General features: G+C 52.2%; 2 protein-coding genes across 8 annotated transcripts; one reads left to right on the forward strand and one right to left on the reverse strand.

The window, feature by feature from the left end:
* Positions 1–1,048: 1,048 nt before the first annotated feature.
* LOC123652833 lies at positions 1,049–7,000 on the reverse strand. 2 transcript variants are annotated; one of them, XM_045585410.1, is made up of 4 exons: positions 6,344–7,000; positions 2,661–2,787; positions 1,698–1,778; positions 1,049–1,413 (listed from the first exon to the last, which is right to left on the reverse strand). In XM_045585410.1, exons 1-4 carry the CDS (start codon positions 6,622–6,624, stop codon positions 1,297–1,299), a joined length of 606 nt encoding a protein of 201 aa, XP_045441366.1. In that variant the 5' UTR covers positions 6,625–7,000; the 3' UTR covers positions 1,049–1,296. The 2 variants fall into 2 exon arrangements, with proteins under 2 accessions (XP_045441366.1, XP_045441365.1); XM_045585409.1 differs by having other exon boundaries at positions 1,684–1,778.
* A 358-nt stretch (positions 7,001–7,358) lies between these two features.
* TBX5 (T-box transcription factor 5) lies at positions 7,359–48,079 on the forward strand. 6 transcript variants are annotated; one of them, XM_036449460.2, is made up of 9 exons: positions 7,359–7,595; positions 11,472–11,656; positions 13,079–13,173; positions 15,242–15,361; positions 16,071–16,218; positions 19,468–19,620; positions 26,944–27,035; positions 38,462–38,688; positions 47,245–48,079. In XM_036449460.2, exons 2-9 carry the CDS (start codon positions 11,510–11,512, stop codon positions 47,820–47,822), a joined length of 1,560 nt encoding a protein of 519 aa, XP_036305353.1. In that variant the 5' UTR covers positions 7,359–7,595; positions 11,472–11,509; the 3' UTR covers positions 47,823–48,079. The 6 variants fall into 6 exon arrangements, with proteins under 6 accessions (XP_036305353.1, XP_036305357.1, XP_036305356.1 ...); XM_036449464.2 differs by having other exon boundaries at positions 47,248–48,079; XM_036449463.2 differs by having other exon boundaries at positions 11,477–11,656.
* Positions 48,080–69,789: the final 21,710 nt, after the last annotated feature.

Consider the following 69,789-nt stretch of genomic DNA (forward strand, 5'->3'; position numbering starts at 1 on the left):
GATTGCTTGGGACCAACTTCCCAAAGTAACCGTGGTCAGGACGGGAGACCACCTGTCCTGGGGCAGGTGCGCACGCAGGGGATGCTGGGTGGTTGCTGGACATGCCCGTGCACTCACACTCACCACCCCTCCTTCACGCTGCCTCCTGTCTGTCACGTGTGGATGGGGCCCTTTCCTTTCTCTCCATTCTATTTTGCATGGGTTTCGGTGCACACTTAGCGGGGAGACAGCCAGATTCTTTACACGGTGAGTCCCTGGTATTTCCGCACCCACCTGGCAGCGGACATGGCTAAGGCCATGCTATTGACCTTCTTCCCCGGCTTTCCCGGCGCTTCCAGACGGTCAGGGTGTGGGGGCTTCCCCCAGTGCTGGGGCAGGGAGGGAGGGGGCTCTCCTCTGACGCCGTCTCCTCCGCTCCCAGGCACCTTTCGCCCAGTTCCCAGGAAGTGGCTGTGGAATTCGTTTCCAAATATAGAGCCCGGGGGCCTGGGAGCCCGCAGGCAGCCCCCGTGGCCTCCCGTCGGCGCGGGGCAGCCCCGGCTGCCGTCCCGGAGGCCGGCCGCCGCTGCCCGCGTGGAGCTGTCGGTAAAATAATAATCATAAAAGCGGCCAATAAAAGCCAAGGGGAGTTGAAGACGGGGTTACGGGCCCAGGGCACCGTCTGACCTGTGGTGACGTGTGGGCGGTGGCCGCCCTGACGCATACGGGCATTCCACAGCCTGACACGGACCCACACGGGCCCGAACTACATACACACACCCGTGGACTCCCATGTACAGCGCAGACTCACGGATGTTTGTGTGTAAGGAGGCGCACAGGAACGTCCACAGCTATTTTCAATGCCCGCTCTGGAGGAGGGACACACATGGACAGGCACACAGACTCCCACACAGCCCAGGGGCACCCCAAGTCCCTGCTCGGAGGCCGCACTGGCACCACAGAGGCCGGAGGACAGCGGGAACTTAAAAAATGTGTTTTATTCATTTTGGAGAGGAAGGGAGAGGGGGGTGGAGACATAGTGAGGAGGGAGAATCACTGATCAGCTGCCTCCTGCACGGCCCACGCTGGGGATCAAGCCTGAGACCTGGACACGTACCCTGACCGGGAATCGAACTGTGACCTCTTGGTGCGTAGGTTGATGCTCAACCACTGAGCCACGCCCACCGGGCGACAGAGTCATATTGAGCCACATGGAAGGAGTCACACAACCGCCTCTCCGGGTGCTGAGCGGGGCCTGGAGCTGAGTCACAGGGTGGAGCCTGGGGCTGGTCCTGAGCTCGAGTTGGGTGCTGTGGGTCAGGCACCACGGTGGGCCTGGCACTCACCAGGGCACACGTGAAATCGGTTCTTGGCAGAGCTGTTGTGGGTGAGCTGGAGCCAGGAGAAAGCCCCAAACGGAATCTGGCCCTTGCCCTGGGGAGGAAGGTGTGGAGGCCCTGGTGAGCCTGGAGATGGGGCAGCCTTAGAGGAAGCACGTTTTTGCATTGGGGTGGCGGTGGGGGTCGGGGTGGGGGCGGCGGTGGGGATGGGGGTGGGGGTGGGAGTCAGGAAGAATCAGCCCCTAGAAGACCAGCGCTGGCTGGTCCCTGGTAGAGGAAACCGAAGAGAGGAAGTGAAAGAGCGGGGACCCCTGGAGCCTTCGTTTGGGACCCTCCTCCCAGGTTGGACCTCAGAGCCCCCCACCTTTCCTTCTTAACCTGGACTGTGGCAACCAGCACCCGGAGCCAGCGTGGGGGAGGTGTGCCCTGCTGCTGGACAAACGCAACAGGAAGAAGAATCTAGAAGAGGGACAAACAGAGAACGTGACTGGACTGCAAGTCCTGAGGCCGGGCGCCAGGCACAAGTCCCTCTGGGTCCCCAGCCTGAGCCCTGAGGCTCTGGGACCTCCCTGAGGCCCACCACTGGGACCCTGAGGCCACCAGACTCCACGGCTCAGGAAGCGCATCTCAGCCCGGCCTGCTCCCTCCGCCCTGAGACCAGAGGCTGGGAATCAGCGCCCAGGCCCCTGCAGGCCGCCCAGCCCATTGCGGCCTCTGCACCTCCCAGCGTGAGCCTTCGTGGACCTTCGCAGGCTGAGCCCACAGCCAGCTGCCCACCTCACTGGGAGGTGCGGGGGTGGGTTGGGGTGGGGGTGGGGTCTTTTTCAGACTGTGACTAGTCCAGTCCTTGCCCTCTCTTAGCCACCTGAGCCAGTGGAACCTGCTGCCAGAATGTTAGTTATTATTGCACCTCCAGTGCCAACTGGTTGTGAGCCTCAAATGCTCACATTCTCTGTGACCATGTAGACAGGGACGGGGCTCTCCTGAGACTATGAATGCGAGGTGCTGGGAGGGAAGGGGACAGGGGTCTTGAGGTGGAGGGAGTCTCTGTCGGCTGCGGGGCAGCCTGGCCAGCCCCAGGCTTTGGTGGCAGAGAGAGCCCAGTGGCTGCAGAGGGAGGAGGAGAAGTGCTGTCTTTCCTGGCCAGCTGGAGATGAGTGGGGCACAGAGTGAAACCCAGGGTAGGCCCCCAAAAGAGGAGTCACTCCCACCCCATGGCTGAAGGCCTCTGCGGCACCAGGGCCAGGACCCCTGCGTTCGGTGCCCCCTCAGTGGCACCCTCCATCCCCGCACGCTGGTCCGCCTGGGCTGCTCAGCACCCTGGTCCTGCTCAGAGCTCACCGCCTCCAAAATGCCAAGGGCATCGGCCACTGTCCGTCCCCAGAGAAGGGCCCGTCCTCCTGGTTCAAGAAGAAGGAAGTGCACCCGCCCAGTGCTCCTCCCGCAGCCTCCCGCAGACATGCTCTCTCTAGAAGGAAATGGAGGAGAATTTATTAACAGACCTTGCAGACACGGACACCGCCAGCCTCCCTGCCGACCTTCCTCCTTCCCTTTAGGGGAAGTCACTCCGGGGGAGTCTGGGGCGGGTGGGGGCGGGGCAGACTGTGAGATGAGGTGCGGGGACTCTGCCATGGACGCATCCCACCCGCCGATGCCTGCACCGCTGCCCGCCCCCTGGTCAGCGCCCTGAACCCTAGGCGGGGCTTTTGCTCAGGATCCCAGCCTCCCCCAGCGATGGCACTAAATCTCCATTTTCTCCGCCGCTGAAAAAAGAGGGTTTTTTTCTGCCCCCGCCTCCTCGGGGAACCTCAGGGAAGCTACTTCGAAGGGCCTGGGGACAGCCCGGCGCCCCAGGGACAGCGCCTTGCAGGCCTCAGGACGCGCTGCAAATGCTGCAAACGTGCATGCTGGTGCCTGGGCGCCCGGTTGCTGTTGGATGGGGCAGCTCTGGGGTTGCCATGGTGGACAGCAAACCCACAGCCCTCCCCGAAACATGGCCAGGCGCTCCGCTGCACCCCAGTGTTTCCCGGGTGTGGCTGTGGCGGGGGAGCGCGCGTCCGGAGTCCCCTGCTCCGGGCCCTCTGTGGCCGCTGCCCCCGCAGGACGGAGACTCGCACACCGAGGCCGCGGAGGCCCGAGGCGGGTGCTCCCGCCTCATCCCGGGCTGAAAGGGAAGAAAAATTAGAGGTCTCGCCCAAGCAATCGTTTTGGTGACGGATCCCTCCAGTTTGGGGTTTGGCCGCCCTCCGCACCCGCACCCCCACCCGCCTCCCTTCACCTCCTGAACGTCATTACTAGAGTTTTCACTCGCAGCTTTGGGAGGGCTGGCCGCCTCCATCCGCCCCCTCCCCGGGCGGAGTGCACAGGGCGCCTGGGCTGGGCCTGCGGCCTCCTAACCAGCGAGTCTCTCCCCACAGAGCAGGGTGCGGGTTGGGGTGCGGGTCAGCCAGCAGGTTAAGCTGGCGATTCCAGCGTCCACACAACAGCTCCCGAGGCTCTCTCCACCCAGGGAGGCCCCAGTCCGAAAAGCCGGGGCAGATGGCGGGACTTTCCCAAACCACCGGGGCTGGCCCGTCGTGGCCATGGATGTCCCCTGAGCCCGTGGTTCCCGGGGAGACAGGGAGCCGCTCCGCGCTGGCTCACAGGGGCCGCGGCCTCGCCATCCGACCTCCTTTGTTCTCTTTGCCGCCCCGAGTTCTGACTCTGCGGTGTAGACAGAAAGGAACCACGGCCCCCAGCCCCCTTACACAAAGCGCTTTATGAAACGTGGGATCGAATTCTCCCCGGTGGGGACGCCTCGCTCGCCTGCTCGCTCGCAGGCTGGGGCTGGCTGGAAGCAGGCCGGCGGGCAGCCAGAACTGGAGGCGCAGCTTCATCTCTGGTTTTGAATCCGGCCCTTTGAGCAAGCTTAACACGTGTGGATTTAATTTCCCTCTCTTTCTTGCTCTCTTTTCTCCCCCCACCCCAGCCCCTCCTTATGAGAGAACAAGAAAAATAGTCTGCCGTGTCGACAGCGCGACACCGTTCCCTTTGCCAAAGAAAATTTGTCTTTCCAGAGCCCCGAGAGCAGCGGGCTCCCAAGTTTCCATTGCACCCTCCTGGTGAGGGAGGGGGTCTCCAGACAGCCCCCCCCCCCGCCTGCACCCCAGACCTGGAGTCTCTATCACCCGGGTCACAGCCGGGAATTCTGTGTCCCCCACATCCTGGAGGCCTTGGAGGTCTTTCTAGAGGTTCTGGGCGGTGGATATGGCCGGAGTCCTCAGGCTCAGCTCAGCACCCAGGACCGGGGGCCCCACGCTCTCTCAGCTCAAGACTCGCACCCTTCTCCCCACTGCGGACCCCCAGATTGGAGGCACAAGAGGAGCGCTCCGTTGCACCCCCAGCTCAGCTTGTTCACTATCACAGCTGCCCTCCCCCCCCAATCATGTTCGGTCTCCATTTCTCATTTCATGAACTTAGATCAAGGGACAAAAACCTCACCCGCTGAACTTCGGGAGCGGGAGGTACAGGAAAACAACACACCGACGTGCACGATGCTATGTACAATACGTGGGAGTAATTGTCGGTGGAAATATTGGGGGGAAATGGGTATTAAAATAACACCCACAGCCGGTCTCCTTCTCAAATACATCCGGTCAGAAGAGGGGAGGCGAGGCAGGGAATGAAACACTGGGGAGTCAGACGGACACGGCAGCCCTGGAGAAAGCGCAGGAGCCAGATGTAACTGGGCAGGAGGGAAAGTGACCCCCTGAGAAACCAGGGAAATTCCCACCCTCGGCCTGACCCTCGCTTTCGAAAAATGAGTTGGTCAAAGTTTAGTTTTGTCATCGTTTCTATTGTTATTCGGATGAATTTTCCCAGCCCAGAGCGCACTTCTCCCTACTTCTCTCCTTCCTCGGAGACCTGAGTCAGGCCAGCTGGAGGGAGAGGTGCAGAGACGGGGCGGATTCTTAAGCCAGTTCTCTTTGGAGAGAAAAGAAGACGGCGACTTTCTTAAAAACAAAATAAACAAAACAAAACAAACAAACAAACAAAAAACAACCAGGCATGACTAAAGAGGAAAAAAAGGCCAAGAGCAGTGGGTCCTGGCTTTTGTTTTCGTTTTGATGTTTTAAATAGGAACTCCCTTCTCCTGCCCGGGGCGGTATTAGAACGGGGCAGGGGTGCTGAGAATTGGGGGGGGGGGGTGTGTGTGAATAGATTTGGGAGCAAACGGAGCTGGCGGGGTCGGGGAACCCAGGCCTGGCCTGGAGGAAGGGATGTGAGCCTGGCAGCCTTTTCCAGTTACTGCCAATGCCTGGGGAAGAGAAGGAATATTCCCCAATCTCGCCCAAGTCTGCGCTGCGGAAAGGGGCCTGGGCTGAGCTGGGGGGATGCTTTGTGCATCTTTGGGGTGGTTTTGGGCCCTGCACCGGGCATTTGAGAGAAGGGAAGGGAGTCTTATGGAAAGGAACTTGTCTCCCTCAGGGTTTTGCCTTCTCCTGCAGCCCCAGCGGGACCCAGGCCTCGGCTTCCGGCCCACCTCGGCCCTGAGGTCAAATAGCAACTCCTTTCCAGGCTTTGGGTTTGGGGCCTCGGGTGGCGGTGCACTTGGCATCGGGGAGCTGCCCTGCACCCCCGGGCCTTGGACCGGGAGAAGACGGGATGAGTAGCTCGGGGAAACGAAAGCGAAGCTCAGGGAAGCCTGTGCGGCCTGGCCGGAGCTCGGGCCCCGGGCGCTGCTGGCTGGAAGCAGCCGAGTGCGCGGCCCGGCTGGCCCCGGCGCCCGCATCCGCCGCTGGGACCGGCCGTGCACTCTCCCCCTCTCCCCTCGGGCCTGACCTCATTAGCTCCGGGGGTTCAGTGACCGCGTCCCTGCACTTTCTGCCGCCGCCGCGGCCCCAGAAGAACCGGGCCTGGAGCCAGGCCAGGCTTCGCAAAGCCCGAGGGACAGGGGCGCGTGAAAGCCAGGACCGAACCCCGAAGCCGGGGCAAATCCAGCTTGCAAAGCCCGGCTCCCTCGGGGTCCGGAGGCGGGAACTTACCCTCCCAAAGGCCGGCGCTGCTCCCGGCTCAGGGCTGGGCAGGCCCGGCTCTCCTTTCCTGCTGCCGCCGGGGGCGTCTCCGCAGCGCGATTCCCGAGGAACCCCCGGGCGGTCCCAGCGGCTGCAGAAAGCTCGCTGCACCCTCCACGGGGGTGGAAGTTGTGCCCATGGATGGGAACAGAAATAACAACAAACATTATTACAAAACAAAAGAGCCCCTGGTCGCTCTGCAGGCCCCGGAGGGAGCTACCGTTCTCTCTGCAGAAATAGCCTCTCTCCATGCCCACCCATGCCCACCCGTCACCCCCTTGCACCCTGCCCCAGCCTGGCAGCGCTGGGCCGCCGAGGACCCCACAACTTAGCTAAAGGGCCTTTGGCAGAATGGACGATTTCTCCGCAAGAAACACTCAGGCCCGGGCTTTCTGTCTCCCTCCCAGCGCCTCTGTGTCACTTCCCCTCCGCGATAGCCCCATCATGACTCCCAAGCTGGCCTGCCAGGGGACCCCGAGCCACTCCGTCCGTTCTGTCCAGAACAGAACCAGCCACGGAGACGCCCAACACGCCCTTGCCCGGAGCTCCTCCTTAAAATAAAAAAAAATTATAATTTTTAAATAATTAGGGGACTCCCCTGCAAGAGACCTCGTCTCCCCTGGAACAACCAGATGGCTCTCGGAGCGTGGGCTGAGGTGGGCTCCCTCCCGCCTCCCTTCGCCAGAAGGCCCCCTCCCCCGCCCTAGGAAAATCAATCTTGGCTCAATTTGTGTCTGAGGTCCGCCACCCCCATTTCCCCAGAGGGCGCGGGGGTTTGTTTATTTCTTTATTTATTCCCGTGGCCCCGGCGTCCGGGACTGGTGGCTGCTCGGACCCGCGGACTGATAGGCGAAGATGGAGAGAAATTAACCTCCCGCCACTGCCCCCCAGCCGAGCGTGACAGCGCGGACCGGTTGCGTGACTCGTGACGTCTCCAAGTCCTATAGGTGCAGCGGCTGGTGAGATAGCCGGTATCGCCTGGTTGCCTCTTTATTTTATTGGGGTATGCCTGGTAATAAACAGTAATATTTAATTTGTCGAAGACCACAAACCAACCTCGAGCTGGGAGGTACATGCGACTCTTGACAGACGCTGGAAGAAGGTTTGACCTAAAAGGAATATCTTTTGGGGGCCTTTTTTCAAACTCGTCACTGAGCCCCCCACCCCAGTGAGGCGTCACGCCCGGCTTTTGCACCGGATAGAAGAGGTGGGATTTTTGGAGGTGAGTGTACCCCCCTGGAAAGCTCTGGAGAGGAGGGGGGGATAGGTTTCTCTCGCCTCTTCGCCTGTTTCCAGCCCCCCAAGCTTCCCGCCCCAGCTCCCAGCAGAATCCCCCCTCTCAGGTGCTAGCTCTCAGGGCCACGGGAGAGTGTAGGCTCTTGCATTTTGCCTTCGGGGTGTCACCTGGCAGGAACAGATCCCCCCTGGGGGCTTCAGAACCCCAATTTCGCCTGGTGGCCCGCACCCGTTCTCTCGGAGCCACAAACTTCCGTGCCTCTGGCCAGGCAGTGGCTTGGGGGAGTCCGGATTTTCTCTCTCCAGAGGGGCCGGCAGGTTATTTATGGGAATTTATTTTATCCGCAAATCTCGGCGCATTTACGGGGATTGCAGGGGTCTTTCTGGATTTCCCTTTCCTTTTGCCAGAGATGCGGACTATCAGCCTCCGCCTGGGGCCATGTTTGTTTCCCAGTCCTTGGCCCGGGGGTCTCCTCCTCAGCCAGCCCCGAGTCCTGGGAGCTGACACTTCGGAAGGGCCTGGGTGTTTCCACAAATAAATAAACAGCCTCGGTGACAGGCTGAGCGCACACAAACCTGGATGGTGCAGAGGGACCAGGAAGGAGCAAGTGCCCGGGCTGCTTCCCTCCGAGGCCGCCCGCCCGCCCGCCGCCAGGGCTGGGCAATTCGCTCTGCCATTCCGCAGCAGGGATGTGTCAGGCCTGCCTTCCCCTCAGTTCCCGCCACGGAGGATCCCCCCAGGGGTGGCCGGTCTCCGGAACATTTCTCCTTCCTGAACCCCTCTACCCAGACCCTGGCCTGCAGGTCCACGTCGCTTGTCAGAGTCCCAGGAAAGAACAGGGTGAGGGGGTACAGGAGAGGAGAGCAGGAGCCCTGACAATTACCCCAAGCTCTTGGGCTCCAATCTGGGTCGGCTCAGACTGAGATACCAACTGTGTTTACGCTTCTATTGACCTTTTCAACTCGACCCTCAAAAATAAAATATTTGGGGGGGGGCGCAGGGAGAGAAGCCAACGGGAGATGAAAACCCCAGCCAGCCCCCAATGACTGTTTGATTATTTTAATAAAACTGGGCATCGCCTGTGTACACAGCCAGCCAGGGAGGTCTGGTGGCCCCGGGGGTAGGGGGCCAATGGTGATTTCTTGGCATCTTTGATCTCCACCCCCATCCCAGCACACCTTCACCCTGCCTTCACCCCGGAGTCGCTGAGAGTCTGGGTGATGAGTGGGGAGGGGGAGAGATGTCAGGGCGGCTAACTGCCGGCTGGGCCAGGCGGGGTCACGTAGCTCTCCCTCTGGAGGTCAGCGCTGGAAAGAGAACGCGGGTGAGGCTGCAGAGGAGGCGCCGGGCGTGTGTGTGCACGAATCTTGTTGCGTTTAGACTCCGTTTAGACTCCGCTCTCTGCACGGCCCCCGGCGCGGAGATGTCTTCCCAGGCAGAAGCCGGCTGGTTTGCGATGATTTGTGCAGGAATTTTTGCAGCCACCGAGCCGCGCTCGGAGCAGCAGAGATGGATGGACGCTGGGAAGGGGGTGGAGAGGAGGGGGTGATCTCCAGGTCTGGGTTTGAGAGTCGTGTTGTGATGTGAGTGTTCGGGAAATCTAATGGAAAATGTGGTTGGGGGAGGGAGTGGGAAGGGATGGGGAAGGAGGAAGGAGGGAGGCAGAGGGGGGGGAGAGAGAGAGAGAGAGAGAGAGAGAGAGAGAGAGAGAGAGAGAGAGAGAGAGAGAGAGGAGCTAGTTGGATAGGCAATTCCAGTACTTTGTAAGCACCAAGGCAGGCCAACGTCACTGAGCTCAGCTGAGTCGGCTTGTATTTCTGAGAGAGAGAGAGAGAGAGAGGAGTATCTTACCTCGGATTCCGGAACTTTAACCCTGAAAGCGGCGCTCGGCAAGGACTTGGACCATTCCCACAGCTTCCTCGGGTCTCCCCACGTTCCCTCCCTGGGGCTTGTAAGGAGGAGCTGGCCAAGGGGCTTATCCTTTGAGCCCCCCGCCCCCCGCGCTGCTGTTTTGCGTTATTCGGAGCCCTTCTGGCGCCTGACAGCTCGGGAGTCTGTAGGGAGAGCGGCGGCGGAGGTGTGTGTGGGCCCGTGGCTCCGAGGCTGCAGCGCCGGGCGCCCTGGTGCCTGCAGCACAGCCCCCGGTCCCCGCTCAGCCCGGAGCACCATGCCGGCGCCCCCGCCTCCCCACGGCCGGCTTCCCTGCTAGGAGCACCGGGGACGCGGTGAATGCACCGGCTTCACCCAGTGAGGTAACCCTGCGGGCGGCTGGCCCGGGAGGGAGCCCCAGCGAGTGGGCTCCGGGCGGCTGGCCTGGGAGGGAGCCCGGGGTCCGCAGAGTACGCATCTCTCAGCGGTTCCGCGGGGCCGGTGGCCGGGCCGGGGAGCGGGGAGCCGGGCGGCTTCCGGGACGCGCGGCCTGGTTCTGTCAAACTGCATCTAGCTCCCTCCGCCCGCGCCGAGCTCCGAGCTCCGGTCCCGGCGAGGGCGCGGGGGTGGGACCCTCCCGCGGCCGGAGGTGCTGGGCGCGCACGTGGGTGACGCGGCCCCGTTATCTTTTGTTGTGAGCGGACCGCGGGGCTCCCCTCGCCGCCTCCTGGACACGCCGGGGCGCGGGGAGGGACGGTCTTGGGAGTGGGGCCTGGGCAGCCGTCCTCCGCCCGTTTCTGGAGTCTCCTCCGGTCACTGCGGACGAGGATGGGATTTGGCTTTTGGTTGGAGAAGCCGCGGAGAGTGGAGGGGCGTCCCTGGCGCCTCCTTCTGCCCTCCCGGGTTTGGAGAGAGGACATTCCTACTGGGGAGATCGCAGGCGCTCAGAGCCGGGACAGGCCGGCTCCCCGGAGCTCGAACAAATCCGAGGCCGCGGTTCTGTGCGTCCCAGTCTCCGATGCCCGCAAGCCCGGATCGCGCTGCGCGTTGCGTGAGGCCGAGGCGGCTGATTCCACGGCCGAAGACCCGGTGTCGCTGGGGCCCACGTTGCCCTCGTCAGTGCCGGGCTTGGGCTTGCGCTTCCTGAGAGCCAGGCCCGGCTGAAGCTCGGAGAAGCTCCCTTCGGCCTGGCCGCCGGACAAAACGCCCGGCCCGGGCTGGAGAGCGGAGGAAGCCAGCGAACGCGCCCCGGGCGGCGGCGGAGCGTGGGCCGCCCGCACCCGGGAGCAGCGCGACTCCCTCGGAGCTTCCCGGTCCCGCTGGCTCCTTGTTCTTAAGGTTATTGAGGTGGAGGAAGACGAGAGGCCTCTTACTGCTCAAGGACTGGTGATTATAAGGCCCGAAACGGATGAAGGATGAACGCGAATTCTCTTTTCCTCTGCAAATCTTCCCCCTCCGGAGTTTCTGGTTTTGCAAGAGGCGGGTTGCTCGGATGTGCTGCCTGCGGCCGCCGGGGACTATTCGGGTTTTCAGAAACACGGCGCTGATGACCTCCTGCAATTCGACGAAGGAAAAAAAAAATTCTCAGGAGGACACTCGGTTTTTGTTTTGTTTTTGGTTCCTACCCAATGGCTTCCAAAAATACCCAGGCCTTATCTTTATTGGCGCTTCCAGAAGTCCGGACAAATTTGACGGGCAGCTGGCTTATCGAGGGGAGTCTGCGCAGGGCAGATGCGGGCTTGTCTCCTGCAGGTCAGACGCGGGCCTTTGGGGAGAGGCTGTGCGTGATCATAAAGCAATAATAAGGATGCCAATGAGAGGACCTTCTGCAGCCTCCTGCCGCCAGGAACGGAGGCGCCGGTAGCTGGAAAGTGGGGCCCAGCAGCCCCTTGCCACTTGTACTGCACTTCCAACCTTCTCTCTTTCTCTCTCTCCCTCTCTCTTTCTCTCTCTCTCCCTCTCTTTTTCTCCGTCTCTGCTTCCTGTCCACAGCGCAGGACCCCACGCGGTCACAGGGCCCCGGGCACACCATGGCCGACGCAGAAGAGGGCTTTGGCCTGGCGCACACACCCCTGGAACCCGACTCCAAGGACCTACCCTGTGACCCAAAGCCGGAGAGCGCGCTGGGGGCCCCCAGCAAGTCCCCGGCATCCCCGCAGGCCGCCTTCACCCAGCAGGTAAGGAGATCCAGCTCAGGGGCCTTCCGCAGGAACCAAAGCCCGTTCTTAAAAGGAGAGGGGCAGGGATGGGTCGCCCGCTGCCTCTAATTGTGCCCTTTCCTTTCGACCCCCACTCAGTCACACCTTCCTCTGCCCTGCCTCCCCCACTACCAGCTTATTCCAGTCCACTCCATTAGGAAGATTACCTTTATGGCAGGAGGGTTTGGGTCGTCAGAGAAGCCTTGATTACCCAGCTATTTGGGGCCAAGGAACAAGAACACAGACCCTTTGCGCTAGGTGTAGGCTGGGCCCCGAGCGCCTCATTAAGGGCCAGGTCAGCGGCTGCTTCAGGCCAGCATGAGCGATGGCTTGACCCCTCTTCAGATCTTCCGCAGCCTTCGCCTCCGCCCGCCTCGCCGCGCCTCCGCCCGCCCGAGCTGCCCGGAGCCAGTGGCGCACCATTTGTCTTGCGCGGGGCCTGGCTGTGCGGGGAGGGCAGGAGGGCGCAGGGAGCCCCGGACTCCGGTGCTGGGAGCTCCCCGGGGCCCAGGTAGACCTCCGTGATTTTAAACAAGCTGTCAGGGGCCACGAAGCGGGGTGGCTTCCCCAGAAAAGGCACTGGACAGGGCGAAAGCCCTGCTGGCGATGTTGACGTCCTTCATGACTGACTAGCCCATCGCCCCTGTGCTTTGCCCTTCACGGGTCTCAGGAAAATACGCCTGTTGGTAGAGAAGCGGCGAGAACAGGGCATGCGGTTTCGGAAACCCCCTCTTTACAGAAAAGCAAATCCGCTCATGTATGGATTATTGCAAAACGAGGAGTTTATATATAGGTTTTTTTCCCCCCGTTGCTTTTGTGAAGTAACTCTTAGTGGAAAGCAGAAATGTTAAATGGCTTAAGCTATGCTCAGTTTGCGGGAGGGAAGCTGGGCGCGCAGAGGGCCTAGGTTTATTAATACAGACGTTGGAGCATTCACCTTTGTTTTGGACGGCGGGTACCTGTGACAGTCTATAAATATTTTAAAATTTAAAATCGCACCGTGTCTGTATCTGTGCTGCGTGGCGGTGAGGATAAGCACGCACCTACAGTGTCTGCGTGCTTGTAGGCGTGCCTGTGGGCTCCTGGGCCTCCCCGTGAGCAGAGCCTGAGTGGGTTTTCTGAGACGGTGTGATTTCTTTAGCTGCATTGGGCATCCTGGAGCACCCCCGCCTGGGTTTCCCCTCTGGGCCTGTGTAGGTGACATTAGATGGAGCCCCCCACCCCTGGGGATTCCTGGGGGCTGCCTGGTGCTCCCAGCCAGGGGCTGGGGACAGCTTTCAGCCTCTGAGCCCACTGGCTCCGGAGGGAAGGAGGAGAAGTGTCCGTGTTTGGGGCCAGTTTGGGGAGCGAAGGCCCACCGTCCCCGGGCTTGTCCACTCGACTTTTCTCTCCTTCCTCCAGGGCATGGAAGGGATCAAGGTGTTTCTCCACGAAAGAGAGCTGTGGCTGAAATTCCACGAGGTGGGCACGGAGATGATCATCACCAAGGCCGGCAGGTGAGCCGTGGGGAAACTGGGAGAGATGGAGGAAAGATGGCGGGGGAGGAGGGGAGAGAGGGAGCGAGGGAGCAAGAGTGTCTGCCTGAGCCGGGGAAAGAGGCAGGGAGAGTTCCTCCAGGGGCCTCGTCAGCGGGGAAATACCGGAAGGCTCCGCTGCGGAAACAGGTTATTTCTTCCGAGGCCCATTTCCTCGCCTCTTATGTAAGGAGCAGCGAGGCGGAGGCCGTGCTCGGGGGATGGAGGAGAGGCGAGGGGAGCGAGGGCAGGGAAACCGAGGCGCAGGGAGGACTCCGAGATGAGCCCGGGTTTCAGAGCGGCTCCCTGGCCTCACCCTCCTTCCCACCCGCCCTGACCTTGGAGAGGGTCCAGAGTCCCCCCCTTGGCCTGAATCGCTGCATGTACGCGCTGCCTCCTCATTGTTTACAGAACGCAGGCGCAGCCTTTGAAACTGAACCGGGGCTCGGCCGGGCTCTATATACAGACACCGATAAACACGGCCTCTCGCCCGCAGGCCCGGAGACTCGCCCCGCAGCCCCTTTTTAAAGCTCGCGGACTTTTAGGGGTTTTAGTGGGAATGCTCGCCCCGGGGGAGGGGGTGGGAGAGGCGCGCGGTGTGGGGATCGCTGTGGTGAGAGCGCCCGCCCCCCCGGGGGTGCCCAGGCCCGGGGACAGCCTGGCCCCGGCGCCTCCCGCCCCGGGCTGGCCCTGGGGGTCCCCGAGGGCAGAGAGCCCCGCGCCGACCCCGAACCCGGGCGTGTGCAGCCGGGGAGGCCCGGAGGCCGGAGCCGCCGGGTGTGAGAAGGGGGAGGGCGGAGCCGCCCCGCCAGACGCCCCCGGCTCTCCGGCCCCCGAAGCCTCCGCAATAAACTGACAACGGTGACATTTATTATTATTCGAAATTAAACAATGTCTGCTCCCCCGCTCGGGCCCGGGTGAACTCGGAGGCGCGCTCTGTTTATACCAAGAACTGAGGTTTTCTTCCCATTCCGCCGGGAAGGGAAGGAACGCCTAACCCGGCCGCTGCCTCTCTGAGCTCAGCCGGAGCCCCAGGATTTAACTATAAAAGGCCGGCTGGGCCTCCGCCGCTCTGATCGCACTCCCTCCGCCAGATAAACACCCGGCTCCCAGCCACGGCTCCCCTTCCTGCCACCCCTGAGCCACCTCGGATCCAGCCACTGGGCCCTCGCAGGCCCTCGAGCCCCGAGAAGACTGACTTTGGGGCGCACTCTCCCAGAGGCAGGGCCGGAGTTTGGGAGAGGGCACAGCGCCCGCCCACAGTTCTGGGACACAACCGCCCGATCCTCTTTCTGAAACCAAATCTGGATGGATTTTTAATTTCTTCGCTGAGGGCCTGCGAGTTTAGCTTCTCCCAGGAAGAGAGTCCTGGAGAAGTTGTGGGGCATTTAGGGATACGTTCCTGCGGGGCTTGTGTTAGGGGTCCCCCTCGGAGCTCCCCTCTGGGGGCAGAGGACCAAAGCCGAGACCGGGCCTGGGTGGGCACCCACCTGTGTCCAGTCCCCAGGGCACACACACTTTGGTGCCCACGTGATGTGGCGGCGCTGCCAGGATGGGCCAGAGCACCCGGTGGGTGGAGGGGGAGACCAGCTTTTTACCTAAAAAGCCTCCTCCTGCCCCTACTTTAAAAAAAAAAAATAGGCGTCTGGCTCTGAAAAGAGCAGTAAGCAGGAGTGGGAATGGGGGTCCCACGCTGGTCGCCTTCACACCCCGCTCTCCAGGAGCCCTGCCTCCTGCTTTCTATTTTCTGCCCAGACTCAGTGGCCAGCTAGCGGCTTCCTCAGCCTTCCTCCTCCCCGCAACTTCCAGGGAAACCCGGGATGGATCTCGGCCAGAGCGGAGCCGGGGCCACTTTTGTCTTTCCCCGTTTCTAAAGGGATCTTCCACTGAAATTTGTGGACATGCTCTTCATATTAGCTTTAACTCATTTTAATCCAGATCCTCTCCCCCGCCCCCCCCCCGTCTCTTTTTCTCTCTCTCTTCCTCCCCTCGCTTTTTGCTTTTTCCTTCCTTCACTTTCCTTCGGGATTCTACCTCCTTCCCCTCTCAGACGGATGTTCCCCAGTTACAAAGTGAAGGTGACTGGCCTCAATCCCAAAACGAAGTACATTCTCCTCATGGACATCGTCCCAGCTGACGACCACAGATACAAGTTTGCGGATAATAAATGGTAGGCACCCATTTTTGGCGGGTTGGGAGGGTGCTCCCCGCCCCCAGGGACCCAGCTGCATTGTCTGAGGTCCTACTGTGCACAGAGGCTGCTGCCGCCTTCCCATTGCATTTCCTTGACCTCACTCCAAGGGGCCAAAGAGCAGCCATCAGCCCCCATTTTAGAGGTGAGAAAACGGAGGCTCGGAGGAAGTCACAGGCCTATGTGTACCGCTGCACCCGCGGGTTGTGGGTTGTGGATTTTTCAAAAGGGTATTGTTACCAAGCGCTGGAGGTATTTTGGGGGCATAAAACCATTTACAGTTACTTTTTATGAGTTACCCGCTTTGAACACGCCTTTTTATGAAATTGCAAAATCGGCCCATGGTATTTGAGTAAAACAGGCAAGAGCGGAGAGCGTGGGCAGATCTCTCCGCAGCTGCCAAGAGTGCAGAGGCCCGAAGAGGAAGCCCCCTTTGAGAGCCCTCGATGGAGTTTTCCCCGAGACTTTTCCCGCACGCCCAGGCTCCCGGATCCCGGGATTGTTTGTGGGCAGACAGAGGCTGCGGCTGCTGGGCCGTGCACTGATGCGGTGGGAGAAAAAGAGCCAGGGAGGGAGACCTGAGGGTCAGGCCATTTCCAGATCGTTCTCACGCTCAGCTTAGCGGCCAGGCCCTGGCGTAAACCCGCCTGCACCGCGTGCATGCGCTGAAGCGGGTTCCTCGGTTTAGGTCGGTGACGGGCAAAGCGGAGCCCGCCATGCCGGGCCGCCTGTACGTGCACCCGGACTCGCCTGCCACCGGGGCGCATTGGATGCGGCAGCTGGTCTCCTTCCAGAAGCTCAAGCTCACCAACAACCACCTGGACCCCTTCGGGCATGTAAGTACCCGGTGCAGCCCAGCCCAGTGCTCAGGTCCATCCTCCTCATCATCCTCCTCCTCCTCCTCCTCTTCCCTCTCCTTGGCTCCTAGAACCCACCCTTCTCCTTTCCTGGCTTCGTTTATTTCATCCCTTGGTCCCCCCCACCCCCTTCGTGGATCTTGTCTTCCTTTCTCTTTTTCCTCTCTCATTTCTTGCACCTTCCGTGTTCTCTCGCCCCTCTGAGCGCCCATCGCTCTCCCCCAGACGGTTGCCCTCTGCAGTCCTCCCTGTGATCCTCCATCCCACGCTTTGGCCCGTATTCCCGGTGGATGGAGTTGGGGCCTGGGGCTCTCATTGCGTCCCTGCCCCCAGCTCGGCCTTTGCTGAGGAGCAGGGATCTTGCTGTGACTTAAGCTGCGCATTCTGAGCCTGGACACGGGGGCTGGGAGCCGGGCCTGCACCCAGTCCCATCTGTGAGGAGGGTGGGGGTGGGGTGGGGGTTTCAGTCCCGCAGGAAAAAACAAACCATGGTCACACTCGCCCAGTGGGCACCCAGCTCAGTGGCCAGACCACTCCTCCCCCCTTCACCCCCGCCAATCCTGCCTTAGTGTTGGGATAGTCCAGCCCAGAGGGAGCCCAGACCACCTGCCCCCTCCCTCACAGCCGGCAAACCCACCCCCAGCGGTGGCCGCTGCCCCCACCCCAACTTCCAGCTTCCCTCCTCCCCAGCAATGCCCACAGCGGGCAAACCTGGACCGGGCCCTAAACCTGGAGTCCCATGGGCCTGAGAAAGGGGCCTGGCGAGCCCCTGGAACGGAGTACAGGAGACCCCACCCTCCAGAAGTGCAGTGTGAGCCCCGGAGGGCGCCGCCCTGTCTTCCCCACAGAAAAACAAGTGGAGGACAAAACACTGATTTTTAGAAAAACGCCCCTAAACTCCTCGTTGAAAAGAATGCATCAACAGGACAGAACTCGGCCGTGAATTCAGTGTTTGCAACCCTCAGGCTGGCGCTGCCACCATACACATGGGCCCTGGGTCCTGGGGCGGTTAATCCTCAGAGCAGCCCGGGGAGGGCTGAGGATGGAAGTGCGCGCAGCCTGTGTGACCCGGAGCCGGGGAGGGGTGGGGATTGCCAAGGTTCTGCAGCTGGGATTTGGGGGCAGGATGTGAGGCTGGGTCTCCATCCCCAAAGTGCTCCCTGTCCGGCTAGGTTTCCTTAGACACAGGGGACAGAAGCGTGGTCCCGGATTGGGGGGCGGGAGGGGCCTGGGTGGTATGGATTTGAGCGGAGGGAGGCCGGTTGCTGAAGATACAAATGAGAATCTCCCGTGGGTGCAGGCGGGAAGGGGCAGCAGGCCCCTCATGGATGGGCTCAGAGCCGCCCTCTGCGTGGCTGGGGGCAGATTGAACCGGCCCCCAGGGCAGGGACCAGGGAGGCTGGCCCCTCTCCGCGTGGTGGGGAGCGCTGGGGAGGGTGCAGAGGGGTGTTGGCACCAAACAGCGCAGTTCCCCTCCCGTGGAAAGCGGGTGCTTTGTCGCCAGCATCCATTGCACTGCTTCCGGGAGAGCAGGGCTGATCTGAGCTCGGTGGGCGTTGTACCTGAGGGTACAGCGCCCTTCATTTAGCTGGGGAGAGCGGGGCTCTTTGTGAGGGTCCCGCATGCACCTTACATCCCATGGAGCTGGGGCCCTAGTGTGGGGACCTGCGTGGGATCCGGGTGGCAGGAAACGGGACTTCCTCCGGCCCCAGCTGGGCTCCCAGCCTTCCCTCTGCGGCCCTGACACGCCTTAGGGTCGGGCTGGGGTGGAGGGGACCCCTGGGGAGGGCTCAGGGCCCTCCTCCACTCGGAGGGCATCATGGGAGTCAGGTCTCCAGGAGCCCGGGAGAGGGAGAGAGCGCTCCGCAGCTGCCGGCACTCGCACCGCAAACCCCGGCTCCCAGCCCCGCGCCGCGCCGCCGCCCTAATGAAATTAGGGGCCATCAGATCGCCCTCGCGCTGCGTCTCCGCGCCGGCCCCGGCCGTCAAAGCAATTTGGCTAAGCCGGGCCGACGGCCGCGCCGGCGGGGCTGCGCCGGGCCCGCTGCGTCTCTCTGTCGCCAGGCGGGCGGCCGGGCTGCGGAGGCCGAGATTAGAGCCGCTCGGCCCGGACCGGGAGCCGCGGGGGCTCTTCCCCTCCTCCAGGCCGGTCTCCAGCGATGGCCCAGAGCGGGCTTCAGTGCAAATGATCAGAGACCCCCAGACCTCTACCTCCCTGCCACTGTGGCCTGCAGCCGGGGAAGAGCAGGCCCGATTCTCAGCCCTCGCCCCGTCGCTGCGGGTGGAGATTAGAAGGTTTTGGTAAAGATCGGGCGTTACCAGCCTGTGGAGCAGGCGGACTAGTTAGCGCCTTAGGAGATGCTCCTCTGGGGAACGGTCCTGCCCGGCCGCCCCCTCCCAGCGGCTGGAATAGCAGCGCAGCCACATCCCCCAGACCCCACTAGTCCCCGAGGGCTCCCCAAACTCAGAGTCCAAAGGAAGGAGACGGAATGTGCCCCAGAAAGCCGAGGCCGCTGCTCGGTCTGGGGCCACGTGGAGATAATTCCGGTTGTGGACCCTGAAATGCTGATAGAGTTGTAGAAGGAGAACCTCGGGGCAGCCGGGTCGGAAGGTAAAGGGGGAGAGGCTCCCCTATCTCGCCATCCTTAGGGTCCCCCACCCCATCTTCTTCTTTTTTTCATTGACTCACACTTGGTACGTTCTTCTCAGAGCCAAGCCCGATTTTTATCCCGGTTCTGCCAACAATTCTTGTCTCTTCTCTTGCATCTTAGAGTAGTTGTTGTTGTTGTTTTTAAAGGGGGGGGGGACAGAATTATTTGTATGTTTGACTGTTTATTTCTTGTCTCCTCTAATTCCAAAAATTGTCACCAGGCGTTGGGGGGGTGGGGGAACACAGTTTTTTGCTCCCGTTGGGGGCAAAAGCGCCCTACGTAGGGAGTTAATTTATTAAGCAAACTTTTATTAAGAATTCTGATTTACTGCCGTGTGTGCTTTGGGTAGATTCCTGGAATATTACCCTGGCTTTTTCGGTTGGAAATTGTCATTTTTGAAATGTTTCTTTTTAATGAAATCACTGGACCCTTTTCAAAACAGGAGGGGGAAAAATCGGACTATTTTTCGAGAGCCTCTACGAGGAGGCTCATTTTGGGGGTAGAGTGCGGGGTTTTATCTGGAAACAAAGGGGTTTTCATTTTTTCTTACAATCTCATCTTTCTGTATTATTTCTAGATTATTCTAAATTCCATGCACAAATACCAGCCCAGATTACACATCGTGAAAGCGGACGAAAATAATGGATTTGGCTCAAAAAATACTGCTTTCTGTACCCACGTCTTTCCTGAGACTGCGTTTATCGCGGTGACTTCCTACCAGAATCACAAGGTAAGTCCAGTGCCCGGGGCTGCGGCTCGGTCCCAGGACCCTGGAGGGTCTCCGGCTGGAGCTGCAGGCTCTGGGCGGCTCAGGTCCTCACCGCAGGCCCCAGCGTCTACTCCAGGGGATGGGCCTGAGGCAGAGCCATGGCCTGAGGGTTGTAGCTTTTTTGTTCTATCTTCATGGGTTTGGCAGACTCCTTTCTCTCCCTCTTTTCTCTCTCTCTCTCTCTCTCTCTCTCTCTCTCTCTCTCTCTCTCTCTCACACACACACACACACACACACACACACACACACACTCCAAGAGGAGACACCCCGCTACACCCAAGACATTTTCAGGGAGAAGAAAGGCCACCTCGCCCATGACTGATGCTCTTGGGTGGGGCCGGGGCCGGGCCGCCCCGTTTCTGTGGAGACCGGCTCCTGCTGCCCGCCCTCCCTCTGCCTTTTGGATGCATTTCAACTCCAATCCGGGCAGGTGGCAAGGTTGCCGGAAACCTTGGGCTTGGATTTTCCAGATGCTTCTCTAATTGGTTTCAGCGATTTCTGATCCATGCCCCTCCCACACACACACACCACATGCTAAAGCAAGGTTTGCATTGTTACAAAAACAAAAACAGAAACAAAAACCGAGCAGGCTCTGCCACCAGCGCCTGGACCACCCTCCCTGGACTCAGCCAGGATCCTGCAGAGCCACAGCTTGGTGAGGCGGGCAGTGGTCAGTGCGTGGTTTGGGAGAAGGTGGCTGTAGCTCGGGGCGGAGGTGGGATGGTGCCAGCCCCCACAGCTGTTCGAAAGCCAGAGTCTGATGTGGGCATTTCAAAGCCTGGCAGTGGCATTGGAACAGAGCGCCCCGCAACCGCAGGTTGTGGGAGCATAATCTCTCCTTGCCCAGCAGTCAGGGCTGTCTTGACTTGTCAGGGTTCATGTCTGTCCTTTAGAAACCTGAGGGAGCGGCGATTCATTATATTGGGGGAGGGGGGTGGGGTAGGATTGAACGATTCCTAAGGCTTATTATGGAAAGATCTGGAACCTGAAGGCAAGATGTGGGTTCTGGGAGGGGCCTCAGCCACTGCCCTTGTGGACTGTTAAGAGTATTAAGCAGTGATTTGGGGTTAGAGGGCTGCTGTAGGGGAAAGTAGAGGTTCCATATAGGATCAGTGAGGGTGGGTCACGTGAACAACTTAAGGAGATGAGCCTGGGAATGGCCACGCCCCTCCCCCTCGCAGGTCCTATACCCCACCTGCGAGGTAAGGACATTACAGGGGCTGTGGGACCAGGCGAGGGAGGCCAGCAGGGCGAGAGCACCCCGTATAGGTCACTCAGGCCTGGTGTGCGGGGAGCCCCGGGAAGCAGGCAGTTAGAGAATGCTGAGGGTCAGCTCCCGATGCAGTGTCAGTGACAGGCTGGCTGTGATGGATGGGCCCCTCCAGGCCACAAGGCCGGTCTGGGAACCCAGGTCCGGAGAGAGCTTTCCTCCCAAAGACAACTCGCTCGCCCCCAAAACGCAATGACTTTTTAAAAGGGAAAGAGGATTGGACTGAGTTCTCCCCATCTGTTGAACTGACAAGAGCCAAAACGTTAAGACTAAATACGCTGAAAGCTGCACAACCCTTTCGGGCGAATTGGAGTCTGGCTGCTGGGGACCTGTCGCCCAGTCGCTGCTGTAAACCTGTTTAGCTTGTGGTGATAGTCACAGGGAGAAGAGTGGGGACAGCAGCAGCCAGGATGCTCCTTGCCATATATCTATATTCTTAAAGGTGCCCGGGCCTGCCAAAGGGTCCAGAAATATATAAAAGCCCCACTTCTCACAGAAAGGAAGGAAGGGGTGGACACAGGACAGTGACCTGCCAGAGACACGTGGCTGGGCACACCCTCTGGGGGAAATGCCTCAGCTGTGTGTAGTCACCATCACAAAGGTACATCAGGGGGATTTTCTCTGTTTACAGTTTTACTGAGGCAGGATGGTCACACAATAAACTAGAATATGGCAAGTACACATTTGACTAGTTTGACACCTGTATGTACCCAGGAAACCAGGGCCATAACCACTTGTGCCTATACCCGCCCCCCAAATTTCTATTTTTCTCATATGTAAAAATTAAATTTATTGGGGTAACATTGGTTACTAACATATAAACTTTATATGTATGATGCTGTAATTTGGTATCTGTGTGCCCTGTAAAATTTCTACTTAAAAGAAGTCTTCTCCAACGAATGTATTTGCTGATGTGCCTGCATGCAGGAGCTCGTCCAGTGGGGCGTGTGCGTGTGAGCGTGGAGCGAATCTAGGTGTGTGCAAATGCTCATGCATCTCCAGATAGGCGTTCGGGTGTTTCTGAATTGGTGACCACACACAGGAACTGCTTCTTTTCTTTATTGGTTGGTCCAGGGAGCCCAGCTGCGCTGTACATTTTAGGCCTTTTCAGCCAGCCTGGCGGAGGGATTCGGTGGGAGACAGCTTTCTGTCACTCTCCCCGTGGGGAGGTCTCCCCCTCTTCAGTTGTGGGGCGCGCAAGGCACCTATGTTGTCTGTCGGGAGGAAGTCCAAAGCAGCCCAGTTTTCCAGGCCAAGTCCGGGGCCGCTGCCGACGTGCCCGCGTGGATCTGTGCGGTGTGACTTCACTCAGCGGGCCAGGCGGAGTGTGATTTGTGGACTCTGTGGCTTTATTGTCCCGCCTGGGCCTCGTGTGGAGGCCGCGAGTTCACGGGTAGAAGCCGCCTGAGCCTGACCACTGGCTGCATCGGGTTAAGGTGGGACTCCGGAGGCAGACGGCTGGGTCCACTTAACGCTGAGCAAGTTACTGAACTCAGCTTTCCCCACCTGTAAAATGGGGACAGCAGAAGATTTTCTTGTTCTCGCTATGAGGATTCCAGGAGAATCCAGGGAAGGATGTGGCGCAGACTCTGGCACAGGGTGAGTGACAATTCCATTGACTGGCTCCATCGCTGGTCAGTTATTCCCAGGGCAGCTTGCTCCATCCGAAAGGCAGGCTCTGGAAAACTCTTTCCTATGCTATTTTATTATTTTATTTACTATTTATTTTTTATTTATTTAATTTTTTAAAATATATTTTATTGATTTTTTACAGAGAGGAAGGAAGAGGAAGGGAGAGAGCTAGAAACATTGATGAGAGAGAAACATCGACCAGCTGCCTCCCGCACACCCCCTACTGGGGATGTGCCCGCAACCAAGGTACATGCCCTTGACTGGAATCGAACCTGGGACCCTTCAGTCTGCAGGCCGACGCTCTATCCACTGAGCCAAATCGGTTTCGGCTATGCTGACTATTTCAGAATCCAAAAGACTAAGATTTCAATAAGTTCTTATTATCGTGGTTGCCAAACCACAAACGGTCAGTTTTGGGGGCTTCATTCGCCCACTGATCGTGTCATCGATTCCAGGACTACCTCCAGCATTATGCTCTGATAAGTGAGCAGGGAGAGAAGAGCAATCGTGTGACTGACTTGGCAGGGCAGTTTTGTAAAACAGGAGCCACCATTTTATTTTATTTTATTATTTGTGGCCCAAAGGGCTCAAGTACCAGGTGGAGGCAGGTAGGTGACAGGGCCCGTGTCTCAGGCTGCAGCCAACGCCCCGGGTGCCCACGGGCCGCTAACGACAACACGGACGTATTTCCTCGGCCCAGCTGCGATCCCGAGCTGGATTTGGCAGTTATTTCCCCAGATGGCTGACAGCTTGAGAAAGATATTTAAACAACTCGAATCTTCCCCAGCGACGCTCGCTCCGTGAAACACGTTTTTGTGAGGTTTCTGCTGGGGTTGTCAGCAGCTCCGGGAGCAATCCCTAGAAATACTTAGGTGTTAAAAAAAGGTCACGTGGGCATTTCATTTCCCTGCTGCTGCAACAATAGCCGTGTATGCGCGCACGGCTGTCCCCCGATATTAACTTACGTTGCCATTAAAAGGCATTTTCCTCCTGCTTAAATCATTGTGTAAGGAGCCTGTATTTATGAGGTACGAGCTTGCTGGTCGGGACCAGGAAATGAACCCCTAATAGAGAGACATAATTAAGATTTTTGGCCCTCGTGAGAGTTTTTCTTTTCTTTTTTTTTCTTTCTTTTTTTTTTTTTTTAAAAAAATGCAAGAATTCACAACAATTATTCTCATTAATTTTTACAACCTCTGTCTCACTGGTTGGAGCTGGCATTTATACTGGATTTCCCCCCCGTCCTCCAGCCCTCCCCCAGATATCCGGGTCTACGTTCACTGCAGAGGGAGCATGGGAGTGAGTTTCAGGGGAGCCTTTTGGTAGAACTGGGCATCACGGTGTATCTGGTCGTGTGTTTGTGCGCCCGGGAGTGAGCTGGCTGCCAGGTAGAACACTCGAAGGCAAATTCAAGGCCAGGGTTATTGCACGGACGAAATAAAGAAGACATTGTTCTTAGGAAGTAGTGTTGACCTATGGGAAATAAGACGGACATTCTCACCTGAGCTAAGCTGGTCTGCTAACATCCCTCAGGGGTAGTGCTCACATGCATAGAATCTATATTCAGTCTCCAAAGCAAGATATACGCAAGATCAACCCACCTTAGTGTCTGGGCACCATCTGGTGCTTATCCCATGCAACCGCATTTAAAGCCGTGGTGAGAAGCACAAGGATTAGGTAGAAGTAAACTGAGGGGCAAGAAATGGGTTTGAGCAAAATACTTTGGTAAACTATCCAAATCTACCCCTTTCTTTTTCTCTCAGGTGATGCTTTTGTCCTGAGCTCCCAGTAGAGAGGTGACAGCACGGACTGGGCATTCATTCAGAGCTGATGCCACATCCATGTGTCCTCGGTACTGGCTCAGGGACTGGCTTCAGGGCCTGCAGGGAGGGGCACAGGGAGCGGGGCAAGATCTAATTTTCTAAGTAGATCGTCAGTGATGGGATTTTTACTTAACTTTTTGAGAATCTCCCACCCCCCTCTAAAAAAGGAATTTGTGGTCTAGTGGGCTGTATTTTATTGTGACAAAACCTGAGAGGGAAAGAAAGCCCCATTAGGTGATGGGCTTTTAGACTCAAAACAGAGCTGGACTCAGGAGTGCACATTTTAAAGACAGTTGGTTTTTTGTTTTGTTTGTTTGTTTGTTTGGTTTTTAAAAAAATATGTTTTTATTGAGTTCAGAGAGGAAAGGAGAGGGGGAGAGAGAAACATTAATGACGAGAGAGAATCTTTGATTGGCTGGGGATTGAATACCCAATCTGGGCATGTGCCCTTGACGGGGAATGGAACTGTGATCTCCTGGTTCATAGGTTGACGCTCAGCCCCTGAGCACACTGGCCGGGCTAAAGACCATTTTTTAAAAGGGATTTTGTAGACTCTGAAGAGTCAAGTCAAAATCAGAAAGCTGCAGGAATGAATGGGTATAATTTTTTTTAAAAAGATGAGGCGATGTGTATGCATATAGATAAGCATACATACATATTAAAAATTTTGTAATAGATTTTTTTATAGCAATTTTAGGGTCTCAGGGAAGTGAGTGAAGGCACACAGATTTGCTGCATTCCTCCTGCCCGCCCCCACCCCCATGCACAGCTGGCTCACTATCAACATCCCCACCAGAGGGGACATTTGTCACAATCGGCGAACCGACACTGACACATCACCACCCCAAGTTCGGTTCCCCCTAGGGCTCACTCTCGGCGCTGTCCGTGCTGCGGGTTGGACAAGCGTTCAATGACATTGCCCAGCACCACCGATCACACAGTGTCCCTGCCCAATACCCCCTGTGCTCTGCCCACTCGTCCCTTCCCCCTCTCTACCCTGGCAGCCACACTTCCTCTTACTGTTCCCATAGGTATGTCTTTTCCAAATGCCATAGGATTGGAATCATATAGCATGTTTTTAAATATTCAATTTGCATATGTTTTTATCATGAACACACGCATATACATACATATCATATAGCTCATCATAGAGCGTTGGGAGTTAGAAGCCCTTACTAAACCATCTTTTGTAGAAAACAGGACATGCCAGAATGTCTGCCCCCAAATGCACTGTTAGAGGGCACCTTCATTTACCACCCCATGAGATTCTGAGCATCTGTAACTATACTATGGAGGTAGATTGAGAGGATTTGGGGTTACGTGAATATGATGGAGTCATGGAAAGTTGTTCTCTTTTGATTATTCCACCATCAGGGAGACACTCTTAGTTTAGTTGGTACTCTCTTGTGATTGAAAGGTGTCTAATCTCCCCTTGTAACAAAGTGAGAGCCCGTCTTGAGTTTAGAGCTTTCTTTGTGTGCCAGCAGAGAGAATGGAAAGAATTGCTTTCTTTCTGTGGAATAGCAAGTGATTCTGGTTTGACATAGACGCGATATAATATTTTGTACTAAATACGTTGAAGTAAAAACTGATTAGCTTTAAGTAAAAATATTAAACTGACCAGTGTACAGGTGTGATTTAGAGATGACAACGACCGTGAAGGTCAAGCTTGAGTGACTGAACCTCGATGTCCACAGAGCGATTTGATACATATAAATTAATTCACACCCAGCTGTCAGGAAATACTTCCGGCAAATACCCTCTCATCTGGATCTGCTACTGTTCACTCATCCTCATAGAATGTGTGTTGATGGTTGACATGGAAGTTCTGGGCCTTTGTTCTATGACTAAACTTCATACATTCCAACAAAAGCATCCAAGAAGAGGGCTCTTTCTCCCTTACCTCAAAAATGAAAGAGGTTTGGTAATTGTTCCATAGCCATTATATGTGCTATAATTCTATCCGCTGGTGCTTATTTGATTAGACACCATTTTCCACCTGAGCTAGCAGAGTCTCCCAGGAAAACAGAAATGAACACGAGACATTGCAGGACATGGAGCAGTAAGCGAGCCCTCCCGAGTGGAGGCTGCCAGCTGTAGGATGAGTGGCACCGTGCCAACGCGCGCACCTTTCCGAAGCGGAGGTGGGTGCCGGGGAGGCCCAGATGGTGTTTGGAACACAGAATGCTAAGAGTAAATCAGCAACAGCCACCAAATGGCCACAATGATGCTGAGTACGACTCGAATTAGGTAATGGGCAAACCAAATCCGGTTATTTCTCTGTTTAAAAGGAGTCTGATCTAGGATATTTTTTAAAGCTTTCGCCTGAATCAAGTTGTGGGTCCCGGTGAAGCTTGAGTGACTGAACCTCGATGTCCACAGAAATATATATAGCAAATTAAGCTACATATAAACATATATATAAATATATATATACCTTAATTTGTCATATATATATATATATCGTTGTTGTTGTTGCCAAAGGCTGCATTTATGCAGCACCATCTGAGCTCACGTCCAAGGTCGTCTCATAGCAATCACACTCTCTCCTTTCTTCAGATCACCCAGTTAAAGATCGAGAACAATCCCTTCGCCAAAGGCTTCCGGGGCAGCGACGACATGGAACTGCACAGAATGTCAAGAATGCAAAGGTAAGAACGTGGGTTCCTGAGCTCTCTCCTGTCCACGTGCCCCCTAAACAGCCCGTGTGAGCCACCAGCCACAAGGCGCCTCCCTCCAGCAGCCCACCACGTACAGAGGAGCGTCCTTGAGTCCTATTTACTGATCAGCCTCACATGTGGTTTCCTCCGTCAGGCATCCGGGACAGTGTGTCTGGAAGCGTGGGGGTGGGATGTTCAGAGATCTTGGCCCCCTTCCTCTGCCTAGGGAACGAAAGCTACCATTTGCTCCTCTTCCTTTGCCGTCTCTCTCCTCCTAGCGGAGTCCTCTCTCTCTGCTTCCCCATCAATCACGGCTGATGAATGATTTTCTTTCTGGCAACAGCTCTTGGTCAATGAAAGGGAAGTTAACGACTTGATTTCCTGGGGCTGAAATACAGACAAACTCGACACCACGTGGTGTCCAGGGCACCGGGGGATTGGGAGATGGTGATAAAAATCACTCCATACGTTTACATATCCTGTGGTCGCAGTCGCTGATATGATGAATAGATGGGGCTGTACAAATGTATATAGTGGGAATTTGGCCTGATTTGAAGGGATTGCCAATTTCGTCAAACACTCTCTCTACCTCTTGATATGTTTCCAAAATAAGTTACCAGATGGCAAGAGAATTAGAAATACATCTTGATCCCTTTGACCAAGAAAGTGTGTTTTTTCCCCTTCCCCTTGTGGTGGGTTTCGTGTTTCAAAATAAAATGAGATCATTTAGGAAGCTTTTCCTTATCCTCTCTGGAAGACACAGAAAGGCAGATGGACAAACATGCTCAGTCAGAGGAAGGCACGGGACCGGAGAGAGAAAAATGCCGTAGCAATGTGGTTTGAACGCTAGGTTGCTGCGGAAACTGATCTTAGATAGCAGGCCTCCCAGATCTAATTTTGCATACTTTAAAAAATAAAGGGCAAAAGGGCAAAAGGGCAAAGGATAATTAAAGATGCAGATTTCCAGTTTTAAAAGAAATAAGTCTCGGGATGTCATGTACAACGGGGTTATTGTCAATCATATTATGATAAGCTTTGATGATGGTTATTAGACTTAATGTGCTGGCCACTTGGTTAGGCATATTAGTGTTGACTTTTTGTATATCTGACACTGATGTAATATTGTCTATTAACTGTATTCAGTAAACATAAAAATGTCATTATCTTCACGTGTACACATGGACACTACCCTCAGATCTTCCTGCCGTCATCATTGGTTTTCTTCATGAGCATCGATTAGTACGATGTTTTTTGTAGCTAAACATTTGGCATTAAGCACATCTCCATTTTGAAACTGGAGTTGGATTTAGTCTCTGGTCAGTAGAAAAGTTGACAACAAATACCACATAAAGTTGAGAGGGGTCAAACTCCCCGAGGCTTAGGCTCCGAGGTCGTTTTTATTCCGACCATGTCCAAACTCCCAGCCCCGTCTGCAGGTTCTGCAGGTTCCTGCTGTTCAGGCCGATTGACCATGGACAAAGGTTTGTCTCCAGCAGGGAAGGGTCCAGATTGTGCGGTGGGGACTGGGTTTAGGGCGCCCAGTTCCAGTCTGAGATCTCAGGGTTTTTCAGCTCCCACTTCCTCCCTCCTCCCCACAAACCAAGGTGCTTTGAATCAATGCCTCAAATTTCACTAGTTCCCAGGTCTTGCTGATTCTCCCTTCTTTAAAAAAAAAAAATATATATATATTTTATTGATTTTTTACAGAGAGGAAGGGAGAGAGACAGAGTTAGAAACATTGATGAGAGAGAGTCATCGACCAGCTGCCTCTTGCACGCCCCCTACTGGGGATGTGCCTGCAACCAAGGTACATGCCCTTGACCGGAATCGAACTCAAGACCTTTCAGTCCCCAAGCCGACACTCTATCCACTGAGCCAAACCGGTTTCGGCTGATTCTACCTTCTTAACGTAGCTCAGAATTCTCCTCCCTTTCTCTGTCCAGCCTGTCTATTCTAACCACCACCGCCCCTGCCAGCGCAAGCCTCCTCACTTATTTAGACCTGCTTTCTGCCCTGTTTGCTTCCCAGACATTCTCTGTAGCCGCTGAAGACATCTTTGCAAAGCCAAAGTCAGACTAGGTTACTTCACACCTACAACATCTGGCCTCCCACTGTTTTCAGTGTGACGCCCAGACTGCCTCACGTGATTGACAAGTCGTATGGCCTAGCACTCCCCTTGCTCTGCCTCTCTGCTTCAGCCTCAAACCCACTTCTTTTGGCGACGTTTGTTTCTCTGAACAATACGTTTGGTCTGCCTCAGACTTGTCCCTACCCGTCACTGTTGCCACCTTGTGGCTTTCCCTTCCTCCAGGAATAAAGTGACCAGACGTCCCGCTTTTGGCGGGACAGTCCCGATCCTTAACAATTTGTCCCATGTCCCGCAGCGTTTTAAAAATGTCCCGAAAACCTTATCCAAGAAGCTTCCCCTGGCTGCAGGCTGCGTACTCCCATCTGCCCCTGGGACCCCTCACTGCTTTCCCGGGCCAGGCCTGGCCCCTGCACGTGGGGAGCTGATTGGCAGGTGGGAGGTGCAGGCGTTTGAGCTCAGATGTCAGTGATCCTGGGGACTCTCCCTGAAGTTCCAGCCACGCGGGAAGAGATTTAGGCAGCTGACTCTCCTTCGGTCTGAACGGGCTGTCCTAACCAGCCCCTGGCTGCGGTGGGTTGGGGAGGGTCTGGGTAGGTGACTTTCCTGGTAGGCACTGCAGATGGGGGGCAGGAAGGGGTGGCTGGTAATGGACAAACCTCTCAGCGCAAGAGCCACGTGGGTCTCTGTGGCTGTGTGAGGGGCTGTGCTGGGAACAAGAGGGCTCAGCAGTGACCGGGTGGGGAGCGCACAGGGCCCTGTGCCCCGTTTTCCCTGGACGTGGCCTGTGGGAAGGACAGGGGACTAAGCAGCGTGGCTCCAACAGGAGGCTTTAGAGTCAGACAGACCTGGGTGCATCCTCACTATGCATGTGACCTTGGACAAGCGGAGCCTCAGAGCCCTCAGCTGTGAAGTGGGCACTAGTAAATGTGGCGCTCGCTTTCCAGGTTCTTGGAGGAGTGATATGAGACTGTCTGGGGGGGACTGGTCCAGCCTCAGTAAATATGTCTGACCTGGAGACTCCCCATTGCTCCCAGTTCGCCCTTGTTCAGAGTTTATTCTGAGCGGTGGCCCCTACTCCCAGGTGGCAGCAGGTAGTGACGAGTGTCCCAGGAAGGTGACTGTCCAGAGGCGGCTGGGGGAACAGCCAGGCGGCACGGGCAGGCTCCCTGTTAATCTTCTAATCCTGTTTCCTGTTCCCTGCACACCCTGTGACAGCTGCGGGGAGAAAAGCAGGAGGGGCGAGATTTCCTTCAAGTTCAACAATCGGAAGGAGGGCTGAGCGTGAACTTGAAGTCAGCCCACTCTTGGATTAGCTTGTCCAGCGCCTGGGCACTCACCCCACTACCTCTCTTCACCTAACTCCGTGTTTGGGAGAACACAGACGGCGCCTCAGTGACCTTCCAACGTTCATTTATAGTTTCTAGTTACAGAAGCAGCAAGTGCTTCTATAAAAATGGGAGAGCACGAAGAAGACAGGAAAATCATTTACAATATGCGCCAAGGTTATTCTGAAAGGTCCGTCTGTGGCTTACAAAGCATTTAATCCTGAAATCCAGTATCCCCCAAATCGCAGTGCCCCTCCCTGGTGACAAAGGAGGTGACGGGAGAGGGTCCACAGAAGACAGGAGCGTCAGCCTGACCGCATAGACATTACTTAGAGCGAGAGGAAGGCAGGCGGGAAGGAGAAGAGGAATTAACTTAAGGTTGATTATTTAAGGAAAAATATTAACTAAAAAGCAGTAGGGCTGATTGGGTGAACGTTATCCAGATGCTATGAAAATGGCAGAAATTTGGGAAATGCACCTAAATGCTCATCTACTGAGAAAGGTGTGGGAGCTTCGCGCTGTTTGGAATGGTCTAGACCAGTGGTCGGCAAATCGCGGCTGCCGAGCCACATGCGGCTCTTTGGCCCCTTGAGTGTGGCGTTAGAACCACTTCTTCAAATAGACTCGCCCAGGCTGAAAACCGACTTCTGCGCATGGGCCATGAAGTTTCAATCGCACTGTACATGCATGCCTGCACGTGGTATTTTGTGGAAGAGCCACACTCAAGGGGCCAAAGAGCCACGTGTGGCTCGAGAGCCACGGTTTGCTGACCACTGGTCTAGACTCTGAGTGTTCATAGGACATGGCTTTCTTCCAACTGTGCTGCCCTCGAAGATGCGCTCAGACAGTTGCTGAGGAGCCCAAGATGCCGGGACCAGTGGGGTGGGGGTGGGGGAGATGGGCGCGGATAGACAGACATCTTCACGGAGAGATGGGCCCTAGGCCTTGTAGGGAGAAGGGGATTGGAATCACGTTGGGGAGAAGGGCTGTCTGGTTTGAGCAGAGGAGAAATGGGCAGGGTCAAGAAGCCTTGGGGTGTGGAGTTGGGGTCAGATTCTAAAGATCTCTGCAAGCCACCTGGAGAGGCGCTATGACAGGGTGCCACTGGGGTGCTAGAGGGAGAAGGGACCATGGGAAACAGCATCCGCCCTGCCGTCCAAGCCCTCTTGCAGAAGACTCATTCACTTACTCAGTTTCTAAGCTGTTGATTTGTTACTTGGCTAACACATATTATGAAGTGCCTAGTGTATGCCAGGCACTGGGCTGCAAAGGTGAATCAACTCGCAGGGAACAGGACCCACAGATGTGAAGCCGGCTTTGCAGTTGGGCCCAGACTACCCATGGAGCTCCCTGACTCCCTGGGCCGCTAGGTCCTCACCTGAGAAACGGAGATAATGACGGAGCTCCCTCAGGGTTGCTGCGTGGGAGACATGCCATGAGGCATGTCCTGACTGCAATCCCTCCTCTAGAAGGAAGTCAGAGAGTGCCCGCGTGCTGTAACATGGCCCCGGCAGGCACGGGAGCACTTGGCATGGTGTCTGCCCAGAGTGAAGCTGGACCGGTTAGGCATGAGGGTGGGTCAGTGCCCTGTGAAGCCAGAGGCCAGGCTGGTATGCCCAGGTCACACGGCTGTCATGCAGAGGGCGGCTTCTTTAGGGGGAGCCGATCCCCCTTTCGCCCTCCTCCGCTCACAGCACACCCGGAGTGGGGACAAGACGCAGGTACTTCTCGCTCGGCCTCGCACTGAGTCTGCAGGCCCTTCTGCCCCACACTGTCCCTATGGGGCATCATCGGGGCCAGCAGATGGTGGCTGTGCCCCACCTGGCCTTGGCAGTGTCTTCAGAGCTCCTCACGGAGAACTGAGGTTGCCTGTACATCCTCAGACTTCTTCTGGGCAGCTGGTGCTCTGGGAAAGTGGTCTCCGGAGTGGGGGGACCCTGAGGTTCCGCTGTGGCTGGCCTGGAGTTTGAGCCCCCGAACTAGAGAGCGGTTAGGAACACCTGGAGCCCCTGGTGCCCCGGCTAGCCCGGTCCTGGGACATCCCTACACACCTGCATTGAAATGGACCATTCTCCCAGCCTCCGAGATGCTCACGCTCACCTCCTCCATCTTCTCCCTCTAAGCGGGGTCTCAGACCCCCTTTGAAAATGCAATGAAAGCAAGGGACTCTCCGAAAAACTCAATACCTAAGTACAAAAACCACTGAAAAATTTCCTGGGCTTCATGGGACCCCTAAAAAGTGACGTCCTTCTGAGAGAGCCTTCCCACCTCCTCCAGCCCTTCCTTCCTGATCTTAAATTCATGTCCAGCTCCTCAGTGCAGACGGCTGTTTTTCAAAGGGCAGACTCAGTGCTCTTGTATCTCATGCTTGTGGTTGAAGGTAACCCAAATGCCCCGTAATGAGGACGGGTTTCCAGGTCAGGGTTCCGGAGAGCGCTGTTCTCGGTGTTGCTGCACTGTTGACTAGCCATTGGCTCCCAAGGGCGGCGTGGGCTGATCTCAAACGAGAGAGGCATGCATTTGGGAAGCAGAGCAGCCTCTGTCGTGAAGCTGAGGTTTGTCCTGGGAGTCCATGTTGGCTCATGGCTGTCCCATCGAGGATGAGGATGCTCAGAACAGTCCTCTCCTCCTTTTCCAGTTATCTGCATCACTGTCTCCACCCCACCCCTGCCCAAACATACCTGCTCATCCATCCATCATCCATCCACCCATCCACCCACCCATTCATCCATCCATCCATCCACCCATCCATCATCCATCCATCCATCATCCATCCATCCATCCATCCATCCATCATTTATCCATCCACCCATCATTTATCCATTCATCATCCATCCATCATCCATCCACCCGTCCATCATCCATCAATCCATCCATCCATCTGTCCATCCATTATCCATCCACCCATTAATTCATCTATCCATCTATCCATCCATCCATCTTATTTCTTGATGCATCTCAAACCAAGTTGCAGACCTGCGTACTTCCCATCCCTATAGACTTCGGCATGCCCAGCGTTAACTAGTAGGATTCCATTGTTGTTCACAATGCTTCACTTCAGGTGAAATTTGCACACAGTGAACTGCAAAAACCTCACGTGCACCATTCACGTTCTGACAAGTGCACATACTTGTGCCTATACCCCCCAAGCCTCCATCATCAGACAGCACCCCTACACCCCTGAACTTCCCTCACGCCCCATCCCAGGGAATGCCCGCCTCCGCCTCCCCGCAGAAGCAGCCAGGGTTCTGAGTCTCTTTCACGTTGTAGGGTTCAGTGTAACTGGCATAAGGCTGCTTTTTCTTTGGGAACGCCTGATGTCATTGTTGCACTGCAGAAGGCAAAGATCAGAGTCTCTGGGGGCGGGCTCAGGAGTTGGTATTAAAAAAAAAAAATCCCAGGAGATTACAGGTATGCAGTCAAGTTTGAAACCCTCTCCCCTGGAGAGATTTCCCTCATCTCAGCCCCTCCCACTCTAAGCCCTGAGCCCTAAATGTCTGATACATGGGGGAGGAGGGCTGTTCATAGACCATTCAAAGCCCTTGCAAGATAAGAACTGCTTCAAAATACAGTAATGTGTGATTTATAAGGTGGTGTTTATTGAGCAGTGTGTCCCAAATATATGCCAAGCCTTTCTTTTTTTTCTTCCTCAGCTAAGAATATGTTTTTGTTGATTTTAGAGAGAGGGAGGAAGAGAGGGAGTGAGGGAGGGAGGAAGGAAGGGAGAGAGAGAGAGAGAGAGAGAGAGAGAGAGAGAGAGAGAGAGACAGACAGAGACATTGATGTGAGAGAGAAACATTGATCCATTGCCTCTGGTATGCACCCCAACTGGGGACTGAATCCCAAACCTACTGAGAACCAAGTAACCGAACAAACGTAGACGGGAAGGAGAGCGTGATCATTATCAGCACTGAGCTAAGTCCCACCTGGTGGACCGTCCCGTTCCTCCCATGTCCACACATTACGTCAGAATAGCTTCCCCAAGCGCAGGAGAGTTAATAAATCGCGACAGCTGTGGCGGGCTTGTGGGCCCTTTTAATCGCAGACCGAGTGCTGGCCCGAGGAATCCGGCTCCCCCCAGAACAGGAATGCCACAGTCGCTGGCCTTCCCGCTGCACTGCTTGTTTGAGAAAGGCTGCCAGACACTGAGTAAGCAGCGCAGGGCACAGCACCACCGGCCCTGCGCTCGCCAGCAGCGGCCACCTGCTGCAGTGAAAGGGCCAATTCAGACGCTGCGGTGGAAAGGTTCTCAGGGGCGTTCGTTAGCTGGCGGCACGCTGTGGGTGCAGCTTGGCCCTGGCTCTCAATATTCCCTTGTAACGTTTTACAACCCAGGCCTGGCAACAATGGCGTCATTCATTGCACTCGCTCACGTGGAACAGAATGTGAGAGCCCGGGAGAGGCTGGTCTGCGGGCTCGACACCCAGAGTGAAAAGAGGTGCTCAGGACTCTCGGCGGGTGTCCTGGGAGCCCAGATTAGGCAGAGCGAGTTGGCAGGATGTCGGCGCAGCTGTTGGTACAGCCGAGAGCAGTGGGATTTGACGGTAAACTACTAGTTCCTGACACAGTAGGACCAGCAGCTTGGCCGGGAGAACCTGACATTGCCCGGGTGTAGCCAGTCCCCAACTCTGGTGTCACCAGGAAGTCTTTATCACAGGAGGGCCGTGTTGCCCACGAGGTGGGTGTGAAGGCAGCAATTTCCTATTATCAAGACCTTTAGAATAGCTGTCCCGGGCTGGAGCGCAGCTTTACCTCTTCTTAGCTGTGTCTTCTGGGGCAAGCTGCTGCACATCTCTGCAGCTTAATCTCTTTACCCTAAAGCAAGCATGTCAAACTCAGAGGCTATCACGGGCCAAATAAACAAGGTTTAAGTCTGTGTGGGCCACAAAAAAAGCAAAAGCTTCAATTTTTATAGAAAAGTAGGTTTATTTACTAGAGACATGCTGAATACAAAGGACTGAAATAAATGAGTCACATCGTTAACATAAAATAGAACATTTTGATAAAGATTAATATTTTTTCTTGAACATTAACTTACCAGACACTGAATGACTGCACAATTTAATAAGCGTAATGCAAATAAACCTATTTTTCTTGTTCTCCAAAAGCGAAATATTTCCTGTTGTGCACACCAAACAAATCAGTACAAGACTATTGACGTGGTAATCGGCTGCTAAAATATTCCCTGCTAGTATTAGTGGAGAAATGGTGTGCCTGCGAGTGAGGAGTAGGCTCAAAAAGGAAATGAATGATAGTAATCCATCATTAGTGAACATTGTGGTTTGTTATTAATAATTATGTATAACAGGATATTGCAAAAATTAAGTTACAAAATTATTAAAATGTTTCTCACACACTGTTATACTGGCTGGGCGGCAAAAATATTTGTTGTGGGCCGCATGTAGGCTGCAGGTCGGTCTCGAGTTTGACGTGCTTGCTCTAAAGTAAATCTAATCATACTGATGAAATGGAGTTCTTGTCAGGATCAAATGAGGGAAAGTATATACCGGTACAGTGGCTGGGACATTAGAAGACACTTACAGAACAACATGGATGATGAGGAAGATAAGGACGAGGACGGTAGCAATGATAGTGACGGTGGTGGTGGTGGTGATGGTGGTGATGGTGATGATGTGATGATGGTGGTGGTGGTGGTGGTGGTGGTGATAGTGATGGTGATGATGGTGATGATGATGTGATGGTGGTGGTGGTGGTGGTGGTGATGAAACACCAGCCCTCTGTTGCTGCCCTCCTTTCCAGAAACACAAGGCTTTCCAACTTTCACTTTAATCCTGTGTGCCCTGGATTCTTCAATGATGCTCTCAAGCTGTGGAGGATATAATTTATCTCCTCATCACAAGGATTTGAGAGATTTGGCTGTATTGCTACTAATCATGTTCCTTTGATTGGCCCATTGATGAGCCCAGAGAAAACTGCCCAAATGTTGTCTGGTGGCAGCATTTTTATCCCTTTGCCTCTATTGGCTCGTCCCGATGGAGAAGTCTTCACCTTCACCTTTCTGGGCCTCTGTTTTGACACCTGTCAGATGGGCTTGCAGACATTGTATGTGAGATGTGAGCGATGGGTGGTGGGGAGGATGTTTCAAGCTCGCTGGCAGGAAGCAAGCTGTGAGGGACAAGAGGATATTGGGGTGAAATGGCTGTCCCATTTCTGTGTGTGTTAGTAATCAAAGGCAGGACTTGCCCTTCCCAGACAGTAATTTTGCAATTTGGCCAGAATGTAGAATTCCTCAGAGCCCATTGATACATTCTCTTGTAAACTCCCTCAGCCAATATTTTTGGGAGGTATTTTCTTTAATTAAGAAAAACCCATCTCCATTAAGAACATAAAACTAAGAGAGATTCCCCTCCTCTTGGGGAGCTCCGACAGTCCAGTCCTTCTACTAAGCAGACCCAAATAGAATTGCCAGCAAGATTTGACAGGTTTTATGTTTTATTATTATTATAATTCTTCGTCTTCATTTTCCATGACGTAGCTGGAGCCGCAAAGAGAGAACTATAAAGCTAATTTCATTCCTTTCAGCCTGCGGGCCCCAGGGAGAGATTCTGAGTGGTGTGGCTGTGCAGGATGGCTCCAGCTTTGGTTTGGGATGGCACATGCCACGGGAAAACTGGGCTCAGAGACCCCCGGGTGTCCTGATGGTGTCTGGAGCCTCATGGAAACTTGGCAGACACTGTATGTCCCTGCCAGGCCACTCTGACGTGCTTCCACATGGCAAACAAAGGCAGGACCCAGAGTGGGCTGTTACACCCCTGAGGGGTGGGAGTGGTGAACTCCTAACCCCTGCCCCCCTAACAGCACATTATGTTTTAAATATTGACAGGAGTAATTAGGAGACTGTCTATAAATCATTAAGGGGACTATTGGGTTAGGTGTCAGGTGCTCTCTTTATAGCTTTGTGGCCATGAGCAAGTTGCTTAACTCTCTCCAGGCCTCAGTTTCCTAATCTGTAAAATGGGGACAAGAACACCACCCACTTCCTATGGTCATGGAGAAGATGAAATGGGTCAATGAGGCATCCTTCAGAAATGTGTTAGGTGTAGTGTTTTCTTCCGTGGGAGGACTTCAGGTGTACTCTTCAATTTTAATGGGAAAGGATTTATTTTATCAGCCTTACAGGAACCATAATTAGCATTGCAAGCCCATAATTTCACAGATATTGCTCAGAGTGAGGCTAAACTTCTTTGGATGCAATTTTAATTTTTAAAAAATGCACTCAATTAAACAAGAGTTGGTTCGGGTCATGATAAAAAGCACGACCACGTTTGGGACTGACGGATACAGACTTCTCCTGGAGAAGGGATGCTGAACCTGTGTGGCGCCATGGCCCTCCCTGCCATCCTGGTGAACACCGTGGCTCAGTTCTCAGAATGATATGATTAAATGCATCAATAAAATGCACAGATCGCACAGGAATCCAGTTCTGTTAACAATGACAATAACAATGATGGCTGTCATTGGTTGAGCACTCGTGTGCCCATTATTATTCAGTTTTTCACGGGTATTAAGTCACTTCTCTCCACACCCCTCTGAGCTGGAGATCTGTATTCTATTCATTCGAAAACGAAGGCACGGAGAAGTGAAATATGAAGTCAGTGGTGACAAGTACTGTAGCTCAAAAGGAAATTCTAAGGCACGAAGCAGCAAACTATTCAGATGAGGATAATTTAGGATCATCCCTGACTATTCTAGTGGTCAGCTACCATTCTCGACCCATTTACCTCTCTGTATACAGGTAGAACTATTCACAAACCTAATTGCCTACTGTAGAAGGCATGAAAAGTTAGGGCCCAAATATGTATATCCAAGACATCCGATGTACTTGAGTATAATTGGATCACTTTGCTCAACAAAGACCCCTTTGTTTCTTATTGTGATTTTTCTGGTGGGTTCTTCGGCCCGTGGCTCAGCCAGTGGGGGGAGGGAGGGGCCCGCTGGAGCAGAGCACTGATCGATGCTATTTCCCATCTTCTCTCTTTCAGTAAAGAATATCCCGTGGTTCCCAGGAGCACAGTGAGACAGAAAGTGGCCTCCAACCACAGCCCTTTCAGCAGTGAGCCTCGAGCTCTCTCCACCTCATCCAACCTGGGGTCCCAGTACCAGTGTGAGAATGGTGTGTCCGGACCCTCCCAGGACCTCCTGCCCCCACCCAATCCATACCCCCTGCCCCCGGAGCACGGCCAGATTTACCATTGCACCAAAAGGAAAGGTGAGTGGGCACCCCCTGCCCGATGTGCCTCTTTCTCTACTTCTTTCCCTTCCTTGGGGGAAATAAGTATCCGCAACTACATTTATTTCTTTAAAAAATGCAAACAATACTAACATACATAGAGATTGCAAGAAATTAAAACCAGCCGAAACCGGTTTGGCTCAGTGGATAGGGCATCGACCTGCGGACTGAAAGGTCCCAGGTTCGATTCCGGTCAAGGGCATGTACCTTGGTTGCGGGCACATCCCCAGTAGGGGGTGTGCAGGAGGCAGCTGATTGATGTCTCTTTCTCATCGATGTTTCTAACTCTCTATCCCTCTACCTTCCTCTCTGTTAAGAAATCAATAATATTATATATATATATTTTAAAAGAAAAGAAATTAAAACCATACCAGCACACAGTTGTTCCCCTAATTCTAGCCCCTTCCTTGGGGAGCACTTATTCCAAAGGTCCAGATCTTTTTTACTCATTTACACACACGCACTCACATAACTAAAAACAGTTTTGTTTTTATGTTTAGCAGTTGATATCCAATTGTATGTATTTTGCAAGTTGCATTTTTTGAAACTTCAGAATAGGTTGTAGCTGTGTGAGGCTGGAGTTGCCTCGTTTTTTTTTAAGTGATGAAGCAGAAGTGCTGCCTCAGGAGGAGGAAGTGGGTTTCTGTTGCCTCTCAGCTAGCGGACAGGCGGGCAGCTGCCAGCGTCCCGGAGCATCGCACGCCGTGCTGCTGCGATGGGCCTCACTGGTGTGCTTCTCAGTGCACGGGCCAGGCTTCCTCCCATGGGGTCCTGAGCTCTCCTTTCCTCTCCAGACCAAAACCAGCACAGAGGGAACAAAAGAAAGCACAACTGACTTTCCTTCTTCTTTGCATCCCCTTTTCCCATGTACCGGGCTGGTGTCTGAGACACTCAGAGTGAACTTTGCCCAATAAGAATGGGTGACTCCTCCTCAGCCATTTGAACCCAAAGGGACCAGATTAAGGAAGGGAACCTCTGGTGGCCCGTTTACTTGAGCCAGAATCGAAGGTGATGTGTTGGTGTGGTTGAGCTCAGCATGCTGGAACCATTGCTTGGTGCGAACTGTAGCCGGGACAGTGAGATGGGAAGGCGATGGGGCCAGGGAAACCCAGGCTGGAGCCTCACCACTCCCGCCAGCTTCCTGTGTGACCCCAGCAGGTCTCCCAGCTTTCTGCTTTGTAAATGGCGCTGTTTCCTAAAGCACCCGGTCCTTGTGAGGGCCCAGGAAGTGGTAGCTGTGATGGTGTCAATGGCAGACATCCCTCCAGGAAGTGTGTGCTGGGGTAACGAGAAGGCCGCTCACCCAGGCGAAGGCTGGAGAAAATGGACACAGGGGACGGGGCCATGGAGCCTCATGCTTTGCAGACAACTTTGCCCGTGGTTTGCAGAATCAGACATCTGGGAGGAATCTTACCATTGCCAGTTGCAAATTTTCATGCTTAGGAGCCTGTTACTTAATTCCTGTAGGCCTCATTTATTTTTTTAATCCTCACCTGAGGATTTTTTTTTCATTGATTTTTAGAGAGAGTGAAGAGGAGTGGGGAGAGAGAGAGAGAGAGAGAAACATCAATGTGAAAGAGACGTAGCCACTGATTGCCTCCCACTCCTGCCCGGACCAGGGCCGGGCTTCACACCTGCAACTGAGGTATGTGCCCTGAACTGGGAATCGAACCCATGACCTTTAGTCCATTGGCCGATGCTCCAACCACAGAGCCAAACAGGCCGTGGCACTTCTATGCCTCCTTTAAAAAAGGTCTGCACACAGGGCTGAGGCGGGACCTGTCTCGTAGGCTTGGTGTGGCCATGTTGTGCTGTCAGGCTGCTGTTAGCGCAAGGCTGACTCCTCAGCGCAGGGCCAAGCCACTGTTTTGCTCGCACAGGCCCAGACCCCAGCCTCGAATTAGCTGTTGTATCACAAAGCCCCAGCAGCCAGCACGATGCCTTTGGAAGTCCGGTGCCCGGTGCCTGGCCCTTTAAAAACACACACCTCAGTCATTGGAACCAATGCAAACGATGCTTTGGTGGATTTCTCTGGAGCCGGGGTTACACGAGGAAACTGATGGGGTTGGCTCTGTGACATGTACTCATCTTGCATTTTGAAGGAGGGAAGAGCTGTGTTTGGTCCAAGCCCAGGCTGGGGAGCTGACAGGGGTGAGGCTGGGGGTTCGGATTTACCTGAAGCTCATCCAAGCTATAGGATCTCAAAGGCCTGAACAATATCACCCACCAGGCCTCCTGGCCCGACTCCCAGCAGGTCCGCTGCTGGATGGGCTGCAGACCAGATGCCTGCAGACATGTCTGCATCTTCAGGCATGAGCAGGGTGAAGTGTCTCACGGTGCAGGTTCCTGCCTGGAAACCCTATTTCCTATGACACCTAAGGGTGCCCTGCCTAGGTTCCAGACAGCGACCATCTCAGTAACACTAGTAAGGAGGTGCTTCTATGAACCAATGCACAGGTGGTGAAACTGAGGCTCAGAAAGGTAAAACCACAGGCTGGTGGTTCTCCAAGGCGGAATTTGAACCCACACCAGGTCTGCAGACTGCGCCTGGGCCCCCAACCACCGCACTGTGGTGTCACCTTTGCTGATCGGCCACAACCTCAACATGGCATCCTCCGCTACAAGTTTGCTAGCGAGATTGGGTCAAGCGCACTGATTAGGAGCTCAGCAGGTTTGAATTAGGGAGCTCTGCCTATTAAATTAAGGCCAGACCGAAAGAAGAGGAGGAAGAAGTTGCAAAGAATGAAGGCGCTTTTTTTCGGTCCAGTATTTATAGCAGCATCCTTATAAGTGCATTCCTGGCCGGTGACCCGCTTTCGATCACGGGAGCCGTGGACTCTCACGGGGGATCTGGCGGGATCCCCCCGGGAACGCATATCAGCTTCCGGTGGAGGCCGGCGTTGGTGGCTGGTCCATTGCAAGACAGCGCCATAGTGGACACTTTCCCGCTGTGTAGCCCTGGGCAAGTTGCTTTGACTTTCTGAGCCTCAACTACCTTTTCTGCAAAATGGGGGTAATAATAGTACCCACCCTGTGGGCTTGTTAGGGGATGAAATGAGATCCCCCACATAAAGCGCCCAGAACAGGACCTGACATAGCAAGTGCTCAATGAGCGTTCGCTCCCACCGTCCCGCCCTGATGCAGTTCACTCGTCCCAGGAGATCAGACACCAGGATGACATAATTATATGATTGTTTGGGAGAAATGGCGACCGGGTGCCGTAAAGGAGATACACAAAGTGCTGTGACCATGAAGGGGTATCGGCCTAGGCCCTAGGGGGATCAGGGAAGAGTTTAGCTCTGAGTAGCTGGGTGGGAGAAGAGGGTGTTACTGAGTGTCAGGCACAAAGATGGGTCCACCCCCTCGGGGAGTGGATGACAGGCTGGAACTCGGTGAGGGGAGGGCAGGAGCCAGCAGGCAGCCAGCCCTTGTGAGCCATTTGAAGGACTTCAGTTTTATCCGAACACCAGCGGGCAGCCATTGGAGGGGTTTGAACTGAGCGTGACAGGACGTGGTTTGTTTGGAAGTGTCACTGGGCTGTGATGGGCGGGGCCACAATGAGCGCCAGAGCTCAGGTGAGAGGCGGTTAGGAGCTCGGGAGTGAGCTGATGGTGGCTCAGACCAGGATGTGGGGAGAAGGGCGGGAGATGTAGGTGGAATCAGGATGCAGTGACAGGCTGGAGATAAGAAGGTGAAGAATTACCCCCTTTTCACGGGTGCAGAAACTGAGGCTCAGAGAAGTGGAGTAGCCTGCCCAGTGTCACCCAGCTGGTAAGCGGCCCCGCCCTCCAATCCATCTACACTGCGATCTACACACTGGGTTGCGGGGGACACACCCTGCAGGGCTCTCTTCACCTTTCCAGAAACCTCTGCCCTTCTCACCTCCCTCCGCTCCCAAAGGAAAGCTCCCAGAGACAGGGACATTCCAGCCAGGCGCTGTCTGTCCTGCCTGCCTGAGAGGACAAAAAGCAATTCATCATCAGCCTCCATTGTAAAGTGATAAGGAATCAGTGGAGGTTTCCTTCCAGTTTGGGATTCCCATTAAGTGATAACTCCATGGGTGGCTTTCCCCTGGCCCCGGCCTGCCCCGCGCACTATCTGACTTCCCCTCATTGTCTGTCTCCCTTCCAACGAGCCGGGAGGCCGTGCTATGCAATGTCAAAGGGCCAGGCAGGCCAGAGGGCTCCTTGTGTTTGGGCCCAGCTGTCTCCAAACTATCTGTCCCGATGGATGGAGCCAGGACGGTCTTTTATCACTGCCACTCAACCCAGCCAGGACCCCGGGGCCTGGGAGAGCACTTGTCTGCCTTCCTCCCCCGCACCTTGATACCCTCCCACCCGACTAGCAACCCAAATAAAGATTTCAGGCAAGCCGTTCACTGCACTGGGTTTTCAAAGGGAAGTCAGAGGAGTGAGGGGAAGGGGCATTGAATATAGTAAGTGATTTTGCAGGGTGCATTTTCTCAGTGTGATGTGCCTTTAAGAGCGATTTCATGCGACTTTCTTCACTGGGTCCTCCGTGCTCTTGGAGCCAGAGGACACGTCCTCGCCCATTCTGCGGGGCAAGCAGAGGACTAGGAGGAGGGCTAGGCTGCTGAGGTTAGTGCGGTGCGGGCAGATCTGGGCTGCATCATCAGGTTTACACTGATGGGCACTTACTTTGCGCTGGGCACTGTGCTGGTGCTCGGGAGAGGAGCAGGGTGGCAGAGCCCCGCCCCCATGAAATGTGTTCCACTGGGCGAGGCAGGTAAGCAAGTAAGTAAACCAGTGGCTTCACATAAGGGCTGAGTGAGATATGAGCTGGAGTATTTTGCTTCCTAATCAAGGATAGTCCTACAATAGCATTCCAGTCCTTTCTACTTTAAGCCAAGAGCTAAAATCCACCCACCCTTTTCCGTCCTTCCCTCTTCCCCTCCCTCCCATCTGAACAGCAGTTCCATGAAAGCTGCAAGGCTGGGCTGTCCAGCTGAAAGACACTGTTAGGTGAGTCAGGCCTGGAGATAGCCCCACCTTAGAGTTGCTGAAGGTCACTCAGCCAGGCAGGGGCTGCTCACCACTCTACTCTGGGGCTTGAGCTGAACGAACTCAGTTGCCAAGGGAAATGGCCCATGGGGGATGGCGGCGATATTTGCTCAGTGGGGTTAGCAATTGGGAACGCAGCTGTTTCCCAGCTCCGGGATCCACCCTAATTCCTTCAGGTATTGGATGACCTCCACCGAGCCACCTGCCCAGCCTTCTAAGGGGGAAAAGCCAGTACGCCAGATATTTAGACAGATGAGATTTAAACACTTCCTGTATGTGCAAGCAAGCTAGACTGCTTATTAACAACGCCATTCCTGCATGGAATTCCTGCAATATTGCCATGTACAGTCAAAAACTGAGATTCAAATGGTCCCGGTGGTTCATCCAAGGTCACATAGCCAGCAAGAGCCAGAAACATAACTCTGTGCCCTAAAAATCTGTGTTCTGGATTCATCATTAAAGCCACTTTGCCCAGAATCAATAGCATCCAGACAAATGCAAGGGACCAGGTTCCCCCCGGCACTGGGCAGTGATAGGTGAGCGGAATCCGGAAGAGCTTTCCTGCTCTCGGGGCACAGAGCTGGGCTCAGGACCTCTCTTCCTGCACACCTTTCTGAGACCAAGCTGTGGGCTCAGCTCAACTGGGACTTGACCCGAGACCACAGCCCCTCATCCCCTCACCCTGGAAGGTAAACATGGCTTGGCAGGGAGAGAGACCTTTTGCTGTGGATCGTTTATGGTGGTTCCCAGGAAAAAGGCAGAAACCAAAGCATAGCCCGAAGAAACGAAGATGACATCCAAAGCACTTATCACAACCTGAAGCTTGGACGCTTGCTTCGGAATGTCTTTACAGTGCGGTGAGGTTCTAGAGGAATCTGAGAAGACTCGGGACCCGCTTTCATCAATGAGCCAGTATCGAGCCTTCTTCGGACTCTGCAGCCGATCATTGGGGTATTAAAGACTGGAATGTGTAATTTTACGATTTTCCAAAATGGGCTCCAGCCCTTTTCATATTATTCTATTATTCTTCCTTTTTTTTTTACTTGTAACAAACCTGGAAGTGGATCAGAAACTTGGGAATGGTTAGCTTGCCTTTTTTTTTTTTTTCCCCTCTTGCCAAGGGTACCCTGCAGCTGTACTTGCTATTATTGAAAAGGGGAACGCCCTGGTTAAATGGAAAACCCGAAGGTTCTGATTCCAGCACCAATGGAAACATCCAGATTTATGGGTCTGGGGGAGTGGAAGGAAGAATGGAGGGAGGAAGTGACCAGGACAACAAAGTAGAGTGTCTATAAGACACCAAAGAATGCCCAGTGGAAAGGTGGACAGTGTGGTCATCCTCTTCTGCATGTCTTCAACCTCTGGCTTGGCGTAGACAGACACCTGGAAGGGTGGCTGCCTTTTTCACTTTTTTGAGGACAAATCTTTGAGTGTCTATGATGCAAATAGAGATGTAGGGTGGAACCTGGGCTCCGTCTCTTGGCCGGAGAGCTGTTTTGTAACACAGACCAAGGTCAAAGGATTTATGGTGGGACAAGTGATCGACTTAGAGCTTCCTCTCTGAGAACCACCTCCTAATCATAGGTCAGCATCTGTCCTCACTGCTCAGGGGAGAATGGACAGGGGCCAAGGATGTGTACCAAGAGTAGGGCTATGACCACCTTTGACCACTCCATCTCTAGCAGCTGGCACAGGTCTGGCACTTGGTAGTCAGTCAACATGAACACCTGTTGACTGACTAGGTGAGTGGCATTGGATATTGGAAATCTAGAGAGCCTGAAGCAAGTGTGGCAGAGTCAGTCAGCCCTGGCTTTGATGCCAGCCTCTATCCTTCCCAGCTGCATGACCTTGGGTGGGTCACTTCCCCAGGTAGGAGCCACATGGAGGAATTATTATGAGATTAGAGTCAGGTCACCTAGTAAGTGCTCAATCACCTAGTAAGTCACCTAGTAAGTAAAAGCTATTATTCCCTCCCATCACCGAGTCTGTGTCCTGCCCTTATGTGGAAGGACATCACAGTGAGTGGAAGGTTATCCCAGTATTTTATTTTTCTTCACCAACCCCCTTAAAGACAGAAATATTTCTTAACTCTTATTGATTAGAAAGCAACTGGAAGACAGGAAAGACAATCTCCAGTTTGAGGGTATAAATCCAGCTTAAGAATGAATCTGGGTTGAGGTTTACACTTGGGTAGAAATTCCTCAGGTCTGCTTCCCCTGAAAGAAACACCTGCGGGCGTGTTCTTATACATCGGGTCTGCCACGAGACTGACTGGTGCCCTTGAAGATGTCTCATCGCATTTAATTCTTCGCCATCCAGTGGAGGAAGTATTCTGACTCTGACTCAGAGATGGTGAAAATTAGCCTGAAATGCTGGTGTCCCACAGATATGAAGTGGAAGAGCCATATTCAAACCCAGACACATCTAGACTTCTTGTTGGAGTCTGGATTTAGGGAGTCTTTGAGGCCCTGGAAGTTGTGTGTGTACCCCATTCTCCAAGCTTTGTGTTTCAGTGTATTTTTCTAGGATAGAGCTCTGCACTTTTGTTAGTTCCCAAAAAGGTCCATGACCTTGAAGTGGTCAGAACCATCCCCACTTGCCACACTAGGGAATACTAGTGAACAAAGTGGCTTGCTTCGCAGCAGAATAGTCACACATTAATTTGTACCGACTCAGCAGATATTGACGAGGCACTTGCTTGCATAAGGCTTCAGGAAAGGATTTGGAAATTAATTTATTCGAGCTCCCATCCATTTGTCCACTTGCCCATCCACCCCTCCATCCATCGCACAAATGTTTATTGCGTGTCATTTCTGTACCGCATGGTATTATTAGCAGAGATTTCGGAGGTAGATTACTTGGATTCTGATCCTAGTTGCCCTGCTGCTAAGCCATGTGAGACCTTGGCAAGCTTGTCAACCTCTCTGTGTCTCCTTTCTCACCTCTGGAGAATGCAGGTAGAATAGAATCTGTTTCATAGGGCTTATGAAAGAAAATTTCATCTTTTGTGAAGATGAAATGGGTTGTCTCATGGAGAGTACCTCAAACACTTCATGAGCTGTTTCTACTGTCTGTGTGCTGACTTTATTATTATTTTTGTTACTAGGTGTGAACTGGTGCTGGAAATGCCCTGCCTTTGTGGAATTTACAAGCCGGGGAGGGAAGATAATACATAACTGTAATTCTTATTTATTGAGTGTGTCCTTGTACCAAGTTCTGGACTAATACACATTCTCCCATTTCATTCTCAACAATACCCTATGTTGAAAAGTGCCATTATTAATCTTTATGCTTTGCAGATGAAGACAATGAGTTCAGAAAGGTCTGACTTTGCTTAGAATGTCACAGCCCAAGATCCTCCCCATGACAGTCCACCCCTTTGTATCAGAATGGAGGCCTGGGCTTACAGTCTTAAGAGACTTGATTCTTCAGGCTTTCAGCCAAATGGCTGTCTCTGCCTTGAGTTGTGGGGTGGCTGGTCCCAGCCTCATGGGTTTCTCTCCTCCTCTCTTAGCAGATGAAGAATGCTCCACCGCAGACCATCCCTACAAGAAGCCCTACATGGAGACATCGCCCAGCGAAGAAGACCCGTTCTATCGCCCCAGCTACCCCCAACAGCAGGGCCTGAGTGCCTCCTACAGGACAGAGTCAGCCCAGCGGCAGGCCTGCATGTATGCCAGCTCTGCGCCGCCCAGTGAGCCTGTGCCCAGCCTGGAGGACATCAGCTGCAACACGTGGCCCAGCATGCCTTCCTACAGCAGCTGCACGGTCACCACCGTGCAGCCCATGGACAGGCTACCCTACCAACACTTCTCGGCTCACTTCACTTCGGGGCCTCTGGTCCCCCGGCTGGCTGGCATCGCCAACCACGGCTCCCCCCAGCTCGGGGAGGGGATGTTCCAGCACCAGACCTCCGTGGCCCACCAGCCTGTGGTCAGGCAGTGTGGGCCTCAGACTGGCCTGCAGTCCCCTGGCGGCCTGCAACCATCTGAGTTCCTCTACTCCCATGGCGTGCCAAGGACCCTGTCCCCACACCAGTACCACTCGGTGCATGGGGTTGGCATGGTGCCAGAGTGGAGCGAGAATAGCTAAAGCGAGGCCTGCTTCCTAATAGACATTTGCTAGAGAGAGAGGAGAGAGAGAGAGAGGAGAGAGAGCAGGAGAGAGACAATAGAGAGAGAGAGAGCAGGAGAGAGATGGTAGCCAAGAGAACCCCACGGACAAGGTTTTTCATTTCACCCCACATTTATGCCTGCGCTTGAGACCCCCCTCCCCCAGACTCTGATCTAATCAGTAGCCTGAAATCACAGTTCAAAAAATGTGACTTTGTCATTTCGTCCCAAAACTTAGAGAGAAAAAAAAAGAAAAAAGAACAACAACAAAAAATGAGTCCCATTCCCACCACAACCACCACACTCATCCAGGGGCCACATTCACACCACCTCCGGAGGGCCTCCCAGATTCCTTCTTTTGGTCTCCAGCAAGTCTTGCCTCATCGAGTGTGTTATCCTAATGCAGAGTTGGAGTCTTTTCCTGTCTTGCTGTTAATGTTGACATTGTTATATAATAAATAATAATATATTTTTTTCTTTCAATTTTCTTAATGGGACCCAGTCCCTTACTTTGGGGGAGGTCTGAGGCAAGTTCAAAGTATGTAGCCGAGGAGTTCTCTTCCTCGAAGCCACCCCTAAAACCAAAATTCGCCACCCTCCCCTTGACTAAGAAATGACCTACCTCTGCCATGGGATGTTTTTGAAAAGGTCTCCTCTGTCCCCAGCTTTTTCTGATTGTGTCCTGCCTTCCCCGTCACCAAGGAGCCCAGTTTGCCTCCTAGAGGGGGGGTCAGGATAACCTTGGGCTCCACCTGGCATCATATCTCACTCAGCGCTCCTGTCTTCCCAGCCATCTGTTGCTAAAATGTGGCCTATAGCATCCCAGCCAGAAAGCTTGCTTTGAAAAACTTAAAGAGCCCTGGGTTACACGCAGGCAGAACTGTGATAAGCAAAGGGCAAGCTCCGTGCTGACAAGAGTGGCGAGAAAGCCAAAGTCCATATTCTTCCGGCTACGGAACAAAGCCAGCCCCCAGCCTGCAAACCTCCCCACAGTCCAACTGGACGCCAAAGCCAAAGCCACGACTTCTAAAGAAGAGGCAGCACGTGCTCATCGGTCCTTCTCTCCGACGGAATCGCCCCAATGCCGATACCAAACTGTGGTTATGGAAAGCAGAAAACAGTGTTAAAAAAAAAAAGTGTGTAAGTAAAGCGTTATTGCAGGGTTCTTCAGATGTAATATTTTACTGGTACTATTTATTTATAAATAGGAGTTCTAATTAAGTAATAACATGAAATCCAGCATGGGAGCTGGTCAAGAGCTTTTAATTTTATTGATACTCAAAAACCAAGTTTGCGTTCTTTTTTTTTTCTTCTCCTCTCTTTCCAATGTGCTTTGCTTTCTTGATTTAAAAAAAAAAAAATTCTTTTTTTTTTTTAACTGACCCTAATAAAAAGAACAGGGTAATATGTGAGACTGAATACGTCCACGTCCGTGCGAGTGTGTGAGTGTGTGTGTACGTGCGTGTCTTCAAGCAATTTTGTCTTTTTATGTTGTTAAGGGAGGGGGGAGGGGAGAATTAAGTACTCGTTTCGTATATTTGTGTGCCAATTAATGCCTAATAAATACCATGTGCTTAAAAAGTACAAGGGACTTGAACACCCTTTTTTTTTTTTTTTTTTTTTTTTTTTTTTTTTTTTTTTTTTTGGTTCTTTTTACTGATGGGATAGAAGAGAACTAGGCAGAGGAAGGAAGAAGGAGTTGTCTTTCAGCGGCTTTTTTGGCCCCATCTGCTCTCTCTTGCTTGTTTCAAGCTATTTAGAATCCTTGCACTTGAGCGTGATAGAGCCGAATATGTCTACCCACTGGCCCGTAGCCCTGGAGGGGAGGCATTTGCTTTCACCGAATGTGTGTCAGCATTGGAAAAGAAAAACCACCAGGAATTCCAACTGACCAAGAAATGAACCGGTCATGCTATAGGGAACACCCAACACCTGGCCGCCTGAAGGATCTCTTTCTCTGAATTAATTTCCGGAACCAAGTATTTGGGAGGTCCCAAAGCATGCGACTTTATGGACCATCAATGGATATTTACTTAAAACCCACAAATTTAGGATTAGCGAGTTGGTCCTATGTAACACACACGGGGCAGAACAGAGCAGCAAATGGGTGAGTGAATTAGTTATGCAAATGGTTTTTAAAATCCCTGTTAGGAATGTCACATCTCCTTAAAACAGGAATAACTAGCATGTTGACTACAAATTATTCATTGAATCAGATCCCCTGGGATTTTTCCTGAGTAGAAGAATCCCCGAGAAGTGTGAATTTATTATAAAGAAATGACATTGGGCTTTGTTCCAAATAAATGGAGAAACTAGTTCAATGGCCTGTGTGTCCCCACAGAGCACTAGAATGTGGGACTCCAAGTGATGGGGCAGTAGGGTCACCAGAACTTCCAGAGATTCAGGTTATTAGTCTTCTTGAGCTCGGAGGTGGGGACACCCCAAGATCACACAGCTGGAGTGTGGCAGAGCTCAGCATGCAACCTACGCTTGTCTAAGCCTTGCTTCCTCCTTCACTAAAAGGCGCCATTCCCCCAGCTTCCAAGGACTGTTGAGAGGGGACAGAATATGTATGGAAATGCCCAGTTAAGCAACTAACACAGTAGATGCCCAATAAATGCTTAAGAGGCTTTCATCAATGGAATGCAAGTTAAAAATAGTTTTTATTCACTGGCTTAGCAAATGTATATATTAAAAACAATGATACCTATTGCTAAGGAGGAAGTAGGACATCTCGTAGACTGCTGGTTGAAATAAAAATAGATAAGCCTTTTGGGAGGAGAGTTTGGCAAAATATATGAAGAGCCTTAAAATCGTGCCAATCATTTAATTTGGTAATTGCACTTTGGAGAATGGTCCGATGGAAATAATCAAGACTGTGCACAGGATTTCTTCTCTGAGACGTTCCTCATGAATTTTTTAATCATAAAAACTGGAGACAGCTTTAGTATCTAATTGATATGGGGTTGGTTTAAATAGATCAGTGCATGCCTGTATGATGGCATACCGCATGGCCATTGAAAACCCATGTGTGAGGAAGATTTAAGAAGATATTAAGGATACATTGTAAGCAAAGAAGCCAGTTAAAGTAGCTTCTCACTTTTATCAAATGCACCTGCATTCTTCACTCTTTGGGGATGTGGGGGGAGAGGGGGCGGAAACACACAGAATGTATAATCAATAATAACAGTGGTGGCAGAACTGTGAGTTTTTAAGTTTCTTTGTTTTACTGGGTAATTTCATATATATATATATATATATATATATATATATATATATTTGTGTGATGATGATGGTGAATTATCTTTGCAATTAGAAATAGAAATAGTAAGATAAACTAGTTCATTTGTTGGTCAGTGGTCAAATGGGGTCTCTGAGGAAGGCGCACACCTGTTCTACTTTAAGGATGAAGGGATGGACACCTGATACTCCTCTGTCTCCACTGGGGGGTTAGGTGATTGTCCTGGGGTGAACCATTATTCTCTTGTTGACAAACGTAACACACATACACACACACACACACACACACACTGAGCCAGGCAATTGTAAGAATCTCCCCTTTGCTCTCTAACCGGCCTGGTTTACACAATTCTCTTTGCCACTTGCTGCTTCTGTGACCATGGGAAAGTCACTTCACTTCTTTAACCCTCCATTGAGGCATTGAAATGAGGGGAGTAGAAGCTCTTGCCCTGAGAGCTGCTTTATGAGGCTCCATGAGATGATTATAAAGCACTCAGCCCATTGTCTGTTGAGAAGGAGTGTTCACTAGCTATTAGCTAATAAAAGGGTGAATTATTATTATTATTATTATTATTAATTATTTCTTCTCTTTTTCCTCCTCTCGCGTGTCGTGTGTGCTCTTGGTGGCCCACAGCAGACACTGTGAGTGCCCAGCCTGTCTCCTGGGCCCCATCCTCCAGGTTACCTACAGTGACTTCCCACTTCCAGCTTTTGTGTCCCTCCACCTGAAGTCCTTCTCTGGCCTCAGGGGTGTGCTTGGCCAGGGAATGAAACAAGGAGGGACAGAAGTTGGTCTGTAAATACCCCCGTTTCCTGTTGTCTTGGTGGGACAGATTCCTAGAGGGGCTCGCGGAGTCTCATGGAGCAGCTCTCTGGATAAGCACCTGTCACCTCCACACCCTTCACTGCCTGCCTTTCCTTCATCTCATTTCTTACCCACTCACCCAAACAAAAAGCTGCATCTAAACTCCTGTGTAGGGTCTGCTGTGAGGAAAACCTAAACGAAGAGAGGAAAGCTGTTACTGCAAGAGCTCTCCCCCCTCAGCAAGAGGGTAGGAATGCTTGATAAAGGAGAGGGTTATAGTCTCTTACTCTCTTTATCTCTCTCTCCCTCCATCTCTATCTATCTGTGCATCTATCTATCTCTCCATCACCATCTCCATCACCATCTCCATCACCATCTCCTTATCTCTATCACCATCTCATCTCCATCACCATCTTATCTCCATCACCATCTGCATCTCCTTCTTATCTCTATCACTATCTCATCTCCATCTCCAGCTCATCTCTATCATCATCTCATCTCCATCTCCATCTCCATCTCATCTCCATCTCCATCTCCATCTCATCTCCATCACCATCTCATCTCCATCTCATCTCTATAACCATCTCATTTCTATCACCATCTTGAGCTCATCTCTATCACCATCTCATCTCCATCTCCATCTCCCTCTCTTTGCTCTCTCCCTCAAAAGCAGAGTCCTGAGTGGGGAAATAGACTGCAACTGCTAGTACACATGAGTCTAGATTTCAACTAAACTTTTTTTTTAGTTCCTTCCACCTAGATCCCCAAGACTGTCCCTTTATTATAATTAGACTCCCAAATCTTTCCTTCACCCTGTGAGTTCCTTTCCAAAGCTGCCACCACAGCTGTACAGGCGGAGGGTGACACAACTCTCAGAGCATCATTTCCATGGAGGGTCTATCTGAACGGAGTTGGGTACGACCTGCCCAACCATCCCTGGCAGCCCTGCACCACTGCTGCTTCCAATACATTCCTTCCTTTAAGGCTGGGCCACCATCTAATCTCCATCTCAATATCCTTCTCATCTTTTGGGGAGTAATAGGGGTTAGTGTTTCAAGAACAAGTGGAAATCTCCTTTAAAAAAAAAAACACATAAAAACCCCGACATGGAAACAACTTGAAGATCTTCTGCCTTCAGAGAAGTGAAGGTCAAACCATGGGCAGGAGATGGTGAGTCTAGTTGAATCTTGCTGGGACACAATGCAAGTGTTCTTTAGGTTCAAGTTTGCCCCTAAACAGAGGTCTAGCCTTTCCCAACTCCATCTGCCACCTACTTTCTTTTCCTGGAGAAAAATACAGTTGAAGGGCAAGAAGAAGGAGAAGAAGAAGGAGATGGAGGAGGAGAAAGAGAAAGAGCCAAGAACGGCTTTTGCATTGCTTTAGTTTCTGAAACATAAAAGCTATTCTTTTAGAGTAAATCCATTTTTCCCCGTGGCACTGAGGATAGAGAAATTCCTAGGAAAATAATTTGTCAAGTCTTGACTGATCAAAGATACATATGAAAGGACCCCACTTTTTTTTTCTTCGCAAGGCAAAAACCAGCCCCCATCTAAGCTCAGAATGAATCGGCAATTCATTTACTGACTGTCAGATAAAGTAGCACAATCCCCATCACATCTTTAACCGAGACGGGCCCAGAAGGAAGCAATTCTGTGCCCACCGAGTGTACAAGCTGGGGGTATGTTAGTGATTAGAGGGATTCTGGCCTGGGGGAGGCACACAGATATGACTCAGATTCGCAAATGCACCATAAATCTCTCTTTTATTCAAAATGTGTGTTTTATAGTCGTTTCCTGGCCAATTGCTGCCTTGAATAAATATATAACATATCTGGGCTTAGCTTTTAGGCCCGGGGCTGGGGTTTGTCTTGAGGGCCAAGTATTCTTGCTATTTCCAAAAGCAAATAATGCAAATCTCCTTTCTCCTCAACTCACCAGCCATGTTCTACATCGAACATAGAAACAGAGGTGGGTGCTAATTGAGCCACGAGAGATAACGCAACATGTGGCCGGTGGAGCTAATTTCTCATATTCTTCTAACAGGCTGCCCACCCTCTAAACCCAACACCCCTCAGCCAGGCACACGCAGATAAAGTGGCCACCTCCGAGGGTCAGCAACTGTACTTGGTGAGATCCACTAACTCAGACATTAAGCCAAAAACCTTGGTTTGGAAGATAAAGGGTTTATAAAAAATAAAAAAATAAAAAAAAATAAAAAAAAAGGTGTGTTTTTTAGGAGATTTCCATTTGTTCTTGAAACACTAACCCCATTACCCACCAAACTTCCATCCCGTTGCATCAAGATGCCTCCTCTGGAGATGGGAAAGACCAATGACTTTTTTCATTCTTTTCCCCTCCCTTGCCATCAAGTTCAGTTGAACTTGGAGTTCAAGACCCGGAGGGCTTTTATAGCGCTAAACATTTGACTTATTATTCTGTATAGACCGTAAGCTTTTTAAAAGTCAGTGCAAAAATAGAGAACTTCTCAATTATAAGATCCCCCGTCCAGCCCTGTGAAGTGTGAAAGAACTATCTTATCCCCATTTTACAGGTGAGCAAATAGAGGCTTACAGGGGCTGTCACTCACCCATGGTTTCATTGCTGCAATAAATAAACCCTCTCACTTTTTCCATTCATGACACTGGGCACTAACAGTGTGCCCAACTACAATACAAAGCCAAAATGGCAGCGTCTCTGCCTCAAATAGATCTCAGTCCCATGTGACAGTCACTGTCTTGTGTCTGGATTCCTGAGAGCTAGCGCAGGACCTGGCAGGAAGTGGGTGCTCGGAGACTTCCTGCCAAACTCCTGAATTCCCGGCAGGCTGGCTGATCTCAGCTGGAGAGAATGTTAATTTTGATATATACAGAGAGGTCCATGAATGCTCATGGGCAGAGGAGATGTTTGGGGAGAGGAGAGGGCGACGGCTGGTCTAGCCTTCAAGTCAGGATCTGGGTGTGAAGAGAGGTACAAAGGATGAGAATGGAGGCGTGTGGGGTGATGCTCCGTGCGGCTGAGCTGAGTCCAGCTGCCCCTCGTGGAACCCCACCTCTGACACATCTCCCTCTGCCCAATCTGGCACATTTCTCCAACTCCCTGTGCTTTGTTCCTCTCCCTCTAAAACGGTGCCAAGAGGGACACTGTGAATTAAACTGGTGGGGGCATGAGGAAGGATCTGTGCCCAGCACCACGTGTGTGACAAGCACTCAGAACACAGCATTGATTACAGATACGTCCATCTCCTGCCTCGTTCCAGAAAGAACCTCTGGCTGCAAAAATATGTGTAATGCACGGACAATTAATAAAGCAATGTGGCCAAAGATGATGTGCACATACCAGTGAATTCCACTCGGTCTGTGAGGTACACTGTGTCCCAGAGTGGCCACGGCAATTTCTTGTCCTGTATTGTTTTCTAGGCCATGATGCTTCTCCCATCAAGAGGGGGAGCCTGATTCTCCCCCTTGATTATGGGCTGTCCCTATGGTTTCCTTCTGGCAAACAGAATGTGGGGGCGCGGGGGGCGCGGGGGGGGGGGGAGTAATGTTCCCAGCACCAAGGCTGAGCTAAAAACAGGCCAGGTCCAGGGTTAGGGACCGTTGGTGACTTCCTCAGTCGGAAAACCACTCATGGCAAGGTCATTAAGGTGCTACCACATCCACCTAACCTGTCCCTCACTGGGACCCTTAAAAAAAAAAAAAAAAAAAAATATATATATATATATATATATATATATATATATATATATATATATATATATTATTGATTTCAGAGAGGATGGGAGAGGGAGAGAGAGAAACATCAATGATGAGAGAGAATCATCGATCAGCTGCCTCCTATATACTCCTTCACTGGAGATCGAGCCCACAACCCAGGCAGGTGCCCTTGAGTGGAACTGAACCAGGGACCCTCCAGTCCACAGGCCAATGCTCTATCCATTGAGCCAAACCGGCTAGGGCTGGGATGCTCACTCTTGAAACACAGTGCTGTGCTGTGAGGGAGCCCGAGGGAGAGCCCATGAGGACAGAGGCTGAGGCCCCTACTGCCAGCACCCACCCCCATCCTGGGAGTGAAGAGCCCAAGCCACCCTGCCCCCAGCTCCTGACATTGCAGACAGAGGCCCCAGGCCCCCGGGCCCTGTCCAATCCCTGCCACACGGAATCCAGGAGCATAAGGAAGGGTTTTAGGATATTTTGCTTCTCGGCCCGGGGAACTGGAACATCCTGTGTAGTTAATAGAAATATATTTGGCTCGGAGCTTGCTTGCTGCTAAAACAAGGGGAGAATTATAGTTACTTACAAGAGCCCAAAGTATTCGCAAACGACAAACAAGGGGGGTGTTTGCTGAAAACCGGGAGGGCACTTCTCCTGAGGTTCTTGGAAAGATGGCATCGCGCTATGTCATTTTGTGGCGATGTTCTTAAGCCCAACAGCACATCCTAGAGGACTATTGATCCTGGGTTTCCTCCAGGTGCTACCAAACCCTACATCACGAATGGGCAGAATCGGGAGGTCTAGAAAGCAAAATGATAAAATCTGGTTACTGTGGTCTCTGCAGGTCTGGCTTCATCTAGGGGGATATTTTCTAGAAATTGGTAAGCAGCTGAGGCCAGGACCTCATCACTAGCACCTAGAGCAGATCGTGGCACGGAGGACATGCTCTGAAGGCATTGGGTGAATGAATAAAGAGTGACTCAGCCAGTGTGGCTCAGTGGTTGAGCATCGACCCAAGAACCAGAAGGTCACAGTTTGATTCCCGGTCAGGGCACATGCCCAGGTTGCAGGCTTGATCTCTCGTGTGGGGTGATGTTTCTATCTTTCTCTCCCTCTCCCTTCTTCTTTGAAATCAATAAAAACATATTTTTTAAAAAAGAGTAACAGAGGAGGAAAAACAAGAGAGCTGCAGATTCAAATGCTATCGAGACCCATGGTGAGCTGTGTGACCTTAGGCGAGTTAATTAACGTGTCTGGCCTGGTGTTAAGGCCTCTGAGACAGAGAGAATAACAGCCCCATTCCACAGTCAAGGAAGAGCCACGTGGGCTTTGAAAGGTCCAGGGTGAGCGGCAGCAGCAGGCCTTTCCCTTTTGCCCACTCTCTCTTTCCCGGCTTCACACTCTCCCCTGGCCACTTGAGAAGGACAAGTTTTGGTTTCAAGTGGTTCCCCTGGGAATGGGGTCCCAGGTAGGGAGCCAGGGCGGGACCATCTCACCAGCACTCAGGGCTGAGCTAAAAACAGGCCAGGCTCCGGGTGGAGGTAGGGTGGGGGTCACCTCCCCACTCGGCAAACCATCCCCTGCTCTCTGGGGAAGCGGGCCAGCAGGGTGTCCTGTCCTGAACGCCTCCCTTCCCCTCTCCCCTCCCCCAGCATCCATGTCAGGCCTCCTTCTCTTGAGGAGGAACTGTAAGTACTTTAGACAACAGGCCGATAGTGTCAAAGAGATGGATGGGACAGGCTGCTTATCTTGCTTAGAGAGACATGACTGGCTGGGCATGTTGCTTCTCCCCCTCCTCTTCCTTCCCAGCCTGTGAATTTAATTCTCTCTCTCTCTCTCTCTCTCTCTCTCTCTCTCTCTCTCTCTCTCTCTCTCTCTCACACACACACACACACACACACACACACACACACACGTAAGCACACAGGCCCTGGGAGCCTCTCTCTGTTTCTCAGGAAAGCTTACCTGTCTCCCTCCCTCTTGTTCACTATCCTCACCACTTACAAATCTCAGAGAGCAACCTGGACACAAGACAGTGGCCTTACACAGACCCAGAGTAGATTCTGGAACTTTGAGGTGAGGACAGGATGAGAGAAGGATCTCCCCCTCAGCAGAATTACTTACAAAAAAAAAAAAGGAAAGGAAAAAAAGAGAGCAATGGCCTCCTGCTTATCTTTATTTGATAGTTCCTGTGCTCCAGACCTCGGCGGGCAGTCTAGATGTGGGAATTGTAGCCTGGAGCGGGTAGGGTTTCTGCGTGCGGGGCTGTGGGAGGCGGCGTGGCAGTGAAGGTGTTCAGGATTCAACCCCAATTCTAAAATTCAGACCAAGGGAAGGAATGCCTGCAGCAGGATCGCTCTAGACAATGAGAGGTTGTGAGTTAGTGCAGGCACGTGGGAGCACGGGTGACCCCAAGGTAGTCTCCTAGAATCTGGCTCCCTGGATACGTAACAATGACAGGAGACATTTTTTATTTTATTATTATTATTTTTTAATATTTTATTGATTTTTTACAGAGGAAGAGAGAGGGACAGAGAGTTAGAAACATCGATGAGAGAGAATCATCGATCAGCTGCCTCTTGCATATCCCCTACTGGGGATGTACCCGCAACCAAGGTATATGCAGTGGAACCGAACCTGGGACCCTTCAGTCCGCAGGCCGCTGCTCTATCCACTGAGCCAAACCGGTTTCGGCAGGAGACATTTTTTATTGTCATGATGTGTGTGTGGGGGGGACACCATTTAACATCACACAGTGCACGGGACACCCCGAACAACAAAGATTTGTCAGGCCTCGCATGTCAGTGATGCCCAAGTGGAGACGCACCAGCACAGATGTGCAAGGAAGACTGTGCCACACGGAGCCCAGCAGGGTTTTTTGTTTTTCTTTTTCTTTTAATAGCTAAGATTTGGAAACAGCTTCAATATGCACAAATAGGGGGCTGGTTAGATGAGTGTCTTGACTGGGGCTGCAGTTAGAAATCGCTGGGAATGAACACATTCTGATACTCGGGCCCTGCCACCCGAGTTCTCCCTCAGTGCGTCTGGAGAGGAGCCCAGACATCCCCATTTTAGGAAGGACCACCTCCCCAACACACCTTTAATATGCAGCCAGAGTCAAATACACCATGTTCTGGTTCTCCTCCGAAATAATACGCGGCAGGGAACAAGAATGGGGTTGACCTGTATACACCTGGACAGCAACATTCCCAGACACACTGTCTGATGAAAGAAGCCAGTTGTAGAAGCATATGTTCAAGGTGGGGCCATTCAGAAAACAAACAAACAAACCAATCCCACTGGAAGTCAACTCCACCAGAGGAGTCTTCAAACTCACAGAATATCCACATGCAGAACAAGAAGACCTATTTATTATATGATGTACTAGACTAGAGAGAGGCCCAGTGCACGAAATGCGTGCACGGGTAGGGTCCTTAGGCTTGGCTGGCGATTAGGTCCCATCAGGTTCCCTGCCTCCTCCTTCCCTCACTCCCTCAGCACCCTACTATCTCAGCCACTGGTCACCCACCATGTTCTGTGCCACCCCCTGGTGGTTAGTGCACATCATAGCGAGCCATCGAACTGTAGTTCTCCTGGTCACACTTGCGAAGATATTTTGCATATTAGCTATCAAGCCTAAAATAGGTTCTGAAAAGATACATACACCCTGAAATGCTCCAATGGTTACTTCCTGGGGGGCATTGAGGGGACCAAGATGGGGTGGGTTTCTGTGGCCTTATCTATGAAGTTAACTTTTTTAGGCAAGAGGAATGTCTTCTTAATTGAATAAGTAAAAGTTAGTAGGAAAACTGAGGAGAACATTGGGGAGAGAGGCACTTAAAGGTGTCAGATCTCTGGGGCCAGATGCCCAAGGCACCCGCTTAGGAGCGGAGGCCTGGCTTATTCATGTGGCTCATATTGGAGGCAGCCACTCCTGCTGGCTCCCCCTCCCCACCCCTAGCTCTGCGCTGCCCAAGCCTCCCTCCTCCTGAGCAGTGGCCAGCTGACTGGAGCAGAGACTGACAATTGCTCCTTTTATTAGTAAGTGTCACGTCCAGGGAGCTCAAATGGCCAGTTTTCTCTTTCTTTCTTTCACGAAGGCTCCTGTCAGTGACCAAAGCTCCCCCATGTCCCTGGGAAAGGGGGGGGGGAGGATGGAAGGGGAAGGGGAGGCTGTCCTACCACTAAGCGCTGAGGATCACCACCTGGGTTCGAGAAGCGAGACAGAAAAGGTTCGAAGCAGGTGGTGAGGCTGGGAGGGAGTCGAGTAGGCTCCAGCAGATGGAACTTTCTATGGAGGCATTCCCACCTGCACGCACTCAACCACTCTGCGTTTACTGCACACCGACTAAGTGCCAGGTCCTTTGCCAAGTGATGAAGATAAAGAAATGAAAAGGCATATAATTATCTCTGCCTTCAGTGAGACAAATATTCACTTATCAAGTCAAGAAGTATTTGTTGTACATCTACTATGTGCCAGCATTTGTCATGTAAAGGGAATGTAAATGAACAATAACTGTGTATTATCATCATTACTATATGAAATACTTACATATACATTCTATGTACATACTATGCAAGCATTGTGCTAAGCTTTTAAGATAACTCATTTAATCTTTAAAATAATCTTACACGTATATTTTATTCTTATCCTTATACACAGGAAGAAACTGAGGCACAGAGAGGTTAAGGACCTTGCTCAAGGTCACCCAGCTGGTATATGGAATAGCTGAGATTTAAATCATTGCAGCTAGCTTAGCTCCAAAACCTCTGCTTTGACATACTCCACTGTGCTTTTGGTGAGAAGCATGGACATTATCCTTGCTCCCCTTGGAGCTGAAAGGCGAGTTCTGTGTTTCGGGAAGGGGGGAAGTTAGACTTAGATTAACCACCTGTAAATAAGGCTGATTTATGTCATTGTGTGGGCGCACTGTGGAGGCTGCCCAGAGGAAGTCACCATTTGAAAGGTAAGTAGGAATTAGTTAGCAAAAGTGGGAGGCAACAGTTCTCCAGGCAGAGGAAATAGTATGTGAAAAGTCCTGGGGTGGAACTGAGTTGAACCAGCTCATTAAACAGGAAGAAAATGTCGGTGTGGCTGGAGCACAGGAGACCTGGGGCAGGGGGTGGAGAAGGTCCAAGGAAGGGGCAGGGGCCATGAACGTGAGGTAAGGCATTTGGTCTTCACTCTTCAGAGCATGAAAAAACCAAGGAGGGCTTTCAGCCAGGGAGAGTGCCAAGCTCACTCTGGCTGCAGGAGAAGGGGGTATGGGGGATTTGGGTACATTTAGTGTAAAGATGGGGACTCCTAACCCAGCCAGGGAGAGCAAGAGGTCAGAGTCTATTTTCTCTCCATGCTTATTCCCTTCCAGTTGACACCCCTGATTTCTCCTCTGCTACATCCCCTACCACGGCCAGAAAATCCACACCCCTCAGAACATGGAAATAGAGAATATACCACCTCCCTCCCAGTGACCAGGACCTACTCATACCATCAACCTCACAAAGGATCCTGGGAAGTAAAAGATTGAAATGGAATGTTATGAGCACATAGCATGGTCTCTGCCACGCCCACCAGTGAGTCCAAAAGTGGGGCAGGTGATGTGGAATGTACTTCTCTAAAACTCACTACTGTCTACAAGTGGCTTTGGAAGACCCAATACTTTTCCCTCAAGCCCATAGGTCAGCGCTGAACCACTTGAGGCACGCAGGCCGGGCTGACTTCGTTTCTTTGGTCCTCACTTGGCTTGTCTGAAAATAAGAAATTGGTATCTTGCTTGCAGGATGTTTTTAGGGATCAAATGAGAACAGAACACATAGCAGATGCCCCGTAGCTGCCAACTGCCATTACTGTTATTACTACATCCCCCAAAGATGTTGGGCTGATTTCTGTCACTAAACTAAACTCCGTGTTTATGATTTTTTTCCCCCCCTTCTTTCCTTGCAAAGCAGAGTAGGGCATTCATCTTATGGCATTCCCTCCCCCAAATCCATTCTCAATTGGAATATTCTCCTGGGATTTCCCCAGAGCCATGCTACCATCTGGAATTATCCCAGCAGTCCCTACACGAGGCAATAAGAAAGATCTTTCTTTATGCAATAGACAGCTCGGGGGGAGTGGGGGGGAGTGCACGTGTTTTGGGTGAGCCCTCTTGGTCCACCCAGAACAACATCCCCTCTATGGAGTCTGCATCGTAAATATCTGACTTGCTTGTCCTCACCTAGGAGGTTGTTTCCAAGGCCAAGAGCTTGCTTTCTTCCCACTGATTTACAGGAAGACTTGTTAAAAAGTCCTCTGCTTGGACCTGCAAAGCCCATTCCTGACTTGGAAGATGTCATGTTTGACTACAGCAAGTTACCTTCTGGCTCAGAGCCTCCCTCCCTCTCCCAATTTAGGGTGGCTCAGAGGGGCCGCTGAGTTCCAGCATCCCTGCGGGATCAGCTTGGCCTGGTTGTAACTACTAGTACATCACAGCACAGGCTCTCCTACTGCCCCGTTCTGCTTCCCCCCCTCTTTCCTCAGCTGCTGTTCTCAAAGGCCACACATGTCCTGTACATACGTGCCCTGGTCTCCATCTCAGAGTCAGCCTCACAGTGAGTTCAACCTGCAACACCACGGCATCTTCAGTGCCAGCCATGGACATGTAGGCAGCTCAGCTAACATTTGCACAGCAAATGGTGTGGTGTGTTGTGTGTGCGTTTGCTTGTTTGTCTGTTGCTTTTTTATTTATCTATCTATCTACCTATCTATTTATCTATTTATTTATTTTATAATCGCTGTGATTGCAAGCAACAGAAACTCAGCTCAAAGTGGCTTAAGTATCAGAGGAGAAGTGCAACTCAAGATCCAAAAACCAGAGGATGTGATACCTTCAGAACGTCGCCTCTCTTTTTCTCAGCTCTGGTCTCTTCCCTATTAGCTCTGTTCTTAGTCCAAACCTTCTTCCCATGTGGCCTCCTGGCTTCCCTTCACGGAACTTCAAGGCCTGCAGAAAGAGGGCCTCTCTTTCCCAGCAGTATCAGCGGAAGTTCCAAGGCTGATACTGGTTTAAAGTATCACTGGCCTGGTTTAAAGTCACATAACCATCCCTAAGCCAATCAGTGTGAATTCCACTAGGACAGTGGTCGGTAAACCGTGGCTCTTGAGCCACATGCAGCTCTTTGGCCCCTTGAGTGTGGCTCTTCCACAAAAGACCACGTGTGGGCGCGCACAGACAGTGCGATTGAAACTTCGTGGCCCATGCGCGGAAGTCTGTTTTCGGCCTGGGCGAGGCTATTTTGAAGAAGTGGCGTTAGAACTCTCAAGGGGCCAAAGAGCCGCAAATGGCTCTTGAGCTGTGGTTTGCCGACCACTGTACTAGGAAATGGAATTCTGATTGACAGGTTCTGGACCCTGGAAGCCAGAGAGAACTACAGTCAGTTCCACCTTAAACCACAATAGGAGTACAAAACAGGTGGATCGTGAAAGGAAAATTGAGGCAATGTTGCCTTATAAAGAGGAAATGAATGCGGGATAGTAAACACCACAAGAGAACCACTACAAACATTTGTGCAAAGAAAGTCTATCTCATAACTTCAGTTCTTCCACCTCCTTTCTCTCGCCCCACCTCCCAGCACTTCGGTCTTTCTGGAGACCTCACAGCAGCCTTCTCTGAAGATGCAAATGATACTGCTAGCCAGAATCTTATAGGCAGTCTACCTATCCACGGACAGAAATGTTTCAATAATCAGGAGCCTTAAAAAGAGCCTGCCAAGCCGAAACCGGTTTGGCTCAGTGGATAGAGCGTCGGTCTGCGGACTGAAAGGTCCCAGGTTAGATTCCGGTCAAGGGCATGTACATTGGTTGCGAGCACATCCCCAGTATGGGGTGTGCAGGAGGCAGCTGGTCGATGTTTCTCTCTCATCAATGTTTCTAGCTCTCTATTCCTCTCCCTTCCTCTCTGTAAAAAATCAATAAAATATATTTAAAATAAAAAAAAAAAGCCTGCCAAACTCCTGTTACTCCTGCAAAACCAGGTCTAAGGTCACAGCCTCCTTCCCTAGCTCAGTCCAGACAATGATTTTCTAATCACTCTTTTCAGGGTTACTCCATCCGCAACTGTACTGACTCCATCAGGCATCCTTATCAGACTCTAGTTTCTTCTTTTTTTTTTTTTTAAGTTTAAATGTCTCCTCTACTGACCCGCAAAGATATACACAGGGAGCTCTCCAGAAGAATAGTCTCTAGACAATAGAAACTAAATGTGCATTTATTTATTCAGGCTCGGTTCTCCAACTGGTTGATGGGCGTTTGGCCAAGATGTACAAAACCTGCCAAAGGAAGTGTTATAGTGGCTTGTAGGAATTCTAGAATTTCTCCCTTGGATGGAGCTGGGTGTGATCTTTTGGGTCTGCAATCAATGGTAACCATGGCCCATGTTCATAAACACTTTCTTGAGCTTGCCCTTTATCCACCCTTAATATTAGCATTATCAGTAGTTGTTATTTTAAGTCTCATTTGCTGAGTTCCTGCTGTGCAGCAGCCCCTGAGAGAATCCCCTTACCGATATCATCATTTTCATTCTCCATGACATTAAGGGGTAGCTATCACTTATTTTGTCGTTGAGTCATTTGAAAATTGCTCAGAGAGGGTAAGCGACTTGCTCAAGGCTGCACAGGTAGTTGGGAGTGAAGCCAGAACTCAAACCCACGTGTACTTGGCTCTAAGATTCTGGAGAGTAAGCATTAAATGAGTATCATGCTTGCCTTCTTACAGATGGGAACTTGAGGTTTAGACAATTAACCCAAAATTCACAAGAAGTCACCATGGCATCCAAAAGGGCACAAGGATCTGCTAAGCTCCTGGAAGAGGCTGTTCTTAGAAATTCGGGAACAGAGAGCAAGGTTCAGAGAGCAGCGAGCTGGAGGAGCACTCGGCCTCCCAAAGGCGTCTGCTTGCAGACACGTGTGTGAATTAAGCACTTGGCACCAAGCGGAGGCTGGATGGATGCGAGCTGAAGCCGAAGCGATGGACGCCAGCGCACGCGGAGGGCCCCTGACAGATGGGATATTTCACGTGGGATTATTCATCCACATGATGGATGCGAGGCAGCGGGGCTGAGCCTTGGGTCCCACTGGAACCAGAGTCCATGGGCGAAGCACTCCGCAGCCCCAGCCTCCTCTGCACTTGGGTTTGGAGCCAGCTCCCCCAGCACTGGCTGTCTGGCTCCCTCCTCCCCCCACCCCCTCAGCAATGAGCTCCACTGTGGAACCTTATCAAGTGTTTCCTGACCAGCAGTAAGTACCTAACATCGCCTGCACTCACCCTGCCCACCCCCCGGCCCCGCGCACCTTGGCTACAATATCTCCTCCTCATAAATCACGCAGCCATATTAACTGTCTCTCAATCAATCTCTTCCAGGTGTGGGCTCAGACTGTGTCTTAAGACAAGTGTCTCTCCCCTCGAGGCTTAGGCGCTAAGAGCCCCCTCGTCTGGGAACAGTTTAAACCCAGATCGCTTCTCTCCCTTCTCAGGGTCTTGGTTCAGACCTGAGACCCAGGGAACAAAAGAGCACGGGGAGCTTCGAGAAGCCCCGGCAGGGCCAAACAGATCCTGGAGGCAAGAGGCGATGGTGTTTACCGATGCCCCAAGGCTTGGTGAATATTGAAAAAAAGAAAGTCATTCTCCATTGAGATTCCAATTCAAACCCAGCCGATGGCTATCAGATTGCCAAGCCAAGACAAAGAAAGCGGGGCATGAAGATCTACACCCCAAAGCAGGACGCCTGGCCTTGGGGGGCGGAGGAGTGGTGTGTGCTAGACTCACTCTGATGCACTGGAGACATTCGGGCCTGTGCAATCACCACCCTCCGCCTTCCTCCCTTCACCTTCCACCCACACACCACAAGTCACTTGCAAGGTGGGGAAGCTTTTGAAGTCAGCAGTGATGCCGTAGCCGGCGAAGGCAGCAGGGACTGTGGACGAGGTGGCCACGGGGCCAGCAGATAAGCAATGCAAACAACTGCGAGTGCCCTCCCAGTTGCAGAATGAGGCATTTCCGACTGCGGGTTGTCGCCTGGGTTTGCTTCCTCAGTCTAGTTTGCAGAGCTACGAAGGATGAGGTTCCCAAATGCAGAGAAACCAGGGAGTGTGAGCAGGAAGTTGTGCAGGAGTTTCCCCAGAGTGAGAGCTCAGGGCTGTCTCGGCCTGAGACTGACTCACCCAAGGCTTCCTCTGTGTCTCCACTGAAAACCTGCCTGGGCCCCAGGAGTCCTGCAGGTGCAGTTGGTGTGAGCAGGCCTTTTTCTGGTGAGAGGCCCCACAGCTTGCATCAGGGCTTCTGTGACTCCCTCCCTTAAAAAGGTATAAAACATTTTGCAATAAATGAAAAAAGAAAAAAAAGCAAGCAAGCAACTATCAAATAGGTAGAGAACACCAACTCTATTTTTGTTAATAATACTCATCTGTTAGGTAGAGTTTCCCCCACTAGACCACGAGTCGAGCATCTGAACGGCCGTCATTTTTGTTTTGCTTTGCTTTTGGAGGTGATCCCCGGAAGCACCAATAAGGGTGGAGAGAAATTTGAGGCTGTGTCAGTGTGGTTACTGCAGTGGGAAACTGCGATGCAGTCCTGCTGGGACATCTGAGACACAATAGGGAACAGGCCTCCGAGTTGTCTCACCTGGGGTACAAGAAGCTGGAGGACCCATCCTCCAACCTGCTTGTCATTGTCTGAGGGCTATGCCTGGGGCTGCCAGCTCCCGAGACTGCTGGTCTACCTCATGAGCTGAGGCCAGGGGAACCTGTCAGGTGCACACTTCCTACAGGAAGCCAGCAGCAGGGAAAGGGTGTGTGCTGAGAGCACATGGGTGAACTCCCCATGGGACCTACCACATCCATCAATTCACGTTCACTTGTTTCACTGCTGAGCCAATTCCCACATGCAGGAAGGAGACACCGCTCTAAAAATGACAACCTTGGATTTCCCAGTAAATTCAGAACAGGGCTCATGTAATATTAATAACCTAAGTATTTACATAAATGCCGTGGGCTTATAAGTGAGCTTCTGGGATAAAGCATCATAAAACATTTCCGTGTAGTGGAAATAAATATGCACAAGGGTCCCAGAAGAACAGAAAGAAATGTGAAATTAAGGGACATGAAAGTCCAGTGAGATTTCTATAGCTACCCTGAAGAGATTCAGATAGTTCAAGTCCTAAGTCTGACATCTAGGATTGTGTGACCTCCAAGAAGTTACTTAACCTCTGAACTTCGGATTTTGTCTATTTTTTTAACCTGCCAAATGATATGACAACCTATCACATACAGCTACCCAGCCAACAAGGATGTCATACAGCTGTCATGAGGATTAAAAGAGGTGCAGCCCTAGCTGGTTGGCTCACTGGATAGAGCATCAACCTGAGGATTGAAGGCTCCCAGGTTGATTCCAATCAAGGGCATGTACCTTGGTTGCAGGCACATCCCTAGTAGGGGGTGTGTAGGAGGCAGCTGATTGATGCTTCTCTCTCATCAATATTTCTAACTCTCTATACCACTCCCTTCCTCTCTGTAAAAAAATTAATAATATATTTTTTAAAGAGGTAATGCATATTGACAATGGCATGGGTTGTATTATTTGTTTAGATTTCTTTTTCCTCTCCACCCTTGCCATGGTTTAATATGTCAGGGGTATACTTCCTTAACCTGTTGATGTAAGGCATGGCCATGTGGCTTACTTTGGCCAATGGATATGAACAGATGTAGCATGTGTTCCATCAGAGCCAAGACTTTATTTATTTTATTTTTTTAATAGTTCCTTTTTTATTTTTAATATATTTTATTGATTTTTTTTACAGAGAGGAGGAGAGAGGAATAGAGAGCTAGAACCATCGATGAGAGAGAAACATCAACCAGCTGCCTCTTGCACAACCCCTATCAGGGATGTGCCTGCAACCAATGTACAGGCCCTTGACCAGAATCGAACCTGGGACCTTTCAGTATGCAGACCGATGCTCTACCACTGAGCCAAACCGGTTTCGGCTGAGCTGAGACTTTAAATGTGCTCTTTTGTACTCCTGCACTGAACCATGAAGAGAGCATGCCTTGGGCAGCTGATGAAGCTTTGACTTGGATTTCAGAGTTGCAGACACATAGGGTAGAATTGCACCTAATCCACAGCCTGAAGCAGAGGCACACCAACTAATCACAGGCCAATAAGTGAGAAAGAATATTATTGATCAGAGCTATTGAGATGTGGGCTTATTCGTTATGCAACAGTATCACAATAATAGCTGACTATTACACAATGTAAAAGATTTGGCACAAGGTCTAACATATTGTAGGAACTCGATAGTTATTATTGTTATTAATATTATTATTACTATTGGAAAAAAAGGGGTTGTTAAGCAAATATATTTGGGGCACACTGTATGTGATACCCTATGGAAGATTTAGAATTATCATTAGCATATTAAAGGCTTTGAGAAGTCCTGTAGTTAAAAAAACACTAGAAACTTTTTCTGTAATAAACACATCCTTATGTTCTTTAGAGACTTTTGGGTAATAGCAACATGAAGGCCTTGCACTTAGGATGGGAAGTGTTCCAGGTCGAAAATTGGTTTCTTCCCATCACTTGTCTGATGGGGTGTGAGAAGAGCATAGAGATAGATGCGGAAGCCTCACATCCACCGGCGGGGCCAGCTGCTGACTTTTCAGCACCCCATTAGCCAACGTGCAATTCCCTTCCCTCTCCTTGCTGTTCGCAGGCTGAGACTTGGCCAGCCCCACATATGCTCAGTGGGGAGGACGGATGCTCTACAGCACTCAGCGCTGTCATTTCATGTATGCCTTATCACTTACCGAGGATTTCACACGCACAATTCCATTTCATTCTCCCCAAAACTCCACACAGCGAGTGCTTTTGTTAGCCCCACTTTCCAGAGGAGGAAACTGAGGTTCAGAGAAACTGAATGGAATCGCCAGAGGCTACCCAGCCAACAAGGATGTCACCAGCGCTCCAGCACACATCTGTCTGAGGCTCGGTGGCTGTAAGCCTTAAACTACATTGCCCATGGACACAGAGAAGAGACTGGAAGGTGAACAATTTATTTTCCTCTTTTCTACCCCTGATTCACCAAAGGAAATGGACAGCAGTAGAACTGAACTTTCCAGGCACATGCTAGGACATAGGAGGAGGCAGACATGAGGAAGGAAGCCAGCATGGGAACCAAAGAATCAAGTTTATCTGAGATGGACAGGGTCTTGCCTAAGGTCACCTCACTAAGTACAGTCAAAGCAGAGCCTAGACCTGGGTGCTCTGACTCCCAACTCAGTACTTATTTGAGGCAGAGCCAATAACTATTCTTATTTCTTTAATAAAAGTCCCCTGTGTTGTTGGAAGCAGCATGAGGCCGTGTTGAAAAGAAATGACAGTATGAAGCACCCCTTGCAGATAAGAGTGGTAAATGAGATAGATGTAGCAGAAGTTGTTGGGTGGAGCCTCCAGAGAGCTCTTGCCTTCTCTCTTTTCTTCCTCTTCCCAACATGATGGCTGGAGCTCCAGCAGCCACCAGTGACCATGAGGCCACCTTGACCATGAAGGTCAGTGCTAAGGATGGTAGAGTTGAAAGACACAAACAACCTGAGATACTGATGGCATCATGTGGTCATCCAAAGGGACCATCCACCCCACCCACCCTGGCTGTTTAACTCCAGGGGCGCCATTCACTGTTTATGTCCAGTCATCCCTGGAGTTGTGCAACATGGTGGTCCTCGCTACCTTTACACATTTTTTACATAAGAGAAGACATTTCTCTATCTCACTTATTTTATGTCTCACTGACTAGCAGCTGCATGCAATCTGGACAGGTACATTATTCCACCAGGGTTATGTGCCTGCTGTCTTTCTGGCTTCCTCTAGATACACTCTCTTACCCTTCTCCACCCATGTGGCTGCCCTGTATGAATCCCTTCAATGGACTCCGTGTCTGTGGCTTCCAAATGGATTCAAATGATGGAGGTACCAGCAGGAGATGGAAGGAATGAAGGACAGTGAAGTTGGAGCTTTATTTCCTGGCTCCTTCCTTCCAGGTTGTCTAGGGCTGGCAGTGTCTTGATCGCAAATCTCAGCTTGTGTAAGGAGCCTTCTCCTTCTCTCTCCTTTCTGAGTTCTACGAGATTCCTTTCCTTGCTCCTTCAGGACTGGTGATAGTGACAGCT

The sequence above is a fragment of the Pipistrellus kuhlii genome, unplaced genomic scaffold (genome assembly GCF_014108245.1).
Source record: "Pipistrellus kuhlii isolate mPipKuh1 unplaced genomic scaffold, mPipKuh1.p scaffold_m20_p_20, whole genome shotgun sequence".
In the NCBI taxonomy this organism is placed as follows: Eukaryota; Metazoa; Chordata; class Mammalia; order Chiroptera; family Vespertilionidae; genus Pipistrellus; species Pipistrellus kuhlii.

Excerpts from the sequence above, each read along its gene's own strand:
- LOC123652833 (XM_045585409.1), bottom strand. The coding sequence starts at position 6,624 with ATGGAGAGAGGCTATTTCTGCAGAGAGAACGGTAGCTCCCTCCGGGGC. Across the intron at positions 1,779-2,660 it reads CCCTTGGCATTTTGGAGGCG|ATTCTTCTTCCTGTTGCGTT; the intron begins GTGAGCTCTGAG and ends TCCCTCTTCTAG. Across the intron at positions 1,414-1,683 it reads GTCCAGGTTAAGAAGGAAAG|GGCAAGGGCCAGATTCCGTT; the intron begins GTGGGGGGCTCT and ends CTTCCTCCCCAG.
- TBX5 (XM_036449460.2), top strand. The coding sequence starts at position 11,510 with ATGGCCGACGCAGAAGAGGGCTTTGGCCTGGCGCACACACCCCTGGAA. Across the intron at positions 11,657-13,078 it reads AGGCCGCCTTCACCCAGCAG|GGCATGGAAGGGATCAAGGT; the intron begins GTAAGGAGATCC and ends TCCTTCCTCCAG. Across the intron at positions 19,621-26,943 it reads CTTCCTACCAGAATCACAAG|ATCACCCAGTTAAAGATCGA; the intron begins GTAAGTCCAGTG and ends TCCTTTCTTCAG.